Here is a 72,089-nt window from a genome sequence, read left to right on the forward strand (position 1 = left end):
TAACTTTTATTTTTGCAATAATTTGATGGTGGTCTGGTCAGATTTGGAGATGACAAAGCATGCATGATCAGAGGAAGAGGAACTATATCATTGGATGGTAATCATAACACTGATAATATCTATTATGTTGAGGGTTCAAGGCATAATCTTTTGAGTGTATGACAGATGGTGGATAAGGGATTTCAATTACAGTTTAAGGATGGAAAATGCAAAATCATCAACAGATTTGGATTGGAGATTGCAACTGGTAGTCAGACTAGAGGTAAAATATTTCATTTGAACTCCAATGAGAAGACATGTTTGATTGCACATATTGATGAGAGTTGGCTATGGCATAAGAGGTTGTATCATGTAAATTTTGATTGCATTGTAAAGATCAATTCAACTAAGGCAGTTAGAGATATACCTGAGATTGTGAAGCCTCATAATCAGGTATGTAAGGAATATCAAATGGGAAATCAAGTCAGAACTTCTTTTAAGAGTATTCAAGACAAATCTAATGATATTCCTTATCTTATTCATACTTATTTATGTGGTCCTGCTAGAATAAGAAGTTTTCAGGGTGATAGATATTTCATGCTAATCATTAATGACTATTCTAGAATGATGTGGGTTACTTTTATAAGGGAGAAATCTGAAGCCTTTGAAAAATTCAAGAACTTTAAAGCTACGGTTGAGACAAAGACAAGGTTGAAGATCAAATTCTTAAGATCCAATCAGGGTGGTGAATTCACATTCGATGAATTTAACAGTTATTGTGAGAAACATGACATAAGGAGAAAGTTGTTTGTACCTCGGACACCTCAACAAAATGGTGTTGTGGAAAGAAAGAACAGAACTATCCTAGAGGCAGCTAGATCTATGATGATGGAAGCTAATTTGCGTCATATCTATTAGAGAGAAGATATGAGCATGACGATATACACATTCAACAGAGTTCATATCAAAGGAGACACATGTAAGACACCTTGTGAGTTATGGTTTGGTCATACACCTACACTTAAGTACTTCAGAATATTTGGTAGTAAATTCTATATCAAAAGAGATGATTCCATTAGAAAGTTTGATCCTAGATGTGATGAAGGAGTATTTCTTGGTTATTCAAATGAAAGGAAAGCATCTATATGTTATAAAAAAAGATTGCAGAGAATTGTGGAGAGCGCTAATGTCAAGGTTGATGAGAAGTACAGAGGTTAAATCAAAACTTATGAGAGAGAACCGAAAGTGGAAATGATCATAACTGAACCAGTAACACCTGTACCGGAATAAAATGTTGAACCAGTTACTCCGACATTATCAGAAAATTCAACAGTAACTAAAGATCATATCATTGGAGACAAAAGCAAAGGAGTGATGACAAGGAGAAGGTTGGTAGCTGAAGAGGTATGCTTGATTTCTCAAATTGAACCGACATCAGTAGATGAAGCATGTAAGGATGAGTGTTGGATGAAAGCTATGAAAGAGGAATGGATCATATAGAAAAGAACAACACATGGACTTTAGTTCCCCGACCTAGAAATAAGAATGTTATTGGAACTAAATGGGTTTTTAGGAATAAATTGAATGAAGATGGAAAAGTTGTGAGGAACAAGGCTAGATTGGTTTGTAAAGTATATTCTCAAAATGAAGGAATTGATTATGATGAAACTTTTGCTCCAGTAGCTAGGATTGAAGCTGTGAGATTATTTCTTGCTTATGTTGCCCATAAAAAATACAAGGTTTATCAGATGGATGTTAATTGTGCATTTCTAAATGGAGATCTTGAAGAGGAAGTCTACATTGAGCAGCTTGATGGATTTTCTCTTTCAGTTGACAATAACATGGTTTGCAGATTGATGAAAGCTTTATATGGATTGAAGGAAGCACCTATAGCTTGGTATGCTAGATTGGACAAAAATCTTTTGAAGCTTGGTTTTACTATAGGTAATGTTGACAATAACTTATATTATAAGATCACTAATGATGACACATTTATTATTGAGGTCTTTGTTGATGATATCATTTTTGGAGGTGAGGAAAAGTTATGTATGGAATTCTCTGATAATATGAAGAATGAATTTGAGATGTCTATGATTGGAGAAATGAGATTTTTCTTAGGTTTGCAGATTACTCAGACTGATAAAGGTATTTTCATATGTCAAACTAAGTATGGTAGAGAGTTGTTGAAGAAATTTGGTATGAAAAATTCTAAACCAATCGGTACTCCTATGGTTATAAGTGATAAACTGACAAAGAAAGATGTATCAGCTCCGGTAAATCCTACAAGGTATAAATATATGATTGCAGGTCTGTTACATTTTACTCAAACTAGACCAGATATAATAAATGTAGTTTGTATAGTATCAAGATATCAAAGTGATCCTAGAGAAAATCATGAGAGTGCAATGAAAAGGATTCTCAAATGTTTACAAGGAACAACTGAATATGGTTTGTGGTATCTTAAAGATGATGACTTTACACTATGTGCATATACATATGTAGATTGGGTTGGAGATATAGATGACCGGAAAAGAACATCTGGTGGAGCTTTCTTTCTTGGAAAGAAACTTGTTTAATGGATCCACAAGAAACGGTCATGTACTTCTTTATCTACTGCTGAAGCTAAGTATGTTGTTGTTGATACTAACTATACACAAGTTCTATGGATGAAGCAAATGTTGAAAGATATAAGGGTAAACATTAATGAACCAGTAGTTAATTCACTGTGATAACTCTACTGCTATTGACATATCAAAGAATCCAGTATTTCATTCTATGACAAAGCACATATCAATCAAGTATAACTTTTTGAAGGAAAAGGTGGAAGCAAAAGAAGTCAGATTGGTTTATGTGAACACTAAAGAGCAGATTGCTGACATCTTCACTAAACCTTTGCCCAAGGAATCATTTGTGTACTTTAGAGATAGATTGGGGCTCTCTTCCCCTCCGGTTAAGACTTAAGTGATGTTGATTGGCATCAGTCTGGTATGCATTATCAGAACTATCATTCATTTTGGATTGATGAGTTGGTGCTACTACTCAGGGGGAGTAATCAACTGTGTGGTTAAGAGATTCTATGGTTTTTCTTTGATATTTTTGTCAGATTTCTGGCATTGATGTCAAAGGGGGAGAGATATGCATGTGAAAAACAGAGCTTAACTGAGATATCAGTCATAGGGGGAGTTTGGTCTATGGTTTGGTTATTTGGTTTAGAACTTCATTGATATATCATTTGTTGGATGTCTTCCATTGGGGGAGACTTGTTTGACACTTCCTGACACTTAAATGTTTTTCACATCTAGTGTTGCCATCAATGCCAAAGGAGGAGATTGTTGGCAATTTGGAGGAATTGATTATGTGTTGCATTGATGTTTTTCATTGATGTCAACACTAGCTTGTTTGGTTGTCTACCGGGTTCTGGTAGAGTGGTTGGATTGTGATGTTGATCTGGAGACTATCTCTGATATTCTCGGATATGTTCAGATTGGTGGAATTGGTTTGGTTCGTTCATTCATGTCGTTCAGATGCGTGTCACATTCAGTTGGTTCAGGATTTAGTGATTTGGAAGCTATCATATATTCTAGTAAGCCTTTTGGTTATCTACAAAGGTTCTACCGACAAAGCTTTGTTGAAGATCTTTTGATGGATTTGATAAGTGGTGTTGGTGAAGCTTCTAGAAGGTTTTCAAGATGTTGAAGGTTATCTTGTTCGTGTTCTATTTGATCGACAGTGTTGCATTTTGCACCAGACCTAATGTTATTCTGTTAGGTTATGGACCGGTTTATGTAATGTGTCGGTGGATGCTCCTGATGCGTTACCGATTGGATTTATTGTTTGGTTAATATTGTTTCGGTCCTAGGCCGACTTGGATTATCATTAGTTTGTGGGTTTATGTAATGGATTTATTGTATTATATTTTAGGTGGCCGACCAAATTGTTTAGGTCCCAGGTTGGTATAAATATGATGTAAGATCTCTTTTGAAGATTGTGATCGTCGGTTATGGAATTATCTGTGTGCGAATATAGTTGTAATTATATGCAAAGGTTTTGATCGATCATAGGTGGTCAAATTGGGTTTGTGTAAGATGTTTAAGACCTCCAACATTGAGCTTAACCGAAACTATACTCTGGCATAAGAGATGCTATTCTTGCAGTTCATTCTTATTTCCAAATTGTAGTCTGAAGATCTTTTGTAGTCAATGAGGCTCCTTTGTGATGAGAAGTGCGCTCTAGCCTATTGGCCTTCCTGCAAGTGCAAGCCCCTTATTGTAATCACATACTTACTACAAAAGTATCATCTGACTATTGGTAGGCTTCCCACCGTGGTTTTTCCCTTTACCGGGTTTTCCATGTACAAATCTTGGTGTTATGTGTTGTGAATGCATGGTATTTAGTTTATGATTTATGTTTGTGCTTAACTGATATATCTGCTACTCTGGAATTTGGTTTATGCATTCCGGTAAAAGGTTTTGCTTAAAGTTTCATAATCTGTTAACAACTCCCCCCCCCCCTTCTCAGTTGTTCACTAGTTATCCTAAAATATTTAAGTAGGTGTCATGTGACACTTTGAAATGTGTACTTTTTGACCCTTGCATGCATAATAGATCGCATAGCATGCATCATTACTACCTACAAGCTAAAACAATAGCTATAAGCAATTAAGTCACATGCGTAGACAATCAAAAGAAATTGTTTGTACCATTTAGAATCCATGGATACACAATGTTAACTATAACAATTTCTGTTACGCGTCCTCTAGTTCATTCATGTGATTGCTCCACCTATTGTTATGGGTTTCATGTATAAGGCATCTAAAATCAACATGTCATATGTATTTCTTCAAGTCACTGTAGCACACCAAACCTTGCAAAAATGTTCCTAAGCATCTTGTAAAGTTGGTGTGTGTGGCCATGGGTTTTAAAGTGTTTAACTACATGTTGGAGTAATAATAATTTTATGACATAATTCCAATATGTGCAGGATCTACCTTATTTTCTCTCCTATATGCATATATATCACACCAAATCTTGTAAATTTTTGTCAAAGATTCCAACTATATCGTAGTTATAGACTTAGATTTTCCTTGTAGAATACACACATAATATTTAATACACTAATTTATCCTTGTAGAGGTTTACATGGAAACTGATAATTGTTAATATTAATGTCAATTATGAATTCAATCTCAAGATAATATTTATATTTATAGACTAATAAATGAAGATTGAAAATTAGGTGAGAGAATTTAACAGTTGGGTATCTTAACTTTTCCTCTGTCAAAATCTTATGTGACAATTTTACATCACTTCCAAATATTTATAGCAGTTTATTTGACAAGTTTACATGATCAAATATGGTGCCACATCATTATGACTTTATTGTCTTGTGAGAAAAGATCCCCCAAAAAATTCAAAAGGTACTTTTGGTTTAATTCACATTTTATAATTATGTTGATGTGCCATCACATGATTCATTGTTTTTAAGATTTAAAAAATACATTTTGAGCTAGCTTAGTGATGAACTTGTACTCTTGAAAATAATGTGCAAGGGGTAAGATATGTATGCCTCATTTTGTAGTATAGTAAGATGTCCCCTATAAGAAGTACACGGTAGTCCCATATATATACTGCATAATATAGTGGACTATAAAAGAATTTATTTCTATTCAATCATGATTACTCATGGTTAACACTATCAACTTTAAAGGGTAGTCACATATATAAACCATCTATAGACTGCCCAATATGTCGACCATAAAAGAAATCATTTTTATTTCCACTTATATCTATTCCATTTCTATTCGATTATGATTACTCATGATTAACACTATCAACTTTAAAGGGTGATCCCATATATAAGCCATCTATAGACTGCCTAATATGTCGACCATAAAAGAATTCATTTCTATTTCCACTTATATCTATTCCATTTCTATTCAATTATGATTACTCATGATTTACGCTATTAACTTTAAAGGGTAGTCCTATATATAAGCCATTTATAAACCATCCAGAATGTTGACCATAAAAGAATTTATTTCTATTTCCATTTATATCAATTATAAGTATTTATGATTAATACTAATGACTTTAAAGTCACAAATGTTAAAGCTATATTTTTTTAAATATTACATATTGAATCAATAAATACTATTAATGCTATTAGATCTCTCTAATCCCTAGGACTATAAATTGTAGTTTCTGGATTAGATTGTGTGACATTCTTAATTATCATGTTTTGGATCACACTCCATGATCCATCATGAGGATAAAACAGACTTCAAAAAGTTTTAGTAAAATGATAATGATAGATCATGAAGTATGATACAAATCATTGATGATTAAAAATTTCTCACAATCAAATTTAATAACTACAGACAAATTCTATCTGGATCCTTTCTGTTCAATCTTTTCAAATTCTACAAATTCTAGATGATTAATATAACTCAGTGGGTCCTTTCCATTCAATCTTTTCACAGTTTAGATGATTAATTAAATGTGGGATGAATAGGTAAGAGAGAAGAAACATATATTCAGCTTCGCATAGAACCAAAATTATGAATACCATTTTATTAAGACTTATATTAAAAGAGCATTGCCAAGTTCTGCAATAGTTGAATTGAATAGTTTGTGGCAAAACATTTATTTATGAAAAAGATACTTATAAATAAGGGAACAAATGCTTTTGAGCACAATTCATCAGTGTAGAAAATAAATGGAAAACTTGGTCCATGGATAATTCTTAGTTATCTAGTTTCATCATCTGGCTGAGGTTGAGAGGGCTCATAACAGAAGACGAGCCCTGGAAAATCTCATCGACAATGATTCTGTTAGCCTTTTGAGAGAGATGGTAATTGTCCCAGAACAAGTAGGTGTCTCTGTTACTACATAGATTTGAAGCCGCAGTGCAAAGGCCGGCTCCATTGTATCTTCCTTGTCCGCAACATGCATCCGTCGTATTCACAAACCCTGTAATTACAAACACCATGAGATTTAGATTACCAAGCATTTTTCAGTTGACAAGGCAAGGAAAAGATCAATATGCTTGGTTTTACCGTATGCTGTAGGATTATTGAACAAGCCCATGTTCATTGAGTAGCTGTCAGCAAAGGTAAAAACCTGAGCAGAAACCTCACTGTTGAGTTGATTTATAACAGATTTAAGCTGTGAGTTAAACAGCGAAGCAGCTTGCTGAAGTTCTACAGCGCATTCGCCATTGCGAGACCTGCTGACCTTTACTCCAGGAGCACAACCCAATGGTCCTGTTGATGTTACTAGCACTCTTCTGCCTCCCAAGTCGTACATTCGCTGGATAAAAATATAACGACATTTCATCAAACCTTTCAGATATACTCAGCAAATCAATTGCAAAAACATAAACAAATTTTGACGTATTTAAAATTCTTATATCATAAAGGTCAAAGGGATGGAGGTGATGGAAAAGAAAGGTGGAGGGGAACAAGGAACATCTGGACCTCATAAAGTCACTTTCTCCGCCCCCATCTTCTACTCTTTCTATAATTGGGTAGTAAGGCGAGTGCCAAGGGCTTCTCACCCACTTATTAAATTATACAAAGACGAATCTTGTGACAATTAAAATTCCAAATCAAACTTATACCATTAAATTATACAAAGATGATTCTCGTGACAATTAGATTTTCAAATCAAATTAATAAATGAATCGTATTGAAAAAGATAGTGTAATTTGCAACACCCACCCATTGTATTATACAAAGATGATGCTTGTGACAACTAGAATTTCAAATCAAACTGATAGATAAATCTTATTGAAAAGGATAGTAAATTTTAAATGAACCCATCTTTTACTCTTCCTATAATTGACTACTGGGAGTGCCCCGACCTTCCCACTCACCAATCAAATCTATGACAATTATATGAGCCTTAGTAAAAATAACACAATTCCAGATGAGCTAACAGCATAATAGTTAAGACTAACCCAACTTTTACAAAGAATACTAGAGATAACTTAAAGAGTCGGTGGGTTTGCTAATTTAATTTCGACTACATTGAATGGGATTAATCTAAGAAGGTTTCTTTTGTTCTTTTTTTGGGTATAGCTACACTTTCTCGTCATCCATATTTACATAAACTTATTTCATTCACAGAAGATAAAGAACAAGAAATTTACCCTGAGATATTTCTTATATTCCGATACTATTAACTGAGTGTACGCCGGTAATGTATACTGAACAGATCTCGCTGAGACAGGGAGAAGGTAGTAGTTATTGACGTAATCATTTCCTCCGAGAGTAATCGACATAAGACCTTGTGCAACAAGTCTGTCAGCTGCAGCAGCTCCAAGGGTCTGCGCGACCCTGTTTTTATATTGAATAAAATACTGAAACTGCTGTGGCATTCTGATAATATTTGCCTGCAAACAGAAGGAATCATCATTCATTCTCCTTGGCAGAAGTAAAATAAACAAGTCTTTAGCATATGACTAAATTATTCGTACGAATTGCACTCCAGTGTCGTTTAGAATTCCAACGCCTGCAGAAGCGAAGTTAGCACCCCTGAGCAATGCATTTCCGTTAAGTGCAGGACTCAAATACGGTAGCACAGATTCTGCCCCCAGCTTCCTACCTGCAATTCAAACAGTAGCTCTACATTTAACGTCAGCCTTATCGTTAATTTATCTAATCAGTCTCATTTATAGTTCAAAATGGTGACTGAGCTCTGCAATAATAGACATGATCTTTCTCAGTGATCAATCAAATGCAAAAAACTTTCAAATGTATTAACATGAACTATAGAAACTTCGATTAATCCAACTTTCCAAAATACTGGCCAAGGTAATTTCCATACCATGATTACCTATACCTTGAAAACTCAACAGCCATGGAAAGACAAATCATGCTGAAAACAAGATACAGAATGAAGAAAATTCATGCCAATAAGATTAGTGTCATTTAACCTCACAACATGAACTGCAATGTATAATCTTGGAATTTGACTCAACACATACTTATAAAATCCGCTATATTGAGTCCGTTAGAGAATCGGCCGGTGGGTCTTCCAGTGGGGTAATCTATTCCGTAAGGATAGCTGTCGGCTCTAGCAGTAGTGGCAACGTAATTGTTGTTGCCATTATCCACCAGTGAATCTCCAAACACGAAGTACGCAGTCGCTGCTTTTACATCACAAAAACAACATGATAATATGACAAGCAATCCAACAAGTGACCCAACAAGTCTTGACATCTTTTTCTCACTCCTCACAGTGGAATGATTTACAGAGATGGAAGTTGTGGGCATGATATGACAATAGCTAGCCAGTGTAAACTTTATACATCTCCGCTTCACCAAATTGAATACGTTTACGCGTCTTTTTCTTTAAAGCGATCATCAATATTTACATGAGCCATAACTCGTACCACCTAATTACAGATTGGATTTATATTCATTTATTGTGGGCAGGTGAGGGGTGTTGCTGTGCCGAGTCTCTATAATGAATGGTCTGGTCGGAATTCCATCTTATACGAAATCATCATTGTGGTCCTCAAAACACACATTTATGATATTCCGATTTAAATCTGCGAATTATATGAAGGAATTTATTTTAATGTGGATCAAGACATCTTTAATATTTTTCAGGTTTTTTTAAATGTTGGTTTTTTTGTTGTGGATCTTGATTAAGAAAATTACAGTTTTTGAAGTTTTGTCTCCCAAAATATCTAGCTCATTTAGATTGCCCACATTCAAATTGTTTTCATATACATTCAATGATGAATTGTCATTTAGTTTCAATCACTACTTTGCTGAGAAAAAGCAAGTTTTTTTATTCTTTCTCTTCCTTAGGAATTGTCCATCTACCCATCTTATATCTAAGATGATAAGTACCCTCTTAGTTGTACAATTAAAAGTCTAGTCTAATGACAGCCTTAAGGAGCCTTTTTCATCTTGTTCCCCAAAAGTTGAACTCAAATATAATGTATTTTTTTGGACCAATCTATTTGAACTAATTCTATTAGTAATAATCTCAATTAATAACACTCAATTAGGGGAAGAGCACTAGTAGCTGTTATAGCTAACTTTGCACACCCACAGATCCTAAACGGTACATCAGATTTCGATGATTTTTTCGTTATCTCCATATGCAACTTAACTTTTTATTGCTATTGTTACGGATATTGGGTAGTAATGACGCATGTTGTGGGATCTGTTATGTGTGCAATGGTCAAAAAGTGATAAATTCAAAGTATTGCTTGATACTTACTTAAAGATGTCCCATTAACAATGCACTACAACCACCTCAAAAATTAGCAATGCTTATGCACAAATGTCTTAGTAGTCGTGCGCTATGGATACTAGAAAAGTTGTACAACCGTCCAATTAAAGTCTACAAATTTTAACTAGTGGGGATACAAGTGGGTGCCTATTGGTACATGTGAAATTTATTAATGGGCTTTTAGTTATCATTTTTTTGGTTTCTTTAAAGTTAGTAATTGGAAGGTTGGGTGAGCAAGGAGTGAACGGTCATTGAAACATGGCCCGTAATTTGACCCCCTTCCCTTAACATATGTCGAATAAATGAATGGATTTATTTTAATGATGTTTTAGAGACCACTAGTCTAAGAGATCAAAAATTACATCTTTAACATTTTTCAAGTTTCTTTCGATATTAGCTCTTTTTTTGTGAATCTCGATTAAGAAACCTGTAGTTTTCTGAAGTCGTCTCCTCAAATAGCTCATTTAGACTTCCCTCCTTCAAATTGCTTTCATAATTTATGAATATCCTTATATGCTGCTCACACAATGATAAATTGTCATTTAATTTCAACCATCCCTTCACTATAGAAAATACAAGTTCTTTCTTCCCTTTCTTCCTTAAAGATTGTCCATTTACCATCTACATCTAAAATGATAAAAAGTGAATCTTAGCTATGCAACTAAAAATCCAGCTTGCCAAAATACCTTTTAAATAGTTTTTTTCATCATGCTCTCTAAAAGTTGAACACTCACCTAATCTATTTGAACTAATTCAGACAATAATGTCAATAAAACTCATGTTACTCAAACGATATTTTAACTGATCATGCATACATACACAAGAATAAAATAGAATAGAAAACTAGAACCACCATAAACACATTGTTGATAACATCTACTCCCTCATAAATATCCCCATGAGCACTTAGCTTTCTCCTCAATTTTTTAATTTGGTATGCACTATGCAGTGAATGCACTTTTTAGACTTTGACAGAGTCATTTAAGTTCGGTGCAGCACAAATTGTACAACATATTACATTTCAACGCGCAATCCACCTACAATTATAAATAGGTAAGTGTGGCGCTGGCCTACTCAATCTAACAGCTCGTACAATCATGGAGCACAACATAATAACGAACCAGGAAAGAACAGTTTCAGGGAAGGAATCCACTTTTAATAATTATTGGATGCGTGTTGACCTTTAACAAGAATCAGAGTTTTTGTTTGGTTAGACGCAAGACTTTGTGTTGGAATCCATTAATTTTGGGGCCGTAGACTTTTGACAAGAGCAAACCTATGAATTTGTTGGGTGTATTTAGGGGAAGGATATTCTAGTGGACACCTTTTTTTCAGTCCGACTTCCCAAAAGATATTATTGGTTTAGTCATTACACAATTTTAAAGAAGCCAACAAAAATAACTTTTACACCAATACATGTTAATTACATAATGAGTGCACACAAAAAGTAACTTTATAATTTAGTAAAATAAATTATATTTACAATTACCACTCAAAACAAGTAGTTCAAAAGTCAATATCTATTGAATTTACATGTACATGTACACCACTATTGGTACATAATATGACAATATAAAAACAAATGTTAATCTTTTTAAACTATAGACTGCACTTTCTTCCAGATTTCATTTCACATCATCATACATTTTCCATGTCCACTATTGGTACCTGCATTTGCAGTAAGTGGTGTAACACTCCCCAGTAAACTAGAAAAACCATAAAATAAAATTCAACAAATGAAAAACATTGAAGCCAATGTATAAATCGGACATAAAACACATAACCAAAGTGATTTCATGAAGCCACTGTTCGATGCAGTATGAAATCACTAAGTGTTTCCCACTTATATTCAAAATTCAAAATCAACTACCACAAATCAAAGAATAAGAGGGAATTTCAAAAGTCATTTTCGTATCCAATCCTTATCTGCTTTCGGTGAATACCCTCTGCAATATTCAGAGCTTACAGAGACACCCTTATTGTCTTCACTAAATATCCCCTACAATATTCAGAGCTCAAAAAGGCACAATAGCAATTATTCAGGTTGGTACCTACCTGCCAATTCATGTTTCCTTAAATTCATATAGTGTTTGCATTGAAAGTTTTTATTATTTTTCTTAGAGTCCAAATATATTAACAACAACGTCACTCATTTTTTAATCACTTGTCAGTTACATTTGTTTCACCTACATTTTCCATCTTATATATATATATATATATATATATATATATATATATATATATATATATATATATATATATATATCTGTGTGTGTGTGTGTGTGTGTACATATACATATATTAACAACAACATCACTCATTTTTTAATCACTTGTCAGTTACATTTGTTTCACCTACATCTTCCATCTTTCTTTTTTATATATATATATATATAAAGTCATGGTTTTTATATACATTGGACAACATTTATAACTCTATATATCTATGTTTTCTAATTCCTTCAGCTACAATTTACATTTATACGCATGTGATGGATGTATGTTTATGTATGTGATCAAATTAGCTTCTATTTGATGATGTTATAGTGTCTTTAAGCTTAATTCAATAATGGGTGTATGAAACAAGTTTTAAATCGTTAAAAATCTCTAAATTTCAAGGGTTTTCTTATTTTGCCGAATCCGAGCCGAGTCAGAGCTGAGTCCGAGTCTGGGAACTTTGATATATATATATATATATATCAAAGTTCCCAGACTCGGACTCGGCTCTGACTCAACAAGGTTGACTCGACTCGTGACTCGGCTCGGACTCGGCAATGACTTGGCAACGACTCGGTAAAATAAGAAAACCCTTGAAATTTAGAGATTTTTAACGATTTAAAACTTGTTTCATACACCCATTATTGAATTAAGCTTAAAGACATTATAACATCATCAAATAGAAGCTAATTTGATCACATACATAAACATACATCCATCACATGCGTAGAAATGTAAATTGTAGCTGAAGGAATTGGAAAACATAGATATATAGAGTTATAAATGTTGTCCAATGTATATAAAATCCATGACTTCAAATGTTATTGTAAAGTGTAAACAAAAACAAGTCTATGGCTTAGGCTCTGGCTCAACCTCGTCTATCTGCCTCCTAGAAAGGCGTCTAAGGTAGGTCTTGGATGATTGAGTAGCTATAGTCTATGCCTGTGATGTTTCAGTCTAAGTAGCCATAGGTGTTGTGCCTGATCGTGCTCTATCCTCTTCCTCTGCCATAGCCACAACCTCAGTCTCTTTATTTGCCTGGCCAATCCCTTTTAGGGTTATAAGAAAGGGAAATGGCAAAAAAAATCATTAAAAAATGTAATATTTTTTTTGTTTTTTTTACTGCACTTTTTTAAGTGACGTCGGTCGGGTCACAATCCTCGGACTCGGTGAGTCATGCCCCCTGACCCGTCTGAGCTCGGGTCAGGGTCACCGTGACCTGATCCGCTGACTCGCATGACTAAGTCACAGAACTCTGATATATTATATATGTATATATGTATATGTATGTATATATGTATGTGTATGTGTATGTGTATGTGTATATTATATACATACGTATATACATATATATACATATATATGTATATATGTATGTATGTATATATGTATTATATATGTGTGTGTGCGTGTGTATATATATACATAAATGTACACACACACACACACACACACATATAAACATATGTATTTATGTGTGTGTGTGTGTGTGTGTATTTGTGTCTGTGTGTGTGTGTAAATTCAAATGACAATCTATATGGCATGGAGGGTTTCACTGTAATGGTTTTTTTCTTTTCATACACACGTTATGCATATGCACACGTACACACCTGATGCATTTATGTTAATCATTTTCATGATCAATGATGGATTTCTAATTTATTGATGAATGATGCATTTCTGGTATCATTTTCATGATTTCTATCACATTATAATGCATTAATCATATATCAAACAGTATAAATTTCAAATGACGGTCTATATGGCATGTATGGTTTCATTGTAATGATTTTTTTTTTCATACATAGGTTATGGGCAAGTGCAAGGTAATGAGTCACAAATTCGTGGAAGTCCGTGCATTGAAAAACGTGCTCTTAAAAATGAGGGCCCACTTTTAAACAAAACGGAAGCCCATTTTTTAAAAACAAGCCCCTAATTCTAAATCGTATTTTACCCTTTTTTTGAGCGAATTTTGTCATTTTCACCCTAGAACTGAAGTGAGAAAAGGAGATCAAAAATGGCCCCCCATGTTGTAGACTCCATTTCAATCTTCCACCACTATCCCAGGTACACATTCAATCATCTATTTTCACATATTGTAATTTTCTTGTATATTTTTCCTGTTTTTTTAGTATTATTTAGATTTTTTTGGTATTATTTTAGTTTTTTTTTAAAGTAGCCTATAAATAAATTTGTTTTTACATTTATAAATTCTTAATTTTGATCTGAAATATTCTTCAACGGTTAACCCTAAACCCTAATCAACAAATTTACAAATCAAAACTAAATCTAGATAGTTAACAAAACAAAATATCAAATTTACAAGATAGAAGATATCTCAGAAACATCAAAACCAAAACCAAATCGAAACAAAACCAAAACTAAATGGAAATCAAAACCAAAACCAAAACCAAATCGAAACTAAATGGAAATCAAAATCAAAACCAAAACAAAACCGAAACTAAATGGAAATCAAAACCAAATCCAAACCAAACCGAAACTAAATGGATATATCAAAACCAAAACCAAAATGAAATATTCACTAAGAATTAGCCATTAGTATAGTCAAATTATTATAGATTTGATAACTGTTTTCCTATTATTCCATGACTGTTAGTGTAGGTTTTTTATTTTCCTTATGTTAGGGGGTATTTATTTTTCCTACACATATATTATTTAAGCTTGCTTAGGTTAATAGGAGTGGTTTATATGGGGACACGTGGCGAAATACTTCAGCTACATGTGTAACTCTCCACCTCACATGGGTAGTTGAGTTACACACCCTCTTTTGGCTTGTTATGCCACCTCTCATAACCACTATTTTGTCATTTCCTAAGTGGGTTATGGGGTGGTTGGATTTCACACCCTCTTTTGGCCTTATGTGCCAACTTTCTCAACTCCTTTTTTGTCTTCATGTAAGGAGGTTATGCCACATGTTTTGGCATTTACCAAGAAGGTAAAACCTCCCACTTTTTATGGGGAATAGAAGTTAATGCACCCCTTGGATGTATATGCTTACATTTTTCTATATAATAAGCACTATACTCTCACCTTCACTAGTCAAGTTAGTGGAGTGATAGCTCGATGAGAGTCTTCTCCAAATTCTCTTTTTTGTCTCTATTTCTCTCTCATATTGAAATTATCTTCATTTAGCTATTTTGATCTTCGATCATCCATTGTGTGAGGAGTTGCATGTGATCTACGACCGACATCAAATCTTGGCTCGATTCTCGCTTCTCGTAGAATCTCACAATGGCATGACATAATAGAACCAATTATGGACCTATTATGGCATGACATGCCATAATAGGACATATTATGTCATCATGTCATATTAAGGCATGTCATGGTATAACAGGAATATAATAGGACACATTATGTCATGATGGAAAATTATGTTCCTATTATGCCATGTCATGGTATGATAGGACCAACTATGGACCTATTATGTCATGGCATAATAGGACACATTATGTCATGATGGCATAATATGTTCTATTATGCCATGACATTGCATCATAGGCCATGTCATAATAGGTCCATAGTTGGTCATGTCATACCATGACATGGCATAATAGGTCCATAGTTGGTCATGTCATACCATGACATGGCATAATAGGGTTAGTGTGTTGAAGAAGGGAAGCATTTAAGACTCTATAAGAGTCCTTCATGGGTGAGATGATGGGTATGAGATTAACTTGGGATTAGGATTATGCAAATGATTTATAGTGGGATTAGGCTAATTAGAAGGGGTTAGAAGATTCTAGAAGAAAGTTTAGTGAGCAAGTGGGCTTTGTAGGAGAATGCAAGTGGGTGAGAGTAAATAGGATTTTTAAATAAATATAAATTTATTTAAATGTGTGTGTGTGCAACTTGTATTTGAATACATATTTAAATAAATATTAATTTATTTAAATGTGAGAAGGGTATTTAATTAAATGTGAAAGTGTGTTTTTTTATTTAATGGAGGCTCTTTGCATCTTTTTTTCTATGGAGAGAGGTTGTGATCTTGGTTGGACAGGGATTATTTGTGAATCTGATTCACAATTGGTGGTGAATATGTTGAATGAGCAGCTCTTGGATGATGCTAATTGGCATTTAGTTATGGTTACTTGATAGATTCTAAGACTAAGTAGGTCCTTAGAATACATTACATTTTTTTATATTCCTTGAGAGTAGAATAGAGTATCGAATTGTCTAGAAAAATGGGCATTTTATGGGATATAGGATTGGAATATTGTAGATAGGGGGCAATTGACTTTGGATTTATCTCATCTATAACAACAATTAGTTGTGGAGGATAGGAATAGGTAATTCATGCTTTTTTCCAAGGTTGTTGGTCATTCTTGTTTTGTAATTTTGATTTGCAATTAATAAATTTTTACCTTTTTTAAAAAAACTTGGAGGTGATGCTCTAAATATATCTCCTTTAATTAAATATTGTATATTATTGAATTTAAAAATCAATATATTTCATTGCTAATTTTGACTTTGCATAAGAAATGGACAATTATATTAATTGTTTTAGTTTACAAATTTAATTTATTATTTTATGTGACTAAGTATCGTATCCACCATTTTAAAATAGTACTAGTGACATTTAAGAGGTTACTCAAGATAGAGAATCAAGAACATAAAATTTTAAACTAGTAAAATAGATCATTCATGGAATGAGTTTTAAAAAAAAAAATATAAATGTACAATGCTTGGTCAATAAGACTTTTTATATGTATCTATCAACCATCCAATAATACTAACAAATATTTTCACTAATTCATTTCAGTTTATTTTCTGGAAAACTTGAATAGCTTGTACAAATTTGATTAATATTTTGAGCCGCCCAAAAACTTATTATCATCATCAAATTGACCCAATTTGTAAAGAGAGCTATTTGAATATATATGTGTCATCGTTTTTATGTGCAAAGGAGACTATTTTATTATTTGAAATGTTGACTAGTATTTTCCCCATTTAAAATCACTGACAGTTAATTTAATTGGTTGATCCTGTTATTTTATTATTTGAATTGTTGCCTAATATTTTGTTGGGGTGTGAAGCCCAACGGTCACGATCATTCGTCTTCTAGAGACTCTTCGCTTGAAAGATTTATGTAATTATAAATACTGAGTACAGTCCATGCTTGATGTAGAGTGTTGTATTTGCATTATTCATTAATAGAAGAACTCCCTGCGTTTCTGGTGGACATAGCCAATTAGTGGTGAACCACGTTAAACTTGTGTTTTGTGTTTATGTTATTAGCTTTCTGTTGTTTTGTATTAATTATATATCTTTCTTTGCTCGTTTATAACTTACAATTGGTATTAGATCTACGGTGAAATGTTGAGCAGAGATGGGATCCAATTAGGTAGTTGATCCTGGATATGGATGCCCTTACTTTGTATTTGATCCCGGAGCTGGGTACTTTTATGTTATCGACAAACAGGCTGAAGATTCAGATGATGAAGCCGAATCAGTCATCAAAAAATTTCTTGGCAGTCTAGACTCGGTAGAGAGTGATGTCCAAGTGGAGGTTGAAACCAAACATCATTGGTGGGATGGTTGGGAAAAGGAGGAGACTTTGGCTGAAGAAGAAGAAGAGGAGGGTTTGTTGTATTTATTGTTTAAATAAGAAGAGACTATTTTATTTGCCTTCCAAGATGAGGAAGACGCCTCCCGAGGTGAGGAGGATGCAATCTCGGAACTGGGGAATGAAGATGACCCTGGAGAAGGTGAGGCCTACAGCTTGAAAGATGACCTATATGAACGAATTGAGAAGCTACGGGAGGATAATTTTATTCTCGCAGAGCGAATATGCCGTATGGAAGATGAAATTGCATAATTAAGAGAGCAATTTACAAAAGAGTGGGAGTTTTCTGTAGAAAAAAGAAATGAAGAGTTGAAAAAGGAATTAGCTATCCTCACTACAATTTTTACCACATTAGACAATGTTTCAGGTTTTGTGGACATGCCAATAGAAATGAATACAGAGGACAAGGACACCGTGTGTTGAGTTCAAACTTTGGAAGTCAAAGAGGCGAACAAGCGGCAAGAAAGCGAAGATGGGGATGACTGGAAAGAGAAGCGTTGGAGAGTGGCAACGACAGAAGATGATGGGCTTTACAATTTTGTGGACCACAACAGAGACGTCCTTGCGGCAACGTCACAACAGACAAAGAGCGCAAGCTAGGCGAACAAAAGGCCTGATAAGGCCCGAGGCCTTGGCTTCAAGACCAAGAAACGTTATGTCCATGTCAATTTTCCTAGAAGATGGCGGAAGACAGTGGTGACGACTCTTGGATTTAGTCGAGCATCAGTTGATACTTCCTTTGAGCAAAGGAGTCGCAATGGTTGGAACCCTGGCCACGCCTCTAGCTCAAGAAGTTTATGTGGTAGAGGAAGAGGACATCGTGGCAAGGGAAGAAGTCACGAACCAAAGAAATCTATTGCAGAACTTGACAAGGAGCTAGGTGTAACAGAGATAGCAATCCTAATTAATGGGGAAACTTGTGAATGTCGAGGGGCGTTAGAGGTTGTGGATATTCAAATTCCCATGGACAGGGAGTCGGAAGAGAGCATGAGTCAATCTATCTATTTCAAATGCCACTACTAGAGACACGCATTCGAGTGGAGTGATGACTATGACAAAGGGTGAAAATCGTGCATGTCCTACTAACGGTGGGATGAGCAGAGGTGATGATTCGAGGAATAATGTTTTGGTGAGAATTTATGACCACGGTGAGACTTTGTTGTTTGACAGAATGGCAAAGGTTAACGCATTCAAGTGCATGTCGCATTTAGGTCAAGGGTCGACGTTGCTGGGTCGATTCCGCAGTGGCCATCTCGAAGAATTTCTCAATGCTAGGACACTTTCAGGACCAGATTTGCATGCTCCCAACATTTCTCAAAATATAGCAGTCAAATTACACATAGAAGGATTATCACACCCGTAATTATGGGAGTGCCTTAGGGATTGGTTAGAGAAGTCAAATTGGAATTTTGCGGTGATATACCTAGTGGACGGTATAGGAGAGGTAATTTTGAATTTAAAGATGACCAAATTAAACTCAAGTCTCCGGATGAAGAAATCCAGAGGATTGTTTTGAAAATTGTTAAACAGTATTTCAGAACAAAGGATGTTGAAGCAAATTACATCAAAGGAGAAAATCCGAATATGCATTCTTCATTTTTTAACCACTTTTGCGACTTAGCAGAGGAGGAGGATGGGCTTCTATATGCTCCTTTCTGGGTTGCAGACAAGGGGAGCACAGGTGCAAGTTCCCGTGATGAAGGAATGCATTTTAATCATGTCCGCAATGTCTGTGTTTGCAGTAGGAGAAGGTATCTTTGACTCTGATTTGAGTTGGAAAAGGCATATCCGCAATGTCTGTGAGCAAAATTTGGCAAAATTGAAGTCTTTGATTCCCCTGATTGCGAGGTGAAGAATTAGAAATGCAGGGAATGTTGAAAGCATGGTTGTGTCGGTTGAGCTTCAAGTGGGAGATTGTTGGGATGTGAAGCCCTATGGTCACGACCATTCGTCTTTTAGAGACTCTTCGCTTAAAGGCTCTATATGATTATAAATACTGAGGGCAATCCATGATTGATGTAGAGTGTTGTATTTACATTATTCTTTAATAGAAGAACTCCATGTGTTTCTGGTGGACGTAGTCACTTAGTGGTGAACCATGTTAAACTTGTGTTTTGCGTTTATGTTATTGACTTTCTGTTGTTTTGTATTAATTATACATCTTTCTTTGCTCAGTTATAACTTACATATTCTTCCCTCTTGCAAGATTACAATGTCAAATTTAACCTAACTCTCTTCAAGCTACGACAACTAATTACATTGATAAAAAAATTTAATATATGCAAAAGTACTTAAATGCATTTTACTCAGTAAGAGCCTTATAATATTGTAGTTTCTTGGCAATATAATCTCCTCTTACGTTGAAACATGCAGCTCATCATAAAAAAATGTATAACAGAGAGGATCTGGTTAAATTAAACCTAGAACTCATCTGCTTTATTTGTTGATATGTGTATGAAAACTTGAACTGATACATTTCACTGAAAAAAGTTTGACTTTTTGTTTTGTCGAAGTAATGAACAGATTTTACTTGTAAATTTACAAAATTAGGGAGTAGTTAGTGTAATCATATCATTCTAAAAATATGTAGCTAAGTTGAGGCCTATTTTATACCGATTTGTATTTCCAAGTTGTTTGGCAATTGAAGATTTGGACATACTGACCTTATGAACCTCTGTGTAGGAATATTGCAAAATGTAATATTGATTCAAATTATACAAACCCTAGGGCCTCTTCTCAATTTACTCCTTAGATTCGTAGTCCTCTACTCTATTTGATCCTATGAATACGAATATATGTAGAATTCCCCTAGCAAAGTTGTTCTTAGTTTACAAGCCATGACCAAGAATTTGTACCTCGTCTCATGGGTTGGGCCATCTTACACCTATAATTGGTTATGCTAGCTTATCCAATCATTAGTCAACATATGAATATAGGAGGATTTTAACATGTCTTTTTTGGAATTTGAATACTAGTCTTTTCTATTATATATATTATATATCTGATAATCTAATACTTGAATTTATCCTATTTGACAATATGAAGTATAATTTTATGGAGCAAAATTTGAGCTAAATGCCATCTCACTAATACACTTCACAAAAATGCCCTCCTTTTAGTGTTGTTGAAGAGTTGATAACCTAGATTCAATAGTTAGGTAATAATTATGTATATAAATCCAAGGTCTCTGCTTTGTTTTCTCCTTTGAATTTTAGGTTTTGGCTCTATTTGCTCTTCTAAATATAAATATGTGGACCAATATTACTTTATTGTATTTGAATTTTAAATTTCCTTCGTAGGATTGTCTTTCAGCTGATAAATCATGATTGAGGACTTGCACCTGGCCTGATAGGGTGTGGTATGCCGCACTCAGAATTGTTTACAGTAGTATGTCTCATTCAAAATTCAACATATGTAATATGAGGATGAAACATGTCTTTTGGGGATTTGCACATGGGTCCACAAATTCTAAAACTTCAAATGTTAATAACTTTGAAATGGAGTGTTTAAATTGGATTGACTAAAAGATGATATCGACCATAATGTTCTTCATTTTTTTCTACAATAACTTCAAAAATAATTGTTGATAACAATTTAAGCATTTTTTATAACCGACTTCTATTTTTATTACTATATTTATATTATGAAAAAACAAATTAGGATGACCAACCTTCATATTTTAGATCATTAAATGAACAAATTATGCAACTTTCAAATATAGGTCAATGTATATTCATTAATTTTTGAATATCAATCAAAAAAATCATCGAAGCATAAAAGTCCCAGCAACCAAATTATATTGTCATTGGTGCACTAGTCAGGATCAAGTTTGGGCTCGCATTCTAAAGCATAAGTATTTACCTGAGGCTAACATTTTGGATGTTCCTCATTGTCAATTGGAGGGAAAGGGCTTTATGATTTGGCATACTCTGAAGAATAGGGCTCAACTTATTAAACAAGGGCATAATTAAATACTTGCCCTTATTGATCTTTAACCCTAATTGAATGCTCACTCTAATTCGCACCCTAATATTTTTGGAACCTAAATGAATATTGACCTAATGCTAACTTTTTCCTAACTTTAATTAAACCCTAAGCCTAATTAAATACTCATCCTTATAGTTACTCTAATTAAAATGTAACTGTGACCTTAATTAAATCCTATCCCTAAATCCTAATTGAACATTGATTAAACTCTAAAAAATAATTAAGATTAGGTATAATGTTATAGATAGAGATAATTTGGATGAGAGAGATTCAAAGTTAGGGTTAGGGATAGTGTTACAGATGGAGAGAGAATTTGGTTTAGGGGTAGAGTTACGTTTAGGGTTACAGTTAGGGTTAGGGTTTGGGTTAGGGTAATGGTAGGGATTAGAATTAGGTTTAGAGATAGAATTATAGTTAAGGTTAGGATAAACATTTGGTTTAGAGTCATGCCCAAAGATCAAACTAGTTACAGGATTAGTGTTAGTGTTAGGGTTAAGGTTAAGGTTTAGGTGAGGAATAATCTTGGGGTTAAGTACAACGATAAATTAGGGATAGTGTAAAGATTAGAGTTAGGGTTGGATTTAGGGTTAGGTTTAAGGGAATGGTTAGGGTTATGATTAGGACTACGATTAAAGTTAGGGTTAAAGATAAATTAATGGTTAAGGTTAGCATTAGAGTTAAGGTTGCATTAGAGTTGGGATTAGGGATGGAGGTTAAGGGGGAGAATTTGGGTTAGGGGTGGGATTGAGGTTTGAGATAGAAATAAGGTAGGAATAGAGATATAATTAGGGATTGATTTATCTTTATCAAGGAACCCTAACCTATATTTGAACCCACTTTTTTTCGGAACCTAATTGAACACTTACCCTAATCCTAACTCTAGGCTTAATTCTGGTTAAACACTAACCCTAATTAAATCATCATCCTAATTGTAACTCTAATTAAAATATAACCCTAAATTAAAGACTAACCCTATCTAATTTAACCTTGATTAAACTCTAAAAATAATTAACGCCCAACCTTTATATTAACTCTTACCCTAATTGGATCCTCATCCTAACCCTAATTGTAATTAAATTCTCATTGAACCCTAATTGTACTCTAACCATAATTAAATACTTCCCTTCTTGATCTTTAATCGTAATTGAATGCTCACCCTAATTTGAACCCTAATTTTTTTGGGAACTAAATGAATGCTGACCTAATGCTAACTCTAACCTAATTTTGGTTAAACCCTAACCCTAATTAAATCATCATCCTTGTAGTTACTCTAATTAAACTGCAATTGCAACCTTAATTAAACCCTAACCCTAAACCTATATTGAACATTGATTAAACTCTAAAAAATAATTAGGATTAAGGATAGTGTTATAGATAGAGATAGTTTTGAGTAGAGATAGATTCAAGGTTAGGGTTAGATTTATGATTATGATTAGGGATAGTGTTACAAATAAAGATAGAATTTGGTTTAGGGGTAGAGTTATGATTAGGGTTACAATTATGGTTAGGGTTAGGGTTGGGATTAGAGATAGAATTATAGTTTTATCAAGGAACCCTAACCTATATATGAACCCTAATTTTTTTGGAACCTAATTATACACTTACCCTAATCCTAACTCTAGGCCTAATTCTAGTTAAACACTAGCCCTAATTAAATCCTAATCCTAATCGTAACTCTAATTAAAATATAACCCTAAATTAAAAAATAACTCTATCTAATTTCCCCAACGCCATTAAAATTAAGAGTTAACAAGATATTGCCTTATAATTGAAGGGTTTTAATTAAGATAGCAGATATAGTTTTTGTTAGCATCCAACAAATTCTGCGATGTTTCGAGTTCCTTGAATCATGCTTAACCGTGTAAAAAAGAATTTCCTGCAGCATTAAAGGGCTTTACAATTAAGATACGTAGTGTAGTCTCCAGGGGGCTTTAAAATTAAGATATGTAGTGCAGTCTCAGGGGTGCCATATGAGCAAAGATAGATTGTGTGGAGTAACGTTCAAAGCTGCTAATATGGTTTGTTTGCACATTTTGTTTTACAGCAAAGAAAAGTCGAGAAATTTTTTCACATTACCATTGCTTGGCTCTTAAATCACCTTATAAATGGTTACAACCTAGGATTATAATAAGAATATAGAACAAATAGATTTTGATGGTTTTTATTTTCTTTATCTTTAAAAAAATGTTTTTTATGGAATTATTTTTTTAATATGTTTGACGATAAAACATGATCATTAAATAAAAACAAATTTTTTTATGTAAGTAATTTTTTAATTATTAAAATAATAATGTAGAACAATTTTTAACTTAAAACTATTAATAGTTTTAAGCAAGACAGTTGATCCTTTTAAGAACCAGATATATCATATATATGTAAAAGATCTTCTAGAATATAAACTTAATTATGCCTATACAAGAAAATGTTTCTTAATCTTCAGTCTATTCAGAACTGAAATTAAAACATCCTTCGAAGGTAGTGTTATATCATATAAAACATTTTTCTAAATGAAAAATGATTCCAATTAATCTTCCATAATAATAGTCAACGACATTATAATTTATTAGATCTATAATACACAAGAAATGAGGATACTTCATTATGATTTACAATAAAAGATAATTATATGTATACAACTCTCTATATAATAACCCTAAAACTTAACTCTAATAATCTTTTAGTAAAGGTAAACCTCAACTCTCCCTAAGGTGGACTGTGGACTAGATATACATAGCTTACTTCACAAGTTCAACAAGTAAATGGCAACTCATCGACTCCAAAACCAAATAGACCTAGATTCTGTGAACACAAATTTAACCACTCATAACCTTGAATACTACTTGATAATACCATGGTCTTAGGGATATGATATCTCCCAATGTATTGTTAGGTTGATCCACCTCAACACTTTTCACTCCTAAAATTCAAATTTACCCATTACAAAAGTCACTCATTAGATCCATACCAACAGAACCTAAATTCTATATAAGCTCATATACATCACAATACCATATCTACGCCAATTGTCTACCAACATTTAACCCACCTTCAAAAATTTCAGTCCCAAAATATGGCAAGGTAACAAAAGAGGTGAAGAGTACTCTAATACCTTGCTTGAAACCCTATCATCAATGTATGATCTAGACAGGTTACATTCTTGATGTTGCCATGCTCTCTTTTGATCAGATAACTATTGAACATCGAATCTTGAACCAGACCAAGATTCAATCCTGAATTAAGTACCAAAGATTTGCCAATGGTAGTTATAATCATATGTAATTGTAAGCAAAAATAAAATAAAATGTGATCCCAAAGCATTACATGAATGTTGGCCTAAAAAATGGTGAAAGTTCATATATCTACTTGTGTACAGAACTACAAAGCCAGAAAAGAAGTTTGCTGATAACCTCCTAACAAAACCTGTGGGTTTAAATGTAACAGCCTGCAATCTATGCAAGCACGGACAGAAGAATTCAAACATCTAAACCCTACTTAAGTTTATTCCCATTTCCATGTTTTGTTTTCCTTCTTTTTATAGCTGCATGGCAGAAAAATTAAGCGAAAGAATAAGAAGATATTGTTCGAATAATGACAGTTCATAGCCTCATAAACATTTTGTAGAACCCTGCAACCCAAGCAGATGACAAACAATTCTTGCCAGGTTTCCTTCTCTAAACTCTTGTAGATGACGTAAAATATAAACAGTTAATGATATTAAATGGAGAAACAAACCACAGTTCAAATTCCAAAAGATTACCGTAAGAAACTTCCAGAATTAAAGATCATATAATTGAAAAAATATCCAAATTAATGAGAAGAGCAAGCAAATATTCTGTAAGAAATTCAGAATTAATAATCATGCCATGTTGCAAAAGCGAGTAGATAAAATTTCATGCCGTGGCATATTTTTAAAACTGCAAGGTTCTTTGAAATTTGTTTTTATTGCAAATCTTTCCAGTTTAGAAGACTGTAAACGCCGTACAGATAACATGGATGGCATATCAGTCCATCCTATATTCTCCTGAGGAAGGGGGCTACAGACATACCCCCAAATCTGGTCACTGAGAACAGATCTTACATTTCCCTTTATGCGTTAAAGCAGACTTCGAAGTTCTAGTAACAGCAATGTCAGAACTAAAGATACTGAAAGCAGCTGCAAGAATCGCTAAAAGCAGAGCCATTCAATCCAAATGGTCCAGTGTGCATAAGCATACATATTCATGCAGGAATTAATTTGAAAATAAATTGAGATTTATGCAAATCCGTTTTTCTTCAAGAGATAAAGGCACGTGTAAAACTTTTCTTCAGAAGGCGAATGAACGTGCAAGATACAACAATTTTCTTCACCCCAGAATTCAATTCAGCAGCTGATCAATTATCTTCATAAGGTACGGCAGACAACTTCTTCATAAGGTAATGTAACCTTCAAACTATGATAAAATCGTAAGGGTGTTAGGCTCACCTTTGACAGTGTCCAAACAAAAACTTCTTCCAGAAAACCATTCAATGCACAATTCAAATGAAACATTCATTCTTGCAGGAAATATAAAAGCACATAGCACAATCAGATGAAACACTCTTCAGAGCAAAACGCTAATAGAACCAGACATCCATTTTCTGTGGATTTTTCAATTGAACAATGAAGGTGAATCTCAATAGATGCACTAAGTTAGCAAAGCCACACCCAGCAAGGAACTTCAAATCTCATGTACACAGTACATGCTACAAAGAAAATTAGTCACATTTAGAAATCATTTAAGTTTTTGTGAAGATTGTTGGACGTGGCTATTTTTCATACAAATGGCAATCCGTACAAATATCCACATCTGCATAAGACGACGGATTTTGACTGGATTTTATGTGTTTTAACAGCACTGTGCAGGTGGATTATGAGGATTGGGTGAATGAAAATCTTGTAAAAATCCATCGTATTATGGGGATTTGAGTTTTCGTCACCATGCCATTTTGTGTGGAGAATAGGTGGAGTCAAGGTTGTTGAAGTCGATGGGACAAGCGGCTAATAGATGTCAGGTAGAGTTAGTTTATTCACCATCTAGGAAAAAGGAACCGGTAATTGAACACGTTCCAATGGCTGTGATAGCATTTGTTGATTACGCCCACACTTGTTGATTTAATATCCAATATTTTTTACGACATTGCACCAATAGTTGTCACTTATGATGGAATGAAATGATCCCTAAGCACTAAAAAGCAACGAAACATGTGATGCCACATCAGTGCACAAGTATTGGTCTCGCTTTTTTTTGGCTGTTTTGGACACCTTGGCAAAAAGCATGTTGATGTGGCATCATATTTGATGATGTGGCCCTGAAACCTTAACTAGTATATCTATATTTAAAAAATATATGTAAAATATTCCAAGAGATATCTTATAATAGAAGAGAATCATCTGTAAAATGAATGTTCTTCTAAAATACTAAACATCAAGAATACAAATCTATTAAAGTCCTGCATGCAAAAAGCTAAGCTGTGAATCTAACTGGAAACAAGTGGCGAGGGTTCTATTTTATTTGGAGTAATTATGCCGAGAGACATCTACAATGACATCAAAATGTCCGTAAACAAAAACCCATTTGGAGTAATAAAATTTTGGTTGGAGTAATAAAATAGAACCCTCACATATTTCATGCATTTACCCATCATTTGCATGTCAAATTGTTTTAAAAATGGATTTTTGTTTACAGACATTTTGATGTCATTGTAGATGCCTCTCGGCATAATTATAAGTAGGGGACTTGCCAAGCAAGCTGCTGTAAAATATCAGAAGCGATTTGAAATTTCCACATAGAATTTTGAGAAACGCAAAGTTGTTGGAAATGTGAAGTCCAAGGGTCACATGACCTTTTGGCTATGTGAAGTCCAAGGGTTACATGACCTTTTGGCTTTTGCATATGATTGTATAAATGGCTGTGTGCAGACCATGTATGATGTAGTACTAGATATTGATTCATAGAAATTATTCCCTGCTTTCCCATGGATGTAGCCAGTTATGGTGAACCACGTAATGCATTGTGTAGTGTTATTTTCTTTCCGTTGTTTTGTGTTGATATGTTTTTTCTCTGCACATTTGAATTAATACGATAATTTTTTAATGGATTTTTTGTGTTTTAACAGAACTGTGGAGACGGATTATGAGGATTGGGAGATTGGACCTCATGCCTACCATAGTAAGCTCTTGCCAATCGAGCCAGGCTACAAGACTTACTAATTAACCATTCTAAGAGATATTTTTAGCGATGTGTCAAATTATAATAATTATATCAAGATTCAACTACATAGTTTTTGAGTCAAACTCGTTGATCCATTTTTCATGGGTAGTGGTTCACACAAACCCTTCTCTCATGAGAATGAATGGTCTACTTAGCACTCGTTGCATTTAGGTGATGCTTATAAAGAAGAAGAATCAAGACTTCTCAGGAGACCATAGATCATAGTACTACTCTGATTCAAGTACTTAACCATGGAGTTTCTCCCAAGATCAAGCCCACTTAGTTGCTACCTCATTTGCAAATGGACCATTCCTTATGATATATGAGTCAATAAGTTTAACTCGAAAACTTTATAGTTGAATCATAATATAAATATCATAAACCAATTAAAGATATCAGTTTTCCACAATCCATAATGCTATTTTTTGTTGTTTCTAGATTTGACCATGTTCCTTTCTTGTATCAACGTTTCAGATCACACTCTATGATCCATCATCGGGATGTTAGAGAGCTCAAGGAGTAGGAACACAGTCAATTTTAGAAACAACAAAAAATATCAGTATGGATTGTGGAAAACTGATATCTTTTTTGCATCTACTACTTGAGCTCTCTAACATCCTGTAGCGTCGTAAATTGTACGCACTTGCTAGGGTGGTACAATTTCACACCTAGTTTAGCACCCGCCTTGGCGCATTTTGCATTTTGCATTGCATTTCCCCTTTAGCACTTAATTAATTAAATTAATTAGGTCTAAGGTCCTATTTTATCATCTCCCATATCATAAAGTTGGGCCCTTTCATTAAAGTGTGCCCCTTTCATTTTATTCTTCCAATACATCATTTAATCAAAAACCCTAATTAGGTCCTATTTTGAACTTGGGGGCTTGATTTCAGGGGTCAAAACATCTCGAAATCACCTGTAACTTCGGGATTCTCTCTAAAATCATCATATCTGACGGCCCTGAAAATTTGGTGAAAAGTTGTCGGGACCATGGCGCTCGTGCAACATGGTCCCGGACATTTTTCCCGAAATTTTGGGAGCACGATCCAATCATAAAATAAAGCTTAACCCCAAGAAATTGGCGGGACATTCAATCTCTAGGTCGGCCAAAATACGAATTTACGACCTAGGGTTTCATACATAAAAGCTCTCTTTCCTCATTTGAAGGGATCGAATTTTTGGTTTCCAGGAACTTCATAGGCAGCGAAAGAGCAAATCTTTGAAGACTTCAACAACATTCAACATCACTCTATCAAGCATCTATCAAATTCATTCATTCATCCATTTAGGGCTTGGAAGACATTGAAGAACAATAGGAGATTACCGACTGAAGATTGGCTTGTACTCCTCCCTTGAGGGTTGGGTATGATTTCATATTGTTTTCATGTCCTTACATAAGCTTTGATATATCATTTATTCATGCTTTAGATCACATTGCATCTTGATTTAGAGCATTTGCATCATCATTTACAAGCAATTAGGGTTTACTTTCTAGGTTGCTCTAGTTTGCTTTCTTGCATTTTGGACCTTGCACACACACTAGGTCTGCACACACAATACATTTTACAAAACAACTTGGCTATTCGTGGAGGTGGAAATCACCGAAGTGGGGGTTTGACTAAGGCAAAACCCTATATAGCCGCCCTTCCCCTTTTCAAATATTATTGCAGGTTTCGGGACTCGGACGACGCCGCAGGTTGCAGATCCGGAAGAAGCAGACTGAGACCGGCCTTCCCACCAAATTTCAGAACAAAAGACCAGGACAGGGGCGTGGGGCGCCCTGGTCCTGCCAGGACAGGGGCGCTGGGCGCCCTGGTCCCTTCTGGGCGCCCTGGTCCCTACTGGGCGCCCTGGTCCCTGGGACAGGGGCGCTGGGCACCCTGGTCCGACAGCATTTTCAGCATTTTTGACAGCTTTTTCCAAAGTGCAAAAACAGCAGTTTCCGGAGCAGTTTCAGGGGCAGAATCAGGACAGTGGCGCCCGCGCCCCCGTCCCGAACATTTTCAGTCAGATTTTAACTCCGGGTACGCACCTACATTCTTATTTCATCCTTGTATTTACAGCTTTCCATTGTTTAAGTTCAATTCTGCAATCTTGTTATTAGTTCATACTTGCACTTTGGGGTTAGGGATTGAACTTGCATCATTTGATCTTCCAATTTCAACAAAGGAATAGAAATCCTAATAGATATCCCGTGGCTCTCTCTTTCACCAAAAGAAGTAGCCAATTGTGCGATATCTCTAGGCTCTTTCGTATTCCGTAATGTGTGTCAAAAGGTAGGATTAGGGCATGTTAACCTAGTCTCGCTTTTTCCCCTACACATTTTGGTGAACCCGACGTGAATCTATCATTGCTTCCTCTTGCATTGCATTTGTTAGATCTAGATCTAGATTTAGTGTGTTTTCATTTCATTTTCATTAAAAAGAAAAAAAAGAAAAAAAAAAAAAAAAAGTGTGTTTCTTTGCATTGTGTGTTTAAATTTTATGCAATTTCAAAATGTTAGATTTTTATTTGCAAGATGATCATATTTGTGATGATTATGAGTTAGATGAAGCTTTAGATGAATTTTTGAAACCTAAATATACCAAACCTTCATTTTACCAAAAACTCATAAACCTTGTTACTATGCCATTTAGATGTGATGAGAAAGATAAGTCAAATGGTTCCTCTCAAGGGTACATTCCTATCAACTCTTCCACTGAATCTAGTAACATGGTTGTGTTCAATAATCCCCTCTATGAGGAAATATCTCCTTTTGAATCAAAAGATAAACCTTTTAATAGATATGATCATGCTTTGTGGGATGATGCCCTTGATGCCTTTGTGTCTCCTAAAAAATGCTCCCTTCATGAGGATCCTTGTGTGCAAGAAGATGACATTATCCCTACATTTCCTAGTGATGGCCTTTCCTTTTCCAACAAAATTCCCACTAGAGATGATGAATTAATGATAAATGCTTACCCTTCTCCTAAAGTTTGTCTTACCCATAAGCATCCCTTAGAGAAAGAAGATGAAATAATAAGCAATTTCCTTAATTCTCTCTCCCCTAAAGATCATATTGAACATATTTTGAGGAAAGAGGATGAGTTTAACACATTTATTGATGCTTTCCCTCCTAAGGATGAAGAATTAATAAACAATGTTATCTCCTCTCCCGAAATTGACAATACTTTAAACATTCCTTTCAACAACCTCACTATTTGGGATGAACCATTAGAAGAAGGTGTAGATTACTCTCTCTCCCTTGATAATTTCTCACCTTCCTTGAATCTCAATTATTCTCCCTCTAAAAATAAAGCATCTCCCTCTCCTCAACTTGGTTCTACTCATAAGGAAACCCTAGTTCAAAGCAAGATGGTTAACATTTCTTTCAAAGATCTCCCTCTCAAAAGTGAGACTTTAGAGAGTAGTGTTGATCCTTCTCCTAGAGAGTTTATTCCCCATGTAGATCCTTTGATGATAGAGGATGATATGACCTTTCCTCTTCTTACTAGAACATCAATGCTTACCCCTTGTCTCTCTCCTAAAATTGATTTAATCCGTGATAAGATTTTAGTGCAAGAGAAGACTATCAATAATTCTTCCAACACTTTTGTTCATTCCTCTAAACCATCCTCAATCAATTTGATACATGTGAATGAGACACCTAATAAACCTCTCTTCACTATCCAAGGTGCTTGTCCTTCTCAAAATTCTCAACCTTTAAATAAGCCTATCTTAGTGGTTCAAGGTGGTTATGCTAATAATTCTTTTTGCACTCCTAAGAAACCCATTATTACTGTGCAAGGAGGTTATTCTTCTAAGAGCCCTTATGAGTATGCTAAGCAACTAACTAGAGAGAGTTATCATGCGGTTGCTCATACCTATAACACAAGAAACAATAGGCAACCTAGTCCTCCTCCAGTTATCCCCACTTCACTTCCTCCTTCCCAACCTATTCTTCCTCAAGCGCCTCGTATTTCACAAATGCTTAGTAAGGACTATGATCTCATAGAACAACTTAAAGCTACCCCTGCTAAGATATCCCTTTGGGATTTGATCCAAACTTCTTCTGCTCATCATGGAATGTTACAAGATGCCTTGAAAGATTTGAATGTTCCTCCACCTAATACATCTAGTAATATAGTGTCTTTGGTTAACTCTATGATGAATCCTAAAGCTCAAATTGTGTTTACTCAAGATGAGTTGCCTACTAGTGAAATTCAACATCAATATGATCCCTTGATGATTGTGGTTATCATAAATGACACTGCTATAAGACGAACACTGATAGATAATGGCTCTGGCCTTAATGTGTGTAGCATTAATCTATTGCATAAGATGAATGTGGATACATCCCTTATTGAGCCTGACTCTCATCCCATTCGAGGCTTTGATAATGTGGCTAAGTCTTCATTAGGTATTATCACCTTACCCGTCACAGTGGGACCTGTTACTTTGCCTACTCCTATCCATGTTATGTCGGGAAATTTAACATACAACTTGTTATTAGGGAGACCTTGGATTCACAGTATGCAAGCTGTCCCCTCTACATTGCATAGACAAGTTAAATTCATTTATAACAATAAGACATATACCTTGATAGGCGATACTAATCTTCAGGCTTGTTTGCAAACATCTACTTCCAAAGGGAGTTCTTCTAAGCCTTCCTCTTCTAGTAATGACTCTTTGAACAAGATACCTATGGATAAATCATCACCCTCTAATAATCAAAATTATTTGGATGAGCCTAAAGCTCCTGAAGAAGATCCTTCTGGACTTGAGTCTACACATGAAAAGGCTTTTGATCCTGAGAAGGTTCTCGCGGAAGACGATTGGGGATCTCTTGATTTTAATCCCACCTTTGTAGGTGAATATAGGGTTCCTCCTAGAGATCTTAAAGGTAAAAAGAAGGAAGAAACTAGAGATCAATCAGTCTTACCTGAATCTATGAGCAATAATTTTGTGGCCGCTTCTCAAACTTCTTCTCCTCACACCTCTAATTATGAAGAGTTTGATTCTTTGTCTTATGAAAAACCACCTTCTCTTCCTGAAATGGCTGATCGTTATGGTCGTGGTTTTCGCATTTTTGCTAAGCATGGGTATCATGGAAATGGTTGTGGCGCTCATGAACAAGGGATAAAAGTTCCTCTAGAGACTAATTTTCACAATTATGCCTTTGGACTTGGCTATAATCCCTACAAACGCACTAAAGCATCTAAAAGACCATCTCTTAATGTGAATGCTATATTTAATAGTGACGAATCACCTTCTACTTCTATCAACTCTCATTCCCTTCATAAGGAAATCTTGGCGATGAACAAATCTCTTTATGAATCCCCTCAAATTTCTAAATCCACTTATGAATCTTTAACTCCTATTCATCATAAAGTCCTTTCCTCTAGGGATAAGGCTCTAATAAATTACACTCATCCCTCTTCTAAGATTTCTTGTGACTTTTCTTCTTCAATTTTTATCATTTTATACATGTTTTTGATCTCACTTATAGTTGAGCATTTAGCATGTCATATTCAAATACCTCATTCAATCTATCATGTCTTTAAATAACAGTAATGGCTATTATGTTGCTCATCATTATGTGACATTGGTAGCTCATTTACTGGGGGCTCATTGTCATTCATGATGGTACAATTTCAAGTGCAATCATATTTTTGAAGCAACAAAACCTAATTTTCTATGTTATCTCATGTTCCTATGGGGACAAGAGTGATTTCATACATCTCTTCTTTTGCTTATGTCCAAATCTCTCCCTAGAAGATTGTGTAAGTCCCTCTCATTGTCCTTATCCTTGGGAGGCAATGATCTTTCCTTATTTTTATCTAAGGATACACTTTTTCCTATTTTGTGGATGGTGTGGACTTTATTACTTGATGTTATGCCTTGTACGCATTTGTTGTTGTTTGTTCAAGGATTCTCTCTCACAAGAGGTGTAAGTCCTTGACTACAACCTCTTTTGCACTTGGTAAAATACATCCATAATAAATTCACTCTCCCAATTGGGTTAAAAAGAGCGTCATCCTTCATTAAGAATCACTTTCACCTCGCAAAAGAAGAAAGTATTGCATTCTTATTCTCTTCTTTGTCTTATTCTAGAAGATGTTATATTTGTCTAAGACAATTCCTCTTGGGGATAGGTGTCTTTTGTATAAAGATCTTTTCTCCTCTAAGGATCTCCTTTACACATACTACAAGATATCCCTTTTCAACTATCTCATCCTTGCTTAAAGAGTGCAAAACTCTCTTGCTTGGATCTATGACATTTTTGCACTTTTGGGGTATCTTCTTTTGTGATGAAGGTAGGTATCCTTGTTCTACTTTGCTTATGACATAAACATTACACTTTTTGAGCAATGGGTCATTCTCGACACAGACTCTTAGAGCAAGATGTCACCTTTTTGTACTATACATATACAGGTTGTAGCATACTTGGGCATAGACTCCTATGAGGTGCTTCTAACCTCACTTACACACACATGCACGAGGTTGAGTGGAACTAGCGGCATAAGGCTAGACTTTCTCACTCTCCTCCCTTACATGGATCACCTAGACAGACTCTAGGGGCTAGTTTTCCATGTCCTTTTTCCCATGGATCACCTAGACAAGATCTAGGGGCGAGAAGTCCATGTTTTTCTCTCTCACTATTCTTCTCATGAATCACCAATGTGTGTATTCATGCCTTTTTTTTCTTTCTTTCTCTTTTCATTTTGTTTCCATTTACATCCTTCATCTTGTGTTAGAGAACTCCCAAATCCTCACACTCTTTGTTGTGTTGGAATTGAGATTTAGTCCTCTTTCTTACCAAATGATTCTCCATTAGTTTTTGATCTCATATCAAATCTTCTTGTGAGCATTTGTCATCAATATTCTTTAACAATTCGAAGTGGTAAACATGATACCCTGTTTCAACTCACTAAAATTAGCAAGCCGAAACAGGGGGGGGCATATAGCTACCCTCGAATTTTCATCACCTTCCTTAGTAAGCATTAGGTGATTTTGTGATCTAACGTGTGTTTTGTAGGGTGCGGTTCCTAACTATGTACTGCAGATACCGCTGGGGGCTTCGTTCGACAGACTTATGGATATATCCTTTTTCAAATAATGTTTACTTTTATGTACTTTAGCTTGCATATGCATGTAGTGTTCATATGACGGCTAAAGTGGGGGCTAAATGTAGCGTCGTAAATTGTACGCACTTGCTAGGGTGGTACAATTTCACACCTAGTTTAGCACCCGCCTTGGCGCATTTTGCATTTTGCATTGCATTTCCCCTTTAGCACTTAATTAATTAAATTAATTAGGTCTAAGGTCCTATTTTATCATCTCCCATATCATAAAGTTGGGCCCTTTCATTAAAGTGTGCCCCTTTCATTTTATTCTTCCAATACATCATTTAATCAAAAACCCTAATTAGGTCCTATTTTGAACTTGGGGGCTTGATTTCGGGGGTCAAAACATCTCGAAATCACCTGTAACTTCGGGATTCTCTCTAAAATCATCATATCTAACGGCCCTGAAAATTTGGTGAAAAGTTGTCGGGACCATGGCGCCTGTGCAACATGGTCCCGGACATTTTTCCCGAAATTTTGGGAGCACGATCCAATCATAAAATAAAGCTTAACCCCAAGAAATTGGCGGGACATTCAATCTCTAGGTCGGCCAAAATACGAATTTACGACCTAGGGTTTCATACATAAAAGCTCTCTTTCCTCATTTGAAGGGATCGGATTTTTGGTTTCCAAGAACTTCATAGGCAGCGAAAGAGCAAATCTTTGAAGACTTCAACAACATTCAACATCACTCTATCAAGCATCTATCAAATTCATTCATCCATCCATTTAGGGCTTGGAAGACATTGAAGAACAATAGGAGATTACCGACTGAAGATTGACTTGTACTCCTCCCTTGAGGGTTGGGTATGATTTCATATTGTTTTCATGTCCTTACATAAGCTTTGATATATCATTTATTCATGCTTTAGATCACATTGCATCTTGATTTAGAGCATTTGCATCATCATTTACAAGCAATTAGGGTTTACTTTCTAGGTTGCTCTAGTTTGCTTTCTTGCATTTTGGACCTTGCACACACATTAGGTCTGCACACACAATACATTTTACAAAACAACTTGGCTATTCGTGGAGGTGGAAATCACCGAAGCGGGGGTTTGACTAAGGCAAAACCCTATATAGCCGCCCTTCCCCTTTTCAAATATTATTGCAGGTTTCGGGACTCGAACGACGCCGCAGGTTGCAGATCCGGAAGAAGCAAACTGAGACCGGCCTTCCCACCAAATTTCAGAACAAAAGACCAGGACAGGGGCGTGGGGCGCCCTGGTCCTGCCAGGACAGGGGCGCTGGGCGCCCTGGTCCCTTCTGGGCGCCCTGGTCCCTACTGGGCGCCCTGGTCCCTGGGACAGGGGCGCTGGGCACCCTGGTCCGACAGCATTTTCAGCATTTTTGACAGCTTTTTCCAAAGTGCAAAAACAGCAGTTTCCGGAGCAGTTTCAGGGGTAGAATCAGGACAGTGGTGCCCGCGCCCCCGTCCCGAACATTTTCAGTCAGATTTTAACTCCGGGTACGCACCTACATTCTTATTTCATCCTTGTATTTACAGCTTTCCATTGTTTAAGTTCAATTCTGCAATCTTGTTATTAGTTCATACTTGCACTTTGGGGTTAGGGATTGAACTTGCATCATTTGATCTTCCAATTTCAACAAAGGAATAGAAATCCTAATAGATATCCCGTGGCTCTCTCTTTCACCAAAAGAAGTAGCCAATTGTGCGATATCTCTAGGCTCTTTCGTATTCCGTAATGTGTGTCAAAAGGTAGGATTAGGGCATGTTAACCTAGTCTCGCTTTTTCCCCTACACACATCCTGATGATGTTAGAGAGCTCAAGGAGTAGGAACACAGTCAATTTTAGAAACAACAAAAAAAATCAGTATGGATTGTGGAAAACTGATATCTTTTTTGCATCTACTACTTGAGCTCTCTAACATCCTGATGATGGATCACTGAGTGTGTTCCAAAATGTTGATGTAAAAAAAAGAACACAATCAAATCCAGAAACAACAAAATATATCATAAACCATTAAAATTCAACTTAAAAAAAAAACATATATGTGTTTAATATCCTAATATGATATCATTTCTCTTCTCTAGTTGTTTCATCCTAATAATGAATCATGGAGTATGATCCACAACATTGATGTTGGTAAAGCTTACATAGTCAAATCCAAAAATATTGCCAGGATTTACTACACTTTTAAAGTAAAAACAAAACAAAATATTTATCGAAATAATGAATGGTGGGGTATTTCAAAAGTAAAATTTAAAATTACATAGAGAAGTAAAATAGCTCTTCAATAAAAATAGAGTAAACAATGTAATATAACTAATAAATACATCTTTTTTAAGAGCTATTTTTATTTATTTAAAAGAGTATTCTATTTTTTTACTTTAAGAGTTTTTTTTAGGGTATATGCTTTTCATGGGGACATAAGAACTAGTTAGGCCATAAATGAGAGACCTTATCTCCAACATAAGAACCGAACAATAACACTCTAGCAAGTTTCGAACCTTGGTGGCAAGAACCACAACACAAAACAACCATCACACTATGCTAGGCAGAGAGCTATTTAAATTTACATTAGAACTATTTGAAAATTATTTTATTTTCTTTGCATTGTTTACTTAATTTTTATTTGAAGAGCTATTTTTATTTACTTAAAGATTGTTTGAAAAAAAAATCATAGTTTAAGTTTTTTATGTACATAGTCACAATATGATGGTTTGTGCTTTGTTGTCACTGTAGAATGTCTCTTGGCATAATAAAATGATTGTAAAGGAAATAAAATAGCTCCAAATTGATACCTCTCAGTATTTTTTAGATTTATTTAAGATATCCATACAAATATACATAAATGTAATGCAAATTGATGCCATGAAAACGAGATTAGTGAACAATAAAGAAATCATGTTAGTAAACTTTCAAACTAATGAAGCCCCATTCATCTCTAAAAGGAGGGGTTGTGTAACCTATGTTACCTAGGTCATCCTATAGGTAAAGCACGTTACTATGTCTACACAAGTACATCGAATCATGCACACCTAAACTACAACTGACATTTACATCAACTGCCTAGTCTCAATAGGTACGCTAAGTCCAACAAATGCCACGAACAACCTAAAACGCAAACACTATCAATTGATCAACCCATCCAACACAATCAAAACAGACAATTATATCATGTCTAAAGTCTCAATGAGTAATTTGCCTCAAAAAATTTGACTTCATCGGGCAATTACATCAATTGTCTAAGTCTCATCAGGTCAATTTGGCTCACTTACTCAAACTTTATCTTGTCCAAGCGAACAATTGACATCAACTGTCACGCTTTGACTAAATCGAGGTAGTTCAATCGATTGCACCGTATCTCCAGCATGACCTAAGGGTACTCACTGACTTACCTTTCTCCTCCTCCATTCCCAAATCCTCCATTCTATCCATGCCTAATTTTCTTAAAAATTTTTAAAGATCGCCCAAATTTTAAAAAATTTGTCCCATCTCTCGAGGGAGCATACCTAACCGCTACCTTGGTGCATACTGGGGCACGTACTATGCTTACTTGTTTTTCTTTAAAACGATGTGATAAAGCACATCGTCTCAAAGAGGGGCAAATATAGACACCCAAATCTATCCACTTAATTGAATGAATATTTAGTATTTATTTGATTATTTAACCAACGATCAACAATTAATTAAATCAATATTTAATTAACTCATCTTAAACCTCTTCTCCTATTAATTAAATAAATTATTCAATTTATTTAAAATTAATTCATTAAACCATATTCTAACAATTAATTAAATGAATAAAGCATATTTGTTTAATTAACCCCTCTCCACATTTAAATAAATAAATATTTATTTATTTAAATAAATAAATATTTATTTAAATCTCTAAAACCCTCCCACTTGCATTCTCCTACAAATGCAAGTTGCACAATTTTAGTTGAAATAAATGAATTTTATTTTAATTAAAATCCTCTTTTATCCTCACCCACTTGCTCACTAACCCCCTTCTAGACTCTTCTAATTAGCCTAATCCCCATCTCTAATCATTTGCACATTCCCAAACAAAGGTCACTTCTCAAAAATGTTTAAAAGTCTTTGAAATGCATTAAAGGCTTTTATTTTTCAACAAGTCTTTCAAAGTCTTTATGGCTCTTACATAACCATTAATGGTTAACTCAACCTCCCCACATGGTTAGAGACGTTCTTTCTAACTCAACCCTCATTTAACTCATGAGTCTCTTCAAGCATTTATTGCTTTGGGGTAAAAGTACAAACCTGTGTCACACTTTTACAAAGAAAAAGACTAACACAACAATAACTGTTCAATTTCGTCGCCATAAAAGTGTCATTTGCATTTTGAATTTGAAGATGATATAAACTGATGAAATGTGTAAAATTTGTTGAAGTTTAAGTCTACTATTTTTTGAAATTTTTTTATCAATAATTTATATCTTTTTTTAACTTTAAAGTCTATTTTTTTATTGCTCAAAAACGCCGAAAAACAGAGGGTTTGGTTCCCACCTCAAAAGTAAATGTAAATCAACTTTTTTTTCTCTCATTTTGATATCAATTATAGATCACATATTTATATAGTGCATGAAATTTTTTTTTTAAAAATGATGTATATTTTCTTTGTAATAACATTTGGAAGTCGAATACACCAGAATTTGACAGTTTTTGTCTCCCACCACAATTTGTCTATTCAATTTATGATCATCCAAAAACTAAAAATACCCTTTTGGAAAGGACTCTCTCTTCTAGTGAACCATATTTTTTTCAATTTTTTTTGAAGTGATTTGATTTTTTTTTTGTTTTTCAAAGCAAACTCGTATCGAACAAAAGAATACCTAGTTGCAGTATTTTTTATTTTTTATATATTAAATATAATCAAAACATTAAAAAAACTATATGAGTAGAATCGTGACTTCAATCTCTAAAAAAAGGTATTTTTAATTTTTTTTAATAAGTTTAATTTACCTATTGAATTTTGTTGCAAAAGTGACAAGTTTGAGAAAATCATCATTTTTTTTTATGTGGCTGCCACTTGGCATTCCACATAAATCATTCTGGCCGGAAACATTCCCGTCGGAACCCTTCCGGTCGAAACAATTGAAAAATAGTTTCGGCCGACGCAACTAGTAGTACAAGCGACCGGTTGCTTGAACCACATATAAAAAAGAATTATTTTTTCGATTAAAAAAACCAAATCAATAAAGTGCAAAATAAGTAAGAGTTATTTTTGCAAAAAATCCTTTTTTTTTTCAAATAAAGTGGCATTTTGGAGCGAGTAGGAAGATTATAAAGGAGCGAATATTTCTAATTTTTTAAAGGGGCGAAGATTTTGAATTTTTTTTCGAAAGGCGTCTACCCTTTCCAAGTATGTTATTTGAAATTATTTTTTCAATCATGCTTAATCTACAATATTAGATGTTTTTTTGGAAATTAAATATTTTTTAGATTAACCATATTCTTTAGTCACTGCGATACGACGATAACCATTACTTGGCCATATATCCAGCACTATTTAGTACTAAATTATATTTTATTTTATTTCCTAATACTTGACTCAAATTCTCTATATATTAGCTAAGTGATTTCAAGCAATTAATGTTATTAAATCACGTTCATATGTACATTGCATATAGTCAAATGTATCTAATTGAAGTATACTTAATTTCTTAATTTTTATCAATGCTTCTAAATTCTTGAGCCTAATTTTTTCATTTTCTAAATTATAAAAATTGGACTTCAAGTCAAATGATATAAATGGATGAAATTTACACATGTTAAGTTTAAAAACGCAAAATTATTTATACATTTCACTAATTACATTTTTTTTGTTAAGAACCGACAAAAAGTTATTAGATATATAACCTTTTTTGTTCAAAGCACTACATTTTGAAGATTTGCATATTTGCATGTGTTGTTTTTAGGTTCAAAGCACAAAATTTTGAAAATCTAAATATTTTTTGCAATGGGGAATAAGAGAACTAGATCAAGGTTGTATGATCATAAAATGGACGATAAGATGAAAGGTCATACAAAATGTAGTCAACAACAATCCGTTGTTGTTCAAGATCAACCTGATGATGTTCAAAAAACATCTACTCAGGTAGCAGATGAATTTTTTTTTTCTAGTATGGAAAATTTGATGGAAATGGATGAAGATAAGTCTTTTCAATTAAATTCCATCTAAAGATATGATACCTGAAAGCACATTAAAATTGCATTGTAAGAATTTGTGGGATGATTATTTTAAAAATAAGTCTATTGTTGGAAGAGCACAATTATTTGCTAAGTTATTTGGGAAAAGGGAAATGAAACTTATTTTAGAGTTGTTGGGTGTTGGTAATAAGAAAAGTTCGAGTGATACATTAGTAAAAGAAACTATAATTAAAAATTTACAAGAAGCATTGAATTGTATTGAGAACACAAGTCGAGGTGTTGATTTAAGTGTTGCACGTAAAGCATTGATGACTATGATTACTAGTAAGGAATTGACTCGTAAAAAACAAGTTAATGCAATTCCTCAATTAATGCATGTATCTAGAAGAACTGTTCAAAGATACATTAAGAAGATAAAGATGTTGGATGAAAACATCGAAAAAAATTAGGTAAATATCTATAGGGTTCCTAGAAAAGACAGAATTTCTGAAGATGTAAAAAGACAGGTCATTGATTATTGGACCAACCAATCTCGTGTTTCTTCCAATAGAAGGGATACTATACAAATGATAGATGAAGATGGTAAAAAGATTACACATCCAAAACATTTCTTAGATACAACACAAAGTGAATTGTTTGAAGCATTCAAGCAAGAATTTTCAGATGTAAAGATTTGCCAAAGGATGTTTGAGAGATTGCATCCTTGCTTTGTACGCATAAATAAGGTACGTGAAGCTGCTTGTTGTTGAAATCATGTTGAATTTCATCTACACTTGCAATCATATAAGAAGTTCATGGCAACAATTAATCTAAATCTAGTCATTCCTACAAGTACAACACAATTTGTGAAGTCTATTTTATGTGATAAATTAGAAGATTCCAATGAGTTCAAAATACAATGTATAAAAGATGAATGCAATGATTGTGGATTTTTGAGTAAGTTTGTGTTGCAAACTGAGAATTTTGATATTCATACACTAGTTATATGGAAGAGATTTGAATATGAGACATACCAAAGTAAGTCAGGAACTTAATCCAAAAAAATTATGTTGAAAGAGAGTGAATTGCCCTACATTCAGTTTATAGATAGATTTCGTAATATGATATATCCACATATCCAACATTGTCATGGTGCAAGATGGTAGGCTAAACAGTTTCGTGATTCAAAGAATTGTATTCTTTCAATTGTAGATTTCTCCGAGAACTATACATTTAGTCCTCACACAGAAATTCAAAATCAATATTATCATTCTGATCAAGTTGCAATATTTGTACAAGTTTGCTATAGACATTCACAATTTCATATGGATGGTATAGAGAGTACTGAAAATGAACCCATTATCATCAAGGAGGTCCATTTCTATATCAGTGATGATACGTGTCATGATAGGAGCTATGTAACACATTGTTTTGGAATGTTTTTTGAAGATATTAAAGATCGTGGGATAGAATGTACACAACATTGGATTTGGTCAGATGGATGTGCCGGTAAGTACATTAGATTTGAAATTGATTATTTAAGTTGTTGTTTATATATATATATATATGATTTGATTGTATATAACAGGTCAAAAGTTTAAATATATATTTAATATATATGTTATTCATGTCGAGGCAATTTAAGTCTGCAAAAGCTTTTAACTGGTTATCCCTACAACATGCTCAACGTAGCATAAAGTTTTTGTGGAACTTCTTTGAGAGTGGACATGGAAAAGGAGAGCACGATGGAGCAGGAGCATGTGTGAAGCGTGCACTTCGCCAACCTGAAATTGCAGGTAAATTATCTTCATAAATTAATATATATATGTGTGTGTGTGTGTGGGGGGGGTGTGGGGGGGGGTGGGGGGGTTGTCCAATTTTTTAAAGAAAGCGCTTCTATACAGGTAACACCATACGTAATTCTAATGATATTATTGAACGGTGCAAAAATCATTTTGTTGGTCGTGATACAACTTACAAGCGTTATTTTTGGGAAATTAAAGGTATATATATATATTCTTAAACATTCTTGGTGTTCTTGAATTATTTTTAAAATTCAAGTGTGTATGTGTGTGTGTGTGTGTGTGTGTGTGTGAAATGAACTAAAATTGACTAAATAATTTTTGTATTATTAGATCAATTAATGGTATTAGAAGTTTTCATCAAGTCATGACTACGGGATTTAGCAAGCTGCAAGAGGAAAATCATGTTTGTGTTGATTGCATTGCGAACAACAGAGATACTCATTGTCAAAATATTGCTAATGGATATGTTTTGCAATGGGATATGAAAGATTTTATCACAATGCCTCCTTACGAAGATAGTGACATTATTGATATTCATGATCCTCTATATTCAGCTGATTATGAATGTGTTTCTGATTTAGTTGCTACAGGTGCGTGCATGCATATTTTGTAGATTACATATATGTACATGTACAGATTTTTAAATTATTCATTAATTTAATATTGTTCAAAATTAATTTAAAAATGTGTAATGAACTAATATTGCTTGTAATATATATACATGCACGGTCTATTTTCACAGGTGATATTTTTGCAGTGATTGTTGATCCTGACAATACTAAAAGTGTAGATTATTATCTACTGAGATTCACACAACCAAAATGCAAGTTATTGGAATCAGTCAGTGATGATGATGGGCAATAATATCCCACTGGTTTAGTTGTTGTTGAAGGCACCTATTATCAACAAATAAAGATAGATGCAAATGGTGTAACATTCATTGATTATATGCCTGGCCAAAAAGTTCTACACTACAGTCACTTAGTAATAGCGACAAGATTGCAATTGGAGACATTGCCAAAAAGAAGACGTGGCAACCAAAAGTGGAGGTTGCCTATTGAAGATCATGAAAAAAATTAGAAATTATAAAAGATAGGGAGGATCCAGATTATATGTACCATGAGCTTTAAGTTCACTTGTCATGTTTGAACAAGTAAAATATATTAGATAGGTCTTATTTTGATAAACTCATATATATATTTAGATATTTCTAGACATGTGTAGCAATTTGGATAACTTGTGAAAATTTAGTTTTGTTGATGCATTTATTTTACGTTTTATATGTTGATTTTACATGTTTTATTCATCTATGTATTCATTTAATTTTGATTTATACATTTATAGTTTCATTTAATTGTGTTGCATATATAGTTACGCATGTATATATAGTTTCACTAAAATAAGCAACTAATTATGTTGTCTTAAGGTGTTTTAAGTGGTCTTAAGGGCATTTAAGGGGATATTTGCGTCATTGATTCTTTTATATTTTTACACATGCATGGATTTGTTTTATTCATCTATGTACATTCATTTCATTTATATTTACACATATATTGTTTCATTTAATTATGTTGTTTGGATTCATCTAATTATGTTGTCCTAAGGTGTTTTAAGTGGTCTTGAGGGTATTTAAGGGGATTGATTCTTTTATATTTTTACACATGCATGGATTCGTTTTATTCATCTATGTACATTCATTTCATTTATATTTACACATATTGTTTCATTTAATTATGTTATTTGGATTCATCTAATTATGTTGTCCTAAGGTGTTTTAAGTGGTCTTAAGGGGATTGATTATTTTATATTTTTACACATACATGGATTTGTTTTATTCATCTATGTACATTCATTTCATTTATATTTACACATATATTGTTTCATTTAATTATGTTGTTTGGATTCATCTAATTATGTTGTCCTAAGGTGTTTTAAGTGGTCTTACGGGGATTTAAGGGGATATTAAATTTTTGAAGTAAGCTCATTAAATATGTACATAAACACTTAACTAGAATGAACAATTAAATTAAATTTTAACGACTAAATTTGTTTAACAATGAACAAAATTAAAATAGACATAAACACTTAACTTTCACATACACATGGTGTGGAACCAGAGTTGGTGGACTCGTCGAAGTACTTTTCAACTTCTAGAAAACCAAAGAATGATGCTTTCAAAATCGCCCTTTTACTGGGAGATTGTGTACATAGCCTCTTGGTCTTCTAAGACGCTGAAAAGTGTACTTCGAGTCCACCAACTCTGGTTCCACACCATAGAAATTTTTGGAAATTGTCTTCCAAATATCCTTTGGTGCAAAAGCATCATTCTCATAATAAAAAAAAGGTGGCCCTTGCATGAACACATTGATTTCCTCCAAACATGGCCCAATAGGTTTCCCCATCCAACTCCAAAACTGGTTAGTCCCTCCGGACATAAATTAGAGACCATATCACACACTCCAAACATTGTTTGTTTGTATTGCATACTCTCTATGTATTTATCACCCTTTAACAATTTCCTCTGCTTTTCTCCAATTGCTCTCTTCTAGGCAGCTGATGAGCTTGTTTCCATGTGTCGCAAGGGGCCTTAAGTGGTCCTAAGGGGTCGTGCATGTGTTCTAACACGTGTGACCCCTTAGGACCACATATGACCCCTTGCGACACCATTTGGTCCTAATAGGTCCTAAGGGGTGCACATGTGTCGCAAGGGGCCTTAAGTGGTCCTAAGGGGTCACACATGTGTTAGAAGACATGTGTGACCCCTTAGGACCACAAATGACCTCTTGCGACAACTTTTGTCTTTTGTGGTCCTAATAGGTCCTAAGGGGTGCACATGTGTCACAAGGGGCCTTAAGTGGTCCTAAAGGGTCACGCATGTGTTGACCCCTTAAGATCACATATGACACCTTGCGACACCATTTGGTCTTATGTGGTCCTAATAGGTCTTGAGGGGTGCACATGTGTCGCAAAGGGCGTTAAGTGGTCCTAAGGGGTCACGCATGTGTTCTAACACATGCGTGACCCCTTAGGACCACATATGACTTCTTGCGACACCATTTGGTCCTATATGGTCCTATGGGGTGCACATGTGTCGCAAGGGGCCTTAAGTGGTCCTAAGGGGTCACGCATGTGTTAGAACACATGTGTGACCCCTTAGGACCACATATGATCCCTTGCGACAACATTTGGTCTTTTGTGGTCCTAATAGGTCCTAAGGGGTGCACATGTGTCGCAAGGGGCCTTAAGTGGTCCTAAGGGGTCACGCCTTAGGACCACATATGACACCTTGCGACACCATTTGGTCTTATGTGGTCCTAATAGGTCCTAAGGGGCGCACATGTGTCACAAGGGGCCTTAAGTGGTCCTAAGGGGTCACCCCTTGCGACACCATTTGGTCTTATGTGGTCCTAATAGGTCCTAAGGGGTGCACATGTGTCGCAACGAGCCTTAAGTGGTCCTAAGGGGTCACGCATGTGTTCTAACACATGTGTGACCACTTAGGGCTACATATGACCCCTTGCGACACCATTTGGTCTTATGTGGTCCTAAGGGGTGCACATGTGTCGCAAGGGGCCTTAAGTGGTCTTAATGGGTCACGCATGTGTTCTAACACATGTGTGACATGCGTGACCCCTTAGGACCACATATGACCCCTTGCGACACCATTTGGTCTTTTGTGGTCCTAATAGGTCCTAAGTGGTGCACATGTGTCACAACGGGCCTTAAGTGGTCCTAAGGGGTCACACATGTGTTCTACCAAATGCGTGACCCCTTAGGACCACATATGGCCCCTTGCAACACCATTTGGTCTTTTGTGGTCCTAATAGGTCCTAAGGGGTGCACATGTGTCGCAAGGGGCCTTAAGTGGTGCTAAGGGGTCACGCATGTGTTATAACACGAGTGACCCCTTAGGACCACATATGACCCCTTGCGACACCATTTGGTCTTATGTGGTCATAATAGGTCCTAAGGGGTGCACATGTGTAGCAAGGGGCCTTTAGTGGTCCGAAGGGGTCATATAAAATAATTATATACTCCTTAGGATGTATACATACACATACATACATACACCTCAAGACATGCTATGGGGGGTCGTGTGTGACCCCTCACGACCACACACGACCCCTCATAGCATGTCCTAAGGTGTATGTATATCCTAAGGCGTATATAATTATTTTGTGTATTTATGTATGTAAGCACGTATGTATTTATGTATGTGTATGTATGTATGTAGACATAGGTATGTATGTGTATGTCCTAAGGTGTACATATAATTATTTTATATCTATGTATGTATGTAGGTAGGTAGGTATGTATGTTTGTGTATGTTTGTATGTATGTGTATGTAGGTGTATGTAGGTGTATGTATGTATGTGTACGTATGTATGTAGGTTTGTATGTATGTATGTATTTGTATGTTTGTGTATGTATTTACATATGTATGCGTGTATTTATTTTCTTATATTCTAAACTAATATGATAGAATATATACAACAAAAAAAATTAAAATTAAAAACTTAAAAAAAACTAATTTTCTATTAAAAATTATTTTAAAAAGAACAATATAAATTAATATGTTAAAATAAATACATTTAAAATAAATTTAAAAAAAAAGGTACTTACCACCGAAACCCTTCCGACCGGATCTCTGAGACTTTTTGCACCCTCTTGCTTAACTCCAAGCCGCTCAATGCAAAATGAGCAACTTGGGCGGATTTCGGCACCTGTATAGGGCAAGGGCTTTCCGACCGAAAATCCCTTGCCACGAAAGTGCAACGTGGCTATCGAATGGGGCCAAATCAATCCGACCGGAATAGACATTGTTAGCCTAAAGTGTGACACAGATCCGTACGATCACCCTTTGACCATGATTATCTCCATTAACTCTTGCACAAGAGTTTATCCATTGGATTAAAGTTTTATCAACTAACTCAAGCCTAATCAAACCCTCCTAGGGTAACCCTCATGTCATCTCAAGCATTTAATGCTTCTTCCCTCTCCTCTCAAGCCATCTCATGTTGACACTTGCCATCATGGGATTGGGATTGGGTTGAAAGCCATCACATGGATCCCAAACCCATCAATCTTGACCCTTCACAAGCCCACTCTATCTTGGTCATTCAATCAACATTTTTCCTTATAAAAGGACCTCATTCCCCAAGCAAAAAAGAGGAAGAGGAAAGCATTTGTGCATTATTATTATAGTAAAATTCACATAGACATTAACTATGAGTTTTCTCATAGCAAATCTTTTACACTTGCATAAGCATTTGTTTTAATTTACAACCATCTTGAATCTTCATATGGCATCCATGGATAGTGCTAAAAGTTGAGAGCTACACTCATTTGGGACTTGGAGAGGAGAGGAACTAGGAAGAGCCAACATCATCAAGCATAGGGAGGGAGTATTAGAGTTGTTTAGTTCTTTATTTTCCTCTTTGCTTTGTTATTAATTTTTCTTGATATGCTTTGAAATGGATTCATTTTCATGTTATGCTTATGGTTGAAAGTTTACTAACATGATTTGTTTATTGTCCACTAATCCCATTTGCATGTAATATGTTGTCTGTGAAAGAGGGTTTCACTATCTAGTACTTTATTTTCTAAGAATCTGCAGCAGAATTTAGAGATTATTAGAGAAAGTTTGGAGGTGTTATCTAGATCCAAGGAAGAAATCTCGACCCATACAATTTGAACAAGAATATTCTTACATTCCAATAAATTTATAGAGAAAGAAATCACATAAGTAAAAAGAAGATTCCTAATTCATGTTTCATGCCGCTTCCCTGCACGCTATCAAAATGCAAACCCTTCCGTTATAACAAACAGGCTATAATCCTCCATTACTTTTACCAGTGGCATTTTACGTTTTAACTTATTACATATTTAAATGATATTTTATTCATCTTTCTATAGATGTGTTTTAAATAATTACATTTAGATGCATTTTAGAGTGATAGTCGAGGTGATGTATTTAATGTTGTCATTCACACATCAAAATATTGAAACTCAATAATAAATATAAAATAAATAATTTTTTATTTAAAAATAATAAATACAAATTAAAAAGTTAATCTTTCTTTTTATGAGAATTGTAAAATTAGTAAACTAATATCTCAACATCTTTCACATGACTTTTACATAAATTTATCTAAAATAAATATATTAATTACTTTTACATGTATATAAAAGAGATTACATTTCCTTACATCTACATAGAAACATTAATATACATAAACAAACAAATCTCTTATATATATATATATATATATATATATATATATATATATATATATATATATAGGGGAGAGAGCACCCACTCGTTGACCTCCCTAACTTCAAGCCTATGCCTCTCATAACTTGTGGCAATTTCAAATCACTCCCAATTTTTTACAGTAGATTATTTGGCAAGTCCCCTACCACATCAATATGCTTTTTGTACACTTAAGTTCCCTTCCACATCAACGACTTTATAGTCACAACTATTAGTGCTATATCAGTAAAAATATTGAACATTGAATCAATAAATGCTATTATAACTACTAGCCCACTCCATAGTGTACTAGGGCCCAACAATGAGAATAGTAGTCAAGCCAAAGTATTAAAAGATTCATGTCAATACTTATTCTCAAAAAGATTTCCTTAAATCAGAAAAAACCTATCATGTGATGTCACATCAATGCACCAATAAACATGATAAGCACCACTAGACTTACTTTTCTTTGGGACCATTTTGGACACTTCCACAAAAAAGCTTGTTGACTAGACCTTATATTTAAGCATGAGGACTTGAAACCAAATTATATAAGTAGGTGACTTGACAAGTAAATTGTTCTACAAAATTAAGAGCTATTTGAAATACCCACATAAGATTTTGGGTGCCGAGAAGATTTAAGATTATTTTAAACTGGATGGTCCAATGAATTTTGTAGTGTAGTTTAAGCTCCAAAATTTATGGAAGTTGGTCATCTCATGAGTTTTATTATTTAGCATATTCATTTGAAAGAGTAATAAATATAAAATAATAAAAAAAACTATCATAAAAATTGAGAAATGGGGCAATTTTCAGCCCCCACCACCTGCTTAAATCGGCATTCCTAAAAAATAGGGGCTGTTATTTTTTTTGCTTCATGAGACCTACTCTTCTTCAAAATAGATCCTAGAGTCCCCAATTGGGACACCCCAACCTTATTTCCAATTTTTAAGGAGTAGATGCTCCACTAAAATAGGAAAGGATTCCAATATATCCTTTTCTCCTAATTCAAAATTTACATTGTAACATTCCAACTGCTTAAATTTAAACAAAAAAATGAACTTAAGCAGTTGCATGGGAACAAAATTATCTATGCAGCCAGAAGAAAGTGCCTCATTAGACCATTTTTTTACTTTCATTTAAAAAATAAAAAAATCAGTATATAGTTATATTCTGATTTTTAATTTATTTAATAACTGAAAAAAATTGTCCAATCAGTTACAAAGTATATGGGGACAGAATTGTCTATGCAGCAGGAAGAATGCACCTAATTAGACAATTTTTTTGATAAATGCAAAAAAATTGTTCAATCGGATACAAACTGTTGGCTGAATAGGCATCACTGGGCATAGGAATACGGGATAAGACCCTCTTCCTAAGACATGCTCAATTATTGGATCCTTTTGTGTGTGTATATATATATATATAATTTTTTAAATTCATTAAATAACATAAATTTTTGTAGGGTGTAGAATCATTCTTGAAATTTGAGAGTCTGTTTCAGAGTGCTTGGAGCCCAGATACACCGTCCTACATAAAAAGCCTGATGTAAAACTTGGGCCTCTTGAAGAAATTCTGATTTTATTTACATGCTAACATACTTGTGCATGTCTATATGTTTTGATTTGTTTGAATGAATGAATGTTTCTAATAATGTCTACAAGACCAAACTTAATATTTACAAATAACCAACAAACAAATAAAAATACAAAACCCTCCCCCCAAAAAAAAACCCCAAAACACACACCAACTAAATCTCTTTTTCCTTCTACTGTATTAACATTTAGTCTCAATTAAAAGTTAAAAATAGCCCACTCAAATATACCGTACATGTAATGAAATGGCCTACACACTCCCCAGCTGGAATTGTAGATTAGAATAGATGAGAAGATTTTTATCGTCCCAGAGACCAAAGATTGTGGATTAGAAAAATCCAACTAAAATTTAGATAGTAGTGTGCAATAATTTCAAGAAAATTGAAATGCATAAATAGAATGCATGGCTTATATGTGAATGAATATCTTAAAAAATATAGAGAATGTTATCTATGATTAATGCATAGCTTGAATACCTAATGACTGGATAAAGTGGATAAATTTGTTTGGACACAGACAAGCTTCATAGCCTAAGAAAGGATTTATTTAAATCCTTACCTGTCACTCTGGTGCTCCGTGCCAGTAAAACCCTTTCAGAGTTCCTGCTCTTTGTCCCACTACCACAACACCATTAGCACTAAAAGAATGTCGAAATTGTAGCCCTTCTGAGCTGGATTCTGTAGTAACTGGTAAGAAAAAACCCCAAAATTAAAATAAAAATTATGCACAAGTTTAGACTCTCTTTAAGGGAAAAAATAAAAATTGAAACTTATTAATACTGTTAAGACCCGAATAAATCACAAAACCACCAAAAACGCATAAATGTCTGTCACAAGTACTGCAATAATAAAATCCTCAAGAGGGGTTTTTCCGAAAATAGGCTTTAAAGTGACGTTAGCTTAAAACCCAAAATCCGTCCAACAGCACTGGTGAAAGCAATGGAACCATCGGGTTACAGCAAAAGGGTTGGCAAGAAATCTCCCTCAAATCGTGTATTTGCTTGTTTACCTTGTCTTTACCAGTCTCGCCCAAAATGAAGGCCGCTCAGAAAGCAGATAGAAGCTGCTTTACCTGTCATGGAGAACACCTAATGCTGAGAATAAAATTCAATAACCCTGCAAGAAGCGCACTATCTATCATGCCTTTTATGGAGATTACCTAGGTAATTATCCTGGACAGCTATTTTTTGCCAGCCTGTCAAGCTCGTCTCCCAATGCATTAAATCCCATGTCTCCTGTCGTTCTGGAGGATTTCTGAGCGAGTTACAGTTTTTTTTTTTTTAATATTTTCTTCCAAAATTAAAGAGTGGCTCATTAAAACCCCTCGTATAGATAGTGGTGGCGCGAAGCGATATCTGCACCCACATATTAAGTGGTTCGATCGTATTTATTAATTGATTGAAATTTAAAATGTTTTTTTTAAATTTTGTGGAGAAATTTTGTATTCATAAAGTTATTTTTAAGTCGAGAGGCTTCCTACAATGGTTAATATTTGTGATTCTGAGAAAAATTGGCAGTCATTAAGCCGAAAGGCTTCCTACAATGATAGCAAAAGTATTAACTAACATTTGTGATTTTGAGAAATTTTGATGGTCCTTTGCATGTCATGTCTTATGAGATGAGTTGGCAAGTAATAGACGTTAGACACATAATTTTGGTGTTTATAAAAGGAATTAGTGCACAATTATGAAAGAACTATTAAAGTTTTGTGCCTACATCACCGTGGTGGAAGAATTAAATTTAAAATTAAGTGGAAAAAGCCAGCACAAGTGATATAAGTGTAGTGGATTCTATTCTTGGTGGGGGACCTTGTTTAGCAAGTGCTTATGTCAGAGAAGCATTCAACATTTCAAATATATATAGTGAAATCCAAGGAGGGAGAATATGAAAAGAAAATAGGAGAAAGGATGAGGACAAAAGAATGGAGAATAAAATCTACCAGTGATTGTAGCAGACGTTACACATTCCTCAACGTATCCCACGACTGAATGATTTCTCCTCCCATATTTGAACTTGAAGTTGAAAAAACACCCGAGTAGGCTCACTTCAACCCTTGCGTCAACCTTTTCCCTCTCAGGATGCTCAAGACACCCTTTCAACAGCTATCCTTTTGCTTATGTTTCCTATTAGTTGTGTGTTTCTCTTGTCGTTTTTTAGTGTGATTTGTCTGGACATTAGCGTGTCGCATGGATATGGATCCGGTCACACAAATTGTTGTGTGAGTTGAGAACTTGGTAGGTGTGTTGTTTGACACCTTGAACAAACAAAACAACTTGATTTGGATATAGTAGTTGTGGGTGAGAGAAGGTTGTTGCCTGGCTCTGCATCACATTCCTTCTCCTTCCTCAATTCCATGAATTATCATAGTTCGAGTTGCATGGATTGGTTAAAAAGATTATAACTCCCTTGATACTATCATTTTGTATTTGGTTGTGTCCTTACTACTGCATATTGCCCCATCTCCTCTTCCTTCCACATTAGTTGCAAAGTGATTATATCCATTGATACTTATCGTCCCATTTATTCATTCTTCTTTTACATTTTGCAAACTTAACATTGGTCGATTTGTATAACTTGTTTGATTGAAGATTTTCACACTATTTCTAACGCCCCCTTTCGTCTCATCTGAGGTAATCCTTTGGACAACTAAATCAACCTATAGAATGTGAACTACAAATCCAAATTGATGGATTGTCATTTCCTTCTACAAATTTAACATGGATCGATTTGATTGGTAGTTGATTGGATCCAACTAACAGTGGGTTTTTCAATCATTATTTGCTAAAACACTTTACTTAATCAACTCCTTTTCTTGAAGTTTTAATGATTGGTTTATGCACGACCGACTTTCAGAAAGAAGAAAATATCGCCCATTTTCATGCTTTGCCTTGGCCAATTTTATTTCTTTTCTTTTGATAAATCCTCCTGTTGTAATTTGATAATTGATTAGATTTGGTCAATAGGACTAGTTTTCTACCAAAAACTAAATGGTCGAGTTTATAAGCAATAAGTAGGTTGTGATTATAAATTACATTATTACCTTATTATTACATATATACACATATACATATACATATATATACACATATATACATATACATATATATACATATATATACATATTTACATGACGTGTTTTCAATTGAATGGAATCTAAATTCCATAATGGGTGTAATTTTAAATAGAAGTAACAATCATGAAACAATAAATATTAATTATAAATATAAATAAGATATATATATACCCGGGAGGGGTAATTTTTATCTTTATCAATGAGGGATGTAAATGAACATGGTGCTTGATTATGGGTCAAACGGGGAAGGGTGTTTACACCTACCTCAAAAGGGTTAAAACTTGGCTAAGTTATTATTTCTCCCTGCCATATCACATGTAGATAAGTTCAACAGGTGGTTGTTAGATGCTACATGCACACACAGGTCCAATTCCTGAAAATTGATGCAGACTTGCTAGGACACTCCGTCGTGAGGGAAAGGATCTTGTCATGAGCACCAAGAAGCGCAAACTTCAATTGGTTGGGCGGAAAAAATGCCTGGGTTATTTGTCTGTCTTCCAGATCGCAGATGGAGGTGAGTTTGATAGCGAGGAAGACACTACATCTGGAGACAAATACTTTTGTATATCATTGTAATATCTTATGTAATATTGTATGATTAATGGTTTCTTGTAATACACTAATGTGGTCTAATAATCTAGCTATGTTAATGGTCTATGAGACCTACTGTCAAAAATGTGATAGGAAGTCGCCAAAAGAATGTAACTAACAAAAAATAAGGAAAACTACTAACCACTCACCACTAACATGTGTCCTACTTGTGTATGACTTGTATGTGTGTTTACATGCTTAGTCTTCTTTCATTTCAAGAATGTTTGTTTAAGTTTGATGCATACTTTAAGTTCTCATTTATCATACGCATGAACCATTACATAAGCATCCTCTTTGATGAGTTTTTCCTTGATACACGACGCTCAGGTTAGACATTGGTTGTAAAGTCATATTTCATAGTTTATTTATATACATGTGGTTATCTTTATTTTAACTCATTCATATTTATCTATGTTGTCATCCCTTATTCAAAACTTATGGATTTTACTTATATCATTCTTTTCTATGAATGCACTCATATTAATGGCAATTGTTATTCGTATGTTTAAATGCATAATAGATAACCAAAATATTGCATTGGAAATTTACTTAGATTTAATTTGGAATCATTTATGTTATTTTTTCTAAGGATGAGATTACAAGGTCCTTACAAAACACATGACATGACCCTCTCGAATACTAAATGCCACCAAGCTTATATAGAGGGAAAAGTATGACAAATTTCACACATGAGCAGAGGTTGAGGGGTTGGTAACTAATAAAGAAAAAAGTGTAAAGAGGCAATTTATATGAAGGTCATGCATTTATCTCTAGTCCGCCTAAAATGAAGGAATCCATTAGATGAATTTTTCAGTTAACCGAGGTGTTTTTTAGGGTTAATGAATTAAGAATAGAGAAAGAAAGTATCATAGGCTTGTATCAACTCCAAAGGTCACCCTCTTTTCCCATGCAAAGGAATACATGAGAGGTAACTTATGATGAACCTGTGTTTACAAAATCTCTACATTTGTTGAGAGCTTCATAGGCCATATGCAAAACATGCATGACTTTTATTTTCATTGACTTTATCCATATATAAGCACAAGAGTTTGCATGGTGATAGTAGGGCTTTACTTTATAATTATCTAGGGTTTTTCTTATCTTATCTTGAAAGAAAGAGATAACAAGGTATAGAAAGCTTCACATTCCAAGGACATCTGTCTAATGAGAAGCGGATTGAAAGGGGGTAAGAATTTGATGTTCACATATAGACAACACACTCATCATACAGTGAATAATGTTTAATATATCAACCTCGCAAATAGTTTAAATATTATGATATACAATTGTAGCCACCAAATGGTTAATACAAAGCTTAGGCTTTCATTGCATGATCCAAGGGATAGCAGTGCATATGTGGTGTTATGCATTTGAAGAAGGAAACTATTCCAACTTCTTCAAAACATTGTCATTAGATGTTAATAGTATTCCATAAAAGAGGAATATCAATGATGCTACAGTTGAAGCCAAAGGGCTCATGACAACACATAGAGAAAGAGGTTATCATTTTCCAAAAAGAGACTAAGAAGTAGTTCAAGGATACAAGAATATAGTCCTCACAACAATGTAAGATGACAGTGACATGATTAGCTTTGTTAAAGACACCTATGAATGCTACAAGATCAGACACATCATCAGCAAAATTAGCAGCTTTTAGGAGTTGTTCACTGTAGATCAAAATAATGAATAGCACAGAGAAGATAGTCATGGTGTCCTAGAATACCATTAAGGACTTATAGCCATATACAGGGACCTTTACGATACAAGAACAGTCCCAGTCTCAAGGCAGATAAAATAGATCTTTTATATTAGAGAATATAGTGGAAAGATATGAGAAATAAGCATTCAAAGATCAAAATATAGTAAGCTCAAGAAAATATCTGCCAAAAGACAAACAGTAATAAAAGAGTCTTAGAGCAAGTAAATACATCCTATTTTGTCAAAAGCTCCCATTGGCATTATCAATCATAAGGATCACCATTGATGTAGAGTTTTGTGTGGAAGAGATATTAGAATTCTTAGACAACCTACAGGACTTGTGGATATGATCACAGTGGAAAGGCTCAGCCATACATTCAAAATAGAAACACAGAAGGACAAATCAGTCCTTGAATCAAATAATCACTTTTGGCGGCCATGGAGCCACTTGGATTGTGTTTTCAGAGCGGTATAAAGACAAATAATTACTAGGTAAATGATGAAAAGATAGTTTCAATATAGTCAAGAGCTTGAGTATCAAAGCTACAACATTCAAGATAACATTTCTTTTAAGACAAATATATGAAAGGTTAAGACAGTGTCTAGGGTAGCTAAAAAATTAGAACAATCCAAAAACCATGAGATGCAACCAAAAAGACAGTAAAGTAATTATAAATGTCAAATAAAGGTATTCTAAAGGTAGTGCAGGCCCACATGGAACAGTTTGGCCATGACTACATGGTAGTCATGTCATAATGACATATCAAAGAAGCAAACAATGCATTGGACTGTCAAGGAGTAGTTCTTATTGGTAATTAAATGGCTATTACCTTGTTAAAGGATAATGAAGTTTTAGAAAAGAGAATGTAGATCTCAGCTACATTGGGATAGTATGTCAAAGATCAAGCATGTAGCAGCATGACCATGAACAAAATATAGTGCTTTGATCATGTAGTGAGAAGATATGTACACAAAGCCCTCAAGATAAAAAATGATACAGTTGTAGTCATTTACTGTCAACTTATAATTAATAAATACTATCAAAACATATCATACTCAGGCATTAGTAAATAGAAAGGGTGATACACAGACTCATCAAGGTCAACACAAAGAAGCAAAAGCATCCATCAAAACCCTAAAAGATTCACAAAAGCATGAAGGAGCATCTTGATTTGCGCTCAAGGATAGTATGGTTGTCAAATCTAGTTTTCTTGCAAGTATCAACACAAAGAGACAAATGGAGGGTAGAGTTGTGAAAGATAGTCGTCTTTAATGGCAATCTATATGGACACCTCAAGTGTTACTAGATCCTTTGGCAGCCATTAAAGATGCTTTGACACTCTAGTCAAGGATTATGAAATGCTCAGAGACCAAAAACCATGAAAGGATAGTCACAACTCTTATAGCACTAAAAGTTCACAACGAGGATATCAAGTGAGAGGTTGTTAGTCACTATGAAGCATTCAAAAAAGTATCAAAGTGCAGTACCAAGGTTTAGGAATCAGTTTTGATAAGTTACAGTCACCTAAACACAAACAATTTGCAACCATTCAAGAGAGATATGATATATTTCATTGTCAAAACCTAGTCCAAAAGATAGTCTTATATATGACCTCTGTAAGATAGAGGTTCACTGTCAAAGCATCAATTTTTGAAAAGAAGAAGAGAAGACATATTAGAGAGAAGTTATTAGGAGGATCCAAAATAACAGTGACCTATTCACTTTGCAACATTCCAAACAATCCACAAAGTAAGTAACATGTATCGTGAACATTCAAGCCTAAGTAGTGAGCTTGTAATCCAAAGATAGAGATATTTATCTTGTAGCAGTTTGTACTTCTGCGAAGGTCTTTTTTTTTGTTTGTTGAGTTTAAAACTCACATGTAACTTCTATTATTGTATGAATACCCATAAATTGAACCATCACTTAATCATCATACACACAAGTTGAAAGTTACTTCAAGGAGCGAATGATGGAGTCTTAAATTCATTTATCAATGCAAGGGATAAAAGGCGTTTTTAGGACTTATCAGCAGTTCAAGTTGAGCTCAAGACCTCACATAGGTTAAGTACAAGTTGAGACAGCAAATGGGACCAACAACCATTAATTTACATCAATTTTTAGCCCTATTTCACATACTTTCCTACCAAATTTGACCCAAGAGGCCTTTTTCATGCAAGATCATGCAGAGTTGGAGAATATTCCAAGAAAGAAGACTTTTAGTTCAGCCTGAATTTGAAGATGAAGAGGTGGAGTCCATTATCATGCATCAATCAATCAGCTTTTAGCTCCTTTTCTATAAATCCTTCTTCTTCTTTCTTTTTCAACGAGTTCTTCTCTTTCTCTTCGCTTGAATTATATCTATTTCAAAGATCTTTCAAGCTTATGAAGGAATTGTAAGCCATTTTTTAGTTCTCAGATTTGTAACAACGATTCCTTTTGGATTTTAATAGAAAGGCAACACTTTTCCTTTGCAATACTTCTTATATTGTATGTTGAATGAATTATTTTGAAGCAAGGGAAAACAAGTTCAAGGTTAGATGGTTAGTCTCAACCCAAATAAACATAGAAAACCAAATAAAGTATAAACCAAACTTGATGGTTAGTTCTCTCTTGTTCCTTTGATTGAGCCATTGGTGAAGCCAAGGATGCGCTCCTCCTTGACTTGTTTGGTTTAGCTCCTTGGTTGAGATGTGGATTGCTCTTCACACATAACAATATTGGTTGGATTTGGATTGGATTTGAATGATGATGGATATGGATTACATGAGAGAAGATTTGGGCATTATAAGAGTATGATAGGGAATTTTCATCCTCAAATGGACAACATGAGCATGTGATGGAAGTGGATTTTCATGATTTGTGAGGAAATGAGACTCTAATTTATAGAATTGAGGAGGCCAAAATGAAGGGTCAAGATTGGCTTTGGGATGAAGGGTTGAGATTGATTTGAGAGGGAGAACATGGATTGAGAGGACAAGGTGTGGAGACCAAGAGATATGCCATAAAGGCATTTCTTGTATCTACACCTCTCAAGGTACATGCAGAAGAGCTCCCAAGTACATTGGGAAGAGAAAAAAGAGTATAAAATTCCTTGGGGGGAGGGAGGAGGAATTAAAAAATTCCAAAATAAGAGGATGTGTGGGAAGACTAAATGGAAAAAAGAAATTAAAAATTCCTTGGGAAGAGGATGCATGGGGAGAGTCAAAGAATTTTAAATTTCCTTGAAAGGATCAAAGTTCACCCATCTACAATCAAGGTGATTAGAGATGTGTAAATGATTAATGAGATTGATTAGGTGAGTTAATGATGGATTAGAATGCAAGTGGGAAAGTTAGGAGGATGTGACATGAGGAGAGAGAATGAGGGGATGAATATGAAATTAGAGAATAATGATAAGTATGATTCTAGAAGAATTAATTAGGCTAAGTGGGGGTTAGGAAAAGTGATTTGTAGGAATCACTTTAGCTAAGTTAATTAATTAGGATTAATTAACTAAGAGGAATTTAGAAGAATGGGGAAATTAGTTATTTTATTGATAAATTAATTATTGGACTATAGATATAAGACTGATTAAATTTGATTTAATTAACCTTGAGACAAAGGGAATTAACACAATTAAACAAGTTAATTATATTGATAGGCTTAAATTAATTATCAATTTAATTAATTTTAATTGTCCACAGATTTGATGATGTTTTTGTGGTTCATTCTCAGAATGCTCTAATTTTGTCTCTTTCAAGCAATATTAATGCAGGAAGATGCATAGTTAATACATGTTGTAGGTTGTGTTCAGCTAGTCTTGCTAGTTTGAAGTAATGAGAATATTTTCTTTTCCTTCAAGCAAACTTTGAAATTAGCGACTTATGAAATATTGATGTATTACATGCTTAGTTGAATTGTGACAAACAATGTTTCTTTTCTTAAGATTATTGTGAGTTAGTGCAGTTGATTAGGTTTCTCAATCATTTGGTGCATCACCTCCTAGGATAGGTCGTTTCATTTCAAAGCAATCTTCCTATCCCTTTTCTCGTCAGAGGTTAGTTTGCAGGAGATGCATCAAAGAACCAACCCTCTCTGGAGATTGATCCTCAAAATTAGGCAAACCACAATCCTGAGGATCATTCCATGTTTCACGAGATTGTTGAGTTTACACTTAGAAACACAGTGCAATCCTTTGTGACAACAATTCCAATATCTGAACATAGTCTCTTAAGCCAAATGGCTTCTTTACAAGCATGAGTAGTTGTCATATACTCTACTTCTGTACTGGACAAAGCAACCACAACATGTTGCTTACTCATCCAACTAATTGCACCACCAAATAAAGTAAACACATAAGCACTGGTGGATATTCTGCTATCAGTATCACCTGGTCATAACCGTCCTAGTCTAAATCCACATAACCATGAATATCAAGAGAAATCACGCCTCTAACTAAATTACCGTGATAACACAAAGAATACTCTGAGGTACCCTTCAAACATCTGAAGACTCTTTTGACTGCATCCCAACGAACTCTACCAAGATTAGACATATATCTAGAAAACACTCCCACTACTTGGCAAATTTTTGGTCTAATACAAACCATATCATACATCAAACTTCCAAGTGCACTATGGTAAGGCACTTTGATCATGTCTTCCATCTCTAATGGAGATGTAGGACAGTTTGAAACAGATAATTTCATTCCAATTGTGAAGGGAAAACATAATGGTCTACACTCTTGCATGTTAAACCTTTGTAAAACTAAATTCACATGTTTACTCTAGCCTATCCATAACTTTTTGTTCACTCTATCTCTTCTAATTTTCATCCCAAGAATTTGGCTCAATGCACCAAGATCTTTCATTTCAAATTTAGCAACAAGCTGAGACTTTAGTTTTAAAATCACACCTTTCCCTTTACCAATGAATAACATATCATCAACATATAATACAATGCATAGGAAATGATCACCATTGGATTTATAATAAACACAACACAATCTGATTTAGAATGCTTGAATCTCGAACTAAACACATATGTATCAAATTTTGCATACCACATCCTAGGAATTTGTTTGAGGCCATACAAAGATTTCTTTAATTTATAGATCAAATTACCTTTACCTTTCACCACATAGTGCTCTAGTTATGTCATATAAATATCCTCCTCCAAATCACCATGAAGGAAAGTAGTTTTCACATCCATTTGCTCAAAGTCTAAATCATTAGCAGCAACAATAGAAAGAAAAAATCTAATGGATGTCATTTTTGCAATGAGAGAAAATATCTCACCATAGTTAACACCCTCAACCTGAGAGTAGCCTTTTGCAACCAACCTTGCTTTATAATTTTCAATGCCTTCATCTGAACCAATCTTTTTCTTGAACACCCATTTACAATCAACAGGTTTTCATCCTTCAAGCAATTATACAATATCCTATGTATCATTCTTTTTCAAAACTGTCATTTATTCTTCCATGGCAATCTTTTAGGATTATGCATCATTCATACCTAATGCCTCTTCTACAAATCTAAGTTCATCCACATTAGTATTCAAAGAAAAAATATATCTCCAATCATCAGGTGATTGTCTATGTCTTGTAGACCATCGAACAAGATAAGTTAGAGGTTCTTCCTCCTCTTCTGAAGATTCAGAGCAAGATGAGATCTCCTCAACTTCTTGCCTATCAAGTGGTCTTGATTCAACTCTTTCAGGTGTATAAGGAAATTGAAGCACATCTTCTTGTTTAGTCTATTATGGTTGCAATGTAATAGAATGAGAATTAATTTCTCTAAAAATAACACTTCTACTATGAATTACCTTTTGTGCAATAGGGTCCTAAAGCTTGTATCCTTTCACATGATAATTGTAATTGATGAAGATACATTTCACACTCTTGTTCTCTAACTTTTTTCACTTCTCCTTTGGCACATGTGCATATGACTTGCAAAAAAAAACTCTAAGATGTCTCAATGAAGGCTTGTGACTTGACCATGCTTCCATCGATGTTTTATCAACAAGAGCTGATGTAGGAGACCTGTTAATCAAGTAGCAAGCAATGGCAATAACTTCAACCCAAGTTTTTTGTTCTAGACCAGAACCACTTAGCATACTCCTAGCCTTATCCATCAATGTCATGCTCATTTTTTCTACAACTCCATTTTGTTGTGGAGAATACGGAGTTGTCTTTTGTCTATTATTGCCACCGTCTTTGTAGAATCTATCAAAATCATTAGAGAAAAATTTGCTGCCATTATCAGTCCTCAAATATTTTATTTTCTTTTCAGTCTACAACTAAGCCAATATTTTTAAATTCTTTAAATCGACTGAAAACTTCAGATAAATATACCCATGCCCTTCTACTAAAATCATCAATAAAAGAAACATAATATGTGGATTTTCCAATGGGAGGAACATCTACGGGACCAAAAACATCAGAATGAATAAGATCCAAAACACCACAAGATTTATGAGATCTCGAGTAAAACTGAATGTAGTTTTGTTTTCATAAATGAAATGCTCACAGAAATCAAAGTCAATATTACAATCATTCAAACCTTCAACAAGGTTTTTTTTTCAAGGTCCTTAGACCCTTTTCTCCAATGCGGCCAAGTCTCTGGTGCCATAACATAGTCTTCTTTGCAAGTAATTTTGCTTTAGAAGAAAGAGCACCCTTAGGTACCCAAACGCCATGTCCATTCGTTGAAGGTGAAACTCTCAAATCTTCCAACAAAGTATGCACAAGTTTACTTTTTACAGAAGTGCTATTACACTCTGTAGTCACACAAATCTGTCCAGCTTAATTAAATAAATAATTGCTATTTATTTGATTAAAAATCCACTAGCCATCAGTTAATTAAATTAATATTTAATTAATTCATCTTTAAACATTCTCCTATTAATTAAATAAATTATTCAATTTATTTTAATTAATTCATTATACCAAATTCAAATAAATTAAATGAATAAAATCTATTTATTTCATTTAATCCCCTATTTCCTCTTTTAAATAAATTAAATCAAACATTTATTTAAATCATTTATCCCCCCACCTGCATTTTCCTATAAATGCAACTTGCACACATTTATTGAAATAAACTAATTTTATTTTAATAAAAATCCTATTTTCCCTCACCCACCAAATCCAATTGCATTCCTAAACCCCCTTCTAGATTCTTTTAACCCCTTCCTAATTAGCCTAATCCATCCCCTAATTATTGTCACATTCCTAAGCAACTTTAAGTCACTTCTCAAAGACTCCAAAGTCTTTGAAAAGCATTTAATGCTTTGTGTATTCAACAATTTAACCTCCAAAGTCTTCCAAAACCACTAATGGCTCTTACATGACCATTAATGGCTCTTACATAACCATTTATGGTTATTTCAACTTGCACTCATGTGTCTCCTCAAGCATTTATTGCTTTGACCATGTTTATCCATTTTGCCTTTGCACAAGAGTTTATCCATTGGATAAAAGCTTTATTCTTTGAATAAAGAGTTTATTCATTCAACTAACATTAACCTTAACTCCCAAGGTCATGTCAAACATTTAATGCTTATTCCCTCTCCTCTCAACCTATCTCACATTGACACTTGTCATCCTGGGATTGGGTTGAAAGCCCTCACATGGATTTGAAATCATTCAATCCTGACCCTTGTTGAGATTGCTCAATCTCAACCATCCATTGCTCCATTTTTCCTATAAATAGAGCCCATTTCCTCATAATCCCGATTCTGAAAACTTGTATGCATTTAAGCTATAGGCATTTGGAGAGAGCATTTTAGCATAATCAACTCAAATATTGTCATTTTGGATTAAAAAAATCATTTTAGTATCAATAGCTTAGTATTAGCTTCTTTATTTACATTTAGAGCAATACTTCAATCTCAAACCTCCATAAGCATCCATAGTGCAAAAAGCTGCTGAGAGCTACACTATTTTGGAACTTGGAGAGGAGAGGAACAAAGGAGAAGGAACCAAGAGCATGTTAGGAGGCATTTGGAGATGCCTCATCATATTTACCTTCTTAGTTAGATATTTTATCATGCTTTTGATATCTTTTTTGATATGCTTGTGTAGGAAAGTATTTTGTTTGTGATTTCTGACACTAACAGTTTGCCTTTTCTTCTTGTTTGTGTTTGGTTATCATTGACTAACCTTCCCTTTTTGTAGAGCATCACACTGAATAGTGTCTGTCGCTAGCTTATACAAAGTGACAAACTTGACACCTCTAAAAATCACCATAGCACCCTTAATCATCTTACATCTTGCATTAAAAAGACTACTTGCACACCTACATCTATCAGTTTGCTTGCAAAGAATAAATTTTGTTTTAATCCAGATATATGTTGCACATTGCTAATCCTTTTTATTCTACCATCAAGAAACATGATCCTAACTTTACCATGACCAACCATATCTGAATGTGAATCATCATCCAAGTACATCTTACCTCCATTAAATTCTTCATATTCAGAAAACCAATGGGTAAGTGCACCAAGATGGTGAACAGAAAAGTGGCCACATGCCAAAAAAAACTAAATTTTTCATAACCTGTGCGGGTTTTGAAAATTCAAAAACGTGGTAGGCTTGGTAACGGGTTTTGAGGAACATTTTGTTTTTTAAATTGTTTTTGGTTAGACTTGGTGTTACCAAGCCTGGCACATTTTTGAATTTTCAAAACCCGCACAGGTTATGAAAAATTTGGTTTTTAATAAAAAGGTTCTCAAAACCCGTACGGGTTTTGAGAAACAATATTTTTTTGTGTAGGTCATGGGTCTTGGCCATTTTCAATGCCAAAACTCGTGTAACAGCAGCAAGAGAAAGCCAAAAATCCATAGAACCCGCACGGGTTTGTAATTATTTTGGATTTTTCCAACATTAAGAGCAATTTTCAACAATGGCACCCCGTCGAATAGGTAAGATTTGATTGGTTTAATTATTTTTGTTTGCATTTTAATTGAAGTAGGGTTTTTTAATTGATTTAAGTTTTGTTTTTATTAATTTGATGTCAGATTCTTCAAGCAATCCCCAAAAACAAAATTGACAACAAAGACCTCCTCCTGCACAAGCAACACAAGCAAACCCTGTAAACATTGCACATGAGCAACAAGAAAACCCTCAAGATGTTGCTCCACAACCACAAAATCCTCAAAATGTTGCTCCTCAACAACCACCGCCACCCCAAAACCCTCCACCTCCTCCATTAGATCATGTAGATGCCACACAACAGGATCTCATCAATCGCCTTACACAAAATAGTGCCCAAATTTCTATATTGGTGAATAGGTTGAGATCCTCTAGGCTTGAGCACCACTCAACCCTCGCCAGAACACTAGAAACAATGGCTAATAGTGCAAATGAGGTATCTAGGGAGGTTACGAAATGGGGTTCATGGAGGGATATATGTCGAACACTTTATGTGGACGGGTTGTCATATGATCAAGTGAAGAAAAAGGGCATAGGTAAAGCTGACATATGTTCTCTTTTCACCGATCCTGTTACCAATAACTACCTAGAACTAAATATAACTCGGTTTCCTATACATTGGTTTGTTCATGCTAGGTTGGCAGAAGCTTTTTGGGATAGGTGGTATATGGTCTTTGACCAACCACCTTGTAATAATTAGGAGATGCCTCTATATTTTTTGAGAAAGTTGTATTATGAGTTTATCCTCGGTGAGAAGCCGAAGTAGTTTGACATTCGGGGATTTTAGGGTAGAGGGAGAGGTTTTGTGCAGGATAGACTTGGGGCCCATAGGGTGGTAGAGCCACAACATAGAAGGTGCACAACTCCTAAACCCATGGTTCATGTCATTATCCCTATATCCTTGAAGGAGTCTATGGAATTACAGACTCTTCAGGTAGCTGCATCATTGACTGATGTCATTGTTCAGCATGGCACACTGTTGGTCAGAGCAGAGGATGTACCAACACCTGTGGCACCTTGTTCATTAGAGGCACCTCCTTCATCAGCAACACCTCCTTCATCAGCGACACCTCCTTCATCAAAGTCACCTCATGCATCATTTGGCACGAGCCAACTAGTTTAGAACATGTGCCCCACCTACCAGGGTGTATGTTCTGGTGTAGACACTGACGCGAACGAGGATGGTTCGACATCTCATTCATGTACATGTTGCGGGAGTAGATGAAATGCTTCCACTATAGAGGATGTGACCCTCACCGACAAACTGATCAATATGTTATACCCTCTCCATCAGACACGGGCGTGTTTAATTTTGTTTATGACATGTTATCAATTAAGTGACTAAATCTTATAAAAAGAAATGAATTTTTATTTTTAGAACAATTTAAAGTGACATATAAATAAAATGCATTGTAGGGTACAACAGCTGGTGGGAGTACACCACATACTTTTCAATCGACTCCATGGTCACGAGTAGTTTCGCCACCAGAGGTAAAGATTTGTAAATTTGTTAAAAATATAATAATACATTGGTTTCAAAATATAGTTTGTTAATTATATGTATAATTACTTGGTGTTTTATAGGGCTTACCAGGGGCTGAGATGTCCCAACTTGATGATATCACACTTTCAACCATTGACTTTGGCCAAGATAGCTATGCGGTACCATTTAGATTTATATATTTTTGACTTAATTGATGTATTAAATACATGCTCTTTTCCCTTATGTCAATTTTTTTTCTATTAGTTTACCCCACCTGCCTTGAGGACATCTCATGTGAGAAAGCCATCCTCTAGCACTCTGAGGCAAAAAAAGACATCCTCTCGGACACCCAAACGACATAAGGTAATTCAATACAATTTAAATTCATTTGTTGAAATGTACTATGATTAAACATGTATATGTAGATATTGATAAATGCACTTAATTTATTTGTTTTATATACATAAACATATGGGGTTAATGAAATTAATTAATGCACCCGATGTCGATGAGGTTCAGCAGAGGGAAGAGGTGATATCTTCATATTCACTTTGGATTGCATTCTTGCTTGTTTGAAACAACTAAATCCTTTTATGTCTATATTATATGTTATCATTTTTCATACATGAAATGGTAATAGCTGCATTGGATTCGACTAGGCCTCCTAAGGTTACAGGAGAACTATACGAGGCTTCGATGTGCATTTGTTCTACATATGTTAAAAATATTTGTTCTATCTAGTTTATTACCTTGTATAATTGTCTTTAACCTATTACAGGCCCCTTCCAAACTTCCTACTATTATTCTACCATTCCATTTTAGTAGAAGTCCTACACATATATTATGGGATCCAACACGACCAAGGGAAAAGGTATGTCTGTCTTAGATCAACTCCTTTTCACAAAGTGCATAACGGGGTTGAAACCTTCTAGTTAACTCCTTCTGGATCACTTACCATGGATATAGGAAATGGTCATAACTAATTCATCTGTGACTTTGTCTCCTATGACCACAACACATCCATCTGAGGCTTTGATATGCTTTAGGTTTTTAGTCTATTCATTTTTAGTTATTATGTGTTATTTGACATATATGTTATTAATATGTATTAATGTTGTTTTACCAGTTACAAGCCCCTTCAAGACATCCCACAGATCCGCAGCCTCACCCAATTGCAGAAGACAAAGATGAGGTAATCAACATTTCAACTTCAAATAATTTACACTTCAGTATTTAGCTATTTTGATGTTATATTGAGAAAATATATCTGGTTCGACATTTGAATTGTCCTTGTGTAGCCACCTGCAGAGCCACATACTGCTTCGAAGAGGTTCAATTTTGATGATCCACCAGAGTCATAGATACTAATAGAGACATATAGTTATAGTTGTGATCGTCGAAGGACCAATTTTTTTATATATTCGACATTTGTATACGTATATATCAACTTTGACAAACATGGCACATGCCACATTTTTGTAGCTATTATTGATTTGGCATCTATGCCATTTTTTGATATGTACACGATTATTGTTTATTTTGATATATATGAAACTTGATATTCGATCCAATTTGTTCATTGATATATATGAAACTTGATATTCTTGAAACTTAGTTATTTTCTATTCAAATGTGATCAAACTTGTTCATTATGTATATGTCTTGAAATGTGATCCAATTTGTTCATTACTTGTAACTCGTATGGTGTATACTTTTAAACTATCTATTGCTCATATTGTGTATACCCAAGTACCAACACTAATAATGCCGATATTATGTATTTTGATTGAGTGGATTTACTTTGAGTCCTTCGTGCATGAAGAGATTGGAGTGAAGTTATTATTTCATAAAATCATGCTTATGGAGCGAAGTTCATCATTTCAAGAACCAATTAAGACAAGATTTGAAATTTATCTAAGGATGAGTCGACTTAGGAAAGGTTTTCATTTAAATTTGATTCCATAACAAGTCAGCCTTAGGGTTAGAGACACACCTATTCATCCAAGTCCTTTATAAAAGAAGAGTTGAAGCAATCATTTTAACATCAAATCAAACCAATTATCTCTTCTTTCATAAAAAACCATCAATGAGAGGTGGCAAAATAGTGCATCTTTCATTCTACTCACCGTGGGAATGAACCGTCAGTGTGAGCATGTCTGGGTGGTCGGGTTTACGCTAGTTTTTCTCTTGTCTCACTCCCCAAGACGTGTGATCATTTCAAGCCACCTCGTAGCGATGTTTTCCATTGAGCGCTCAAAGTGGAAAAAAAGTCAAACTTTGATGTCACGTAACTCAGAGATCGTGACAGTTATGGACGATCTATGTGAACCTATGGGGTCATGTTTTCGCTTCCTAAAAAATCCTCTCTTGGTTTCGGACAACTTGATTCTATTTTCTTGTGGTGAGATTTTTTCTGTCATATAAAAAACTGTCAAAAATCGTCAGTGAGGTGGCAAAATAGTGCATCTTTCGTTCTGCTCGTCGTGGGAATGAATCGTCAATGCGAGTGCATCTAGGTGGTTTGTTTTACACTAGTTGTGCCCTTGTCTCACTCCCAAAGATGTCTGATCATTCGGAGCCACCTCATAGCGATGTTTTCCCTTGAGCGCTCAAAGTGGAAAAAATGATCAAACTTTGACGTCACATAACTCGGAGATCGTGGCACTTATAGATGATACCTTTGAACCTATGGGGTCATGTTGTCTCTACCTAAACAAGCCTCTCTTAGTTTCAGACAACTCAATTCCATTTTGTGGTGGTGAATTTTTTTTTGCCGCATCAAAAACCGTCAGTGAGAGGTGGCAAAATAGTGCATCTTTCGTTCTGCTTGTCGTGGGAATGAACCATCAATGTGAGTGCGTCTAGGTGGCTAGGTTTATGCTAGTTGTTCCCTTGTCTTGCTCCCCAAGACGTCTGATTATTTCAAACCACCTTGTAGCGTCGTTTTCCCTTGAGCGCTCAAAGTGGAAAAATCAGTCAAACTTTGATGTCGCGTAACTTAGAGACCGTGACACTTATGGATGATTCGTTTGAACTTATGAAGTTAGTTTATCACTGCCTAAAAGGGCCTCTCTCGATTTCAAGCAACTCAATTCCATTTTCTTGTGGTGAGATTTTTTATGTTGCATAAAAAACTGTCAGTGAGAGGTGGCAAAATAGTGCATCTTTCATTCTACTCGTCATGGGAACAAACCGTCAATGTGAGCGCATCCGGGTGGTCAGGTTTATGCTAGGTGTGCCCTTTTCTTTCTCCCCAAGATGTCCTATCATTCTAAGCCACCTTGTAGAGACGTTTTCCCTTGAGTGCTCAAAGTGGAAAAAACAGTCAAACTTTGACGCTGCGTAACTCGGAGACCATGGTACTTATAGACGATCCGTTTGAACCTATGGGGTCATTTTGTCTCTTCCTAAAAAATCCTCTTTGGGTTTCAGAAAAACTGATTCTGTTTTCTTGTGGTGAGATTTTTTCTGTCACATCAAAAACCGTCAATGAGAGGTGGCAAAATAGTGCATCTTTCGTTCTGCTTGTCGTGAGAATGAACCATTAGTGCGAGTGCATCCAAGTGGCTAGGTTTATGCTAGGTGTGCCCTTGTCTCTCTCCCCAAGATGTTCAATCATTTTGATCCACCTCGTAGCGACATTTTCCCTTGAGCGCTCAAAGTGGAAAAAATGGTCGAACTTTGACGTTACATAACTCAGAGACCGTGACACTTATGGACAATCTGTTTGAACCTACGAGTTTATGTTTTTTTTTCCTAAAAGGGCCTCTCTCAGTTTCAGACAAGTCAATTTCATTTTCTTGTGTTGAGATTTTTTCTGTTGCATAAAAAACCATCGGTGAAAGGTGGCAAAATAGTGCATCTTTCGTTCTTCTTGTCATGGGACAAACCATCTTTGTGAGCGCGTCCGGATGGTTGGGTTTCTCACCAATCAAACTCCAATCATCCAATACTAGGTTTCTCACCCTTTCACACCTTGTCTCAATGCACTCTCAAGGCATCACCCAACCACTCAAATAGGGTTTTCAACATCAACAACTTAACCAAACATAACTCAGGGGTTTAACACACCTTGACAAAAGGTTTCACGTGCCAAAGTTGACTGGTTCACTTCCTGATGTCATGGAAATGGGGACAAGGTAACAACAAAGTTCAATGTTAATAAGTTAGTTTCAACCATAAAAACAAAACAAAGAACTAAAAACCATTCCAAACATATCAAAAGAGATTTCAAAAAGTATGAAAGAAGTTTAACAAAATAAAAGAAAGGAGAAGAGCCTCCCTAAGATGCTTCCATGATGTCTTTCGATGCTTCTCCCTTGTTTCTCCCCTCTCCAAGTCCCAAATGAGTGTAGCTCTCAGCTTTTAGCACTAGCCATGGATGCCGAATGGAGATTCAAGATGGTTGAATATGATAAACAAATGCTATGCAAGTGTAGATAGTGATGCTATGAAAAAGCTCTATGCTAATGCCAGTATAACAACAATACTCTAATGCTTCCTCTTTTCTTGAGGAGAAGGGTTCTATTTATAGAAGAAATGGGGAAATGAAGGGTTAAGATTGAGTAATCTTAACAAGGGTTAGGATTGAAAGATATTCAATCCATGTGAGACTTTCAACCCAATCCCATGTTGACAAGTGTCACCATGAGGAGGCTTGAGAGGAGAGATAAGGAGCATTAAATGCTTGAGGGGACATGATGGTTACCCTAATCAAAGAAATAAATGCTTTGAATAGACACATGGGTTACATGAGGGTTAAGTCCGGGGTCAAAGTCCTTAACCATGGGTGCAAGTGGAATTAACCATTAATGGTCATGTAAGAGCCATAAGTGGTTTGGAAGACTTTAGAGGTTAATTTGTTGAACACACAAAGCATTAATTGATTTTCAAAGACTTTGGAGTCTTTGAGAAATGACTTCAATTTGCTTATGAATGTGACAATATTTAGGGGATGGATTAGGTTAATTAAGAAAGGTTTAGAAGAATCTAGAAGGGGTTTAGGCATGCAAGTGGATTTTGTAGGAAAATGCAAGTGGGGGGAATTTTGGTATTTTCAATTAAAATAAAATCATTTATTTCAATTAAATGGTGTAATTTGCATTTGGATAAATATTAATTTATTTAAATGAGAAAAAGGAAGATAAAGCATTCAAATGCTTGAAGACTTTGAGGGAAACCATTAAAGGCTTGAAGACTTTAAGGG

General features: G+C 34.8%; 1 protein-coding gene and 1 long non-coding RNA gene across 2 annotated transcripts; both read right to left on the minus strand.

The window, feature by feature from the left end:
* Positions 1-6,592: 6,592 nt before the first annotated feature.
* On the minus strand, positions 6,593-9,289 carry LOC131047953 (GDSL esterase/lipase At5g33370). The gene is made up of 5 exons (XM_057981766.2): positions 8,965-9,289; positions 8,455-8,582; positions 8,128-8,370; positions 7,034-7,286; positions 6,593-6,947 (listed from the first exon to the last, which is right to left on the minus strand). The coding sequence occupies exons 1-5, from the start codon at positions 9,251-9,253 to the stop codon at positions 6,721-6,723; spliced, it is 1,140 nt and encodes a 379-aa protein (XP_057837749.2). The 5' UTR covers positions 9,254-9,289; the 3' UTR covers positions 6,593-6,720.
* Positions 9,290-25,895: 16,606 nt separating this feature from the next.
* LOC131047949 (uncharacterized) lies at positions 25,896-52,463 on the minus strand. The gene is made up of 4 exons (XR_009106330.2): positions 52,280-52,463; positions 52,130-52,192; positions 51,680-51,807; positions 25,896-26,446 (listed from the first exon to the last, which is right to left on the minus strand). It is a non-coding gene; the product is annotated as an uncharacterized LOC131047949 (long non-coding RNA).
* Between the last annotated feature and the right edge of the window lie 19,626 nt (positions 52,464-72,089).

This window comes from Cryptomeria japonica, chromosome 3, assembly GCF_030272615.1.
Source record: "Cryptomeria japonica chromosome 3, Sugi_1.0, whole genome shotgun sequence".
Taxonomy (NCBI): Eukaryota; Viridiplantae; Streptophyta; class Pinopsida; order Cupressales; family Cupressaceae; genus Cryptomeria; species Cryptomeria japonica.

Coding starts and splice junctions, on each gene's coding strand:
- LOC131047953 (XM_057981766.2), bottom strand. CDS start 9,253: ATGCCCACAACTTCCATCTCTGTAAATCATTCCACTGTGAGGAGTGAG. Junction 8,371..8,454: donor ACGACACTGGAGTGCAATTC/GTACGAATAATT, acceptor TTCTGTTTGCAG/GCAAATATTATCAGAATGCC. Junction 7,287..8,127: donor AATATAAGAAATATCTCAGG/GTAAATTTCTTG, acceptor ATTTTTATCCAG/CGAATGTACGACTTGGGAGG.